Raw genomic sequence first — 69687 nt, forward strand, 5'->3', positions numbered from 1 at the left:
AAAATGGCATTGAAAAAAAAAAGCACAAAGGCTTTAGTCCTTGAAATTTTGTTTGATCTAAAATGGTTTCATGTGGATTTTTCACATCTATTTCAGTCCCTAAAAAAAAAGGTCAAATTTAATCCTTCTCCCTTCATTATTTTCAAACCTAGAAATTCATGTCTTCATCTAAAAACTCATAAATTCATCTAAGAATCTCTTTTATCTTGAAAACCCAAAAATTTCCTTCATCTTCTTTCTCCTCCTCTTCCATCAAACCATGTCTCTGCCACTTATTGGAACTCCTGGTCCTTGACCCAGCAAATCTCTTCATTTTTTTTAGCTCACCAAGTGAGCTACCCTTCTCTCATCCAGTTTTCTTTAGTAATTTACCCTTTCTCAAAATTTATAAATTTATTGCGATTGCTTGCAGATAGAACCTAACTAGTTTAGTACTCTTTATTTTTGTTTCCTTGTTGTTTTTAATTTCACAAAAAAAAATTATGCCAAAATAATTAAAATCACTTATTTTATTTGTTGTATTCTTGTTTCTTTTTTAATTGAAAAATGACACATTTTTATTTTTCAAATAATAATTTTTTAATTAAGTACTTTTTAATTTTTTTGAAAAAGTGAGAGACTATTAAAAATGAACATGTGTTTTTTATATACTAAATTGCTCACACAATTTCGACCGGTTGAGTGGTAAATGTCAAATATCTTTCCAAAAGTCAGGTTCATAATGAATTAACTTTTGATTTAGGAAGTTCAAATAGACACTTCTAACCACTGCGACGGTATGAGACACCCTTTGTCCCTCCACCACCACGCTACGACTTAGAAAGTGGGGAGTGCTTGTAGACAACGATGGTGGATTAGGAGGCAAAAATGATTTATGGTACATGATGACGGTGAGATGGAAGATATCAAGTGATTGTGGAAGGTACTAGGTGGCAGTGGAGGTGCAAGATGATGATGCTAATGTGTGACATAGTGACAATGGTAAAAAAGTGTCAGGTGATAGTGGTGGTAGCAATGAAAGGTGTTGAGCAATGATGACAGTAGAGGCAGCCACATTGTTGTGGAGACTGGAGAGTATTGGGTGGAGAGTGTGGAACAGTGAAGGACACCATGTAACGATGATGAGCTTAGGGTGTTGACAACATGGAGTGGTCAGTATGCAGTGGTGGGGGTGGGTGTGGCGATGAAGATGTGGGTAACACCCATGCATAGTAGAGGATATTGAACAATAGTGGTTGCGATAGTGGGTGTTGCTACATAGAGGAGGACACTAGGTAGTGGCGTAGAATGTGTGATGATTGTTGAGTCATTAAATAGTCTTAAGTGGTGGTGGAGGGTCGTGATGGAGTGTGTTACTTTTAGGGTAATGATATGGTGATTGCGGTACTGATGATAACATGGTGGCCGGTGAAAGTGTGTGACAATAATGAAGGATATTGAGCGATGACGATGGTGTTGGGTGCATCGAGGTGGTGACATTGGAGGGTGCAAGGTGGTGGAGTGTGATGAGAAGATGTGGCAATGCTAGCTCATAGTTGTGGTTGCGACGATAGTGATGGTGAAGAGTATTGAGTAGTGATAGGGTGATAGAGGATAACTAGTGGCGATAGTAAAGAATGTCTGACAATGGTAAAGGTAGAAAGAATACGTGCCATAAAATGGCTCGGATGAAGATGTGAGAAATTTATTATAAACCATATTACAAAAAAATGTAAAAAAAATAAAAAAGTTATATTTATATTTAGCTGGACGAATCGAAACCCTATGGAACCAGCGGCGGCAGCGTTCGTGTTCTCTCAAGGAAGCGGCGGCGGCACCAAAGAGCCACCGGATAAAGATCAAAGAGGAGGTATCCAATCAGTCTCGTTTAGGGACAAACTTGTGGGTACAAAGGCAGTTGGTGTCGTCGGAGCGGATGTTGATTTGCGCGATGAAGGTTTGTTCACGATAATGCATGATGGGGGGAATCGTCTCCTTCCCCGCTGCTATATCAATGAGGATGTGTTCCAGAGTGTCTGTGCACCATGGAAAGACACCATAGTGGTCAAGTTGCTCGGTAAGACAGTGGGTTTCATGGCCATGAGGGATAGACTAAAAGCACTGTGGCGCCCTCGTGGAGGTATGGATGTGTTAGATATTGGCCATGGATACTTCATGGTCAATTTTGATATTGAAGCAGATAGACAGCATGCAGTGGAGGGAGGACCCTGGCTCATGTTTGATCATTATTTGTGTATGCGGCCATGGACACCAGAGTTCATAGCATCTGAAGCAAAAGAGGAAACAACATGTGTCTGGATCAGGTTCCCAAGTTTGAGTGTAGCATTGTATGACAAGCGTATCCTCAAGGCGCTGGCGGCTGCTGTAGGAAAACCTATTAAGGTGGATCTCAAGAGGGAAGTTTGCCAGGGTATGTGTCGAGATTGATATGAACCTACCGGTGGTTGGTCGTGTCTGGTTCCGAGGTCATTGGTATAAGGTTGAATACGAAGGATTACACCTTCTTTGCTCCAAGTGTGGTTGTTATGGCCATATGATACGACAATGCACTAAAGCTCCCACACCCTTGCAGGTAGCTATTTCAACAGAGAACCCGGCGGCGCCTATGGGGAGCGAAGCGGCGGCGACAGAAGATATGCAGCAATCAGAGGCAACAGTGGGTAGGGCTGGCGTGGCACAAAGCCAGAGTGAGGTGTCCAACAATGCATTAACTCCGCTTCATGTGGCGGTGAATTCTGAGGCGATAACTGCTTCTCCAGTTAAGGAAACAATTGCGAATCATGGGGAAATTAAAAGAGGTTCCATTATGGGGGATTCTGTGGAAGATACTCCTGATATGCATGGCACGTGGTTAACAGTGACACGGAGAAAAGCTAGCCCTAAATCACAACCCTCGAAAACACAGGGGCCCAGAAAAGTACCAGATAGAACAAATTCCAAAATTCGAGGGATAAGTAAGGACCCCATCCTTGGTGGAGCCCTTGCAGCGAGAAAGATCAAAGAGAGAGATAACAGGCTGGCACACAAGTACTCGAGCCAGGGGAAGTCCACTGCCGACAATTATATGAATGAACCACAGGGGAAGAAAAGGTTGAGAGCCTCACCCCAAGTCAACCTCAACGAGAAAGAACCCCCTAGGGCACCCAATATAACAGTAAGAAGCTCCTCCAACCTAGCAAACACTTCTTCTGCAATGGAACCTGTAAAGCAGAAGGAAGCCCTGGAGCAGGAAAGACCAATAATGATGAACGTTGACCATATAGCAGGAAACCACTATAGGTTTGTGGATACTGACGTGGAACAGGATATGGAGTGCACTGAGCCTCTTAAGGAACTTGCAGAGGATGTCACAGCACCAACGTGATTTATGTGGCGTGTCGCCCCTTCATTAAAATATGTTGTTTATGGATTTTCTAGAAACTAAATTAGTTTGTTGGAATGTGCGTGGGGCGGTAAACGTCCGTGGGAGGCGTGTGGTACGAGACTTAGTAGATAAGTTTCGACTAGAAATATTTATAGTGGTAGAGACTCACTGTCCGTTTTCTAAGGCAGCTGCGTTTTGGGACCAACTGGGCTATGAGGAGTGTGGATTAGCAGAAGCAACAGGTTTTGCCGGAGGCATTTGGATGATGGGTGCTAAAGGGCGAAATTTTACTATATCAGTTCTGGATGTTCATAGTCAAGTTGTTACTGTTCAGATTGTGGGCTTGGAATCCTCTTGGGTGTGCAGTGCAGTCTATGCAAACCCAATTCCATCGGCAAGGGACGTGCTATGGCAATACCTAGTGCAACTTCGTCGAACTGTTATGCTTCCTTAGATGCTAATTGGAGATTTCAATGAAATCATGTACCCCTCAGAGGTTAAGGGAGGACAATTCTGTCTACAACGTTCACAAAGGTTTCTGACTATGGTGGAAAGGTGTGACTTGCTGGATCTTGGCGCTATTGGAAGTAAGTATACGTGGTTTCGTCGAACAGAATTGGGCCAATCCACGTCCAAAAGGCTTGACAGGGCTTTAGGTGATGTTGAGTGGCGACACCTGTTTCCCGAAGCTGTGATAGAGAATCTCCCACGCATACACTCGGACCACTGCCCACTTCTTCTCCGTTGTGGTGGCTTCGAAGATACCAGAGGCAAGAGGTCGTTTCATTTTCTCGCAGCATGGGCCTCACACCCCCTGTTTTAGGAAGTTGTTGAAACTGGCTGGAATCATGGCGACGGCAGGATTTTGTCCCGACTGGAGCATGTTCAGCACGGGGCCACAGAATTTAACAAAAACATTTTTGGTAATATCTTCCAACGCAAGCGCACTTGTGAGAATAGGCTCAAAGGGGTCCAACGTGCCATTGAGGAAGGGGAGACAAGCCGCCTCTTGCGTTTGGAGAAAGACCTACAGCAGGAGTATGGGACCATTCTCTACCAGGAGGAGTTGCTATGGTACCAAAAATCCCGGGAGCAATGGGTTCGTTTTGGTGACCGGAATACACGTTTTTTCCACGCTCAAACTGTGATTAGAAGGAAAAGAAATAAAATACATGGCCTGGTACTGCCGAATGGGACATGGTCGACGGAGCAGGTAAAGCTTGTGGATGCAGCACATAGTTTTTTCCTGGGTCTGTTTGCGTCTCCAGCAATTTCGGACCCAGAAGCTATTAATCTCCAAAGTCTCCCTAGGTTAAGTCTGGAAGGGGTGGAAGCACTTTTGGAGCCGGTAACAAAGGAGGAAGTGCGCCTTGCCGCGTTTAGTATGAAATCGTTCAAAGCCCCTGGGTCGGATGGCTTTCAGCTGTTTTTCTTCAAGCACTACTGGTCCCTTATAGGGGATGATGTTTGGAGGTTTGTAGAGGATGCTTTTGTGAATGGTTATTCAGATCATGGGATACTGGACACACTGGTGATGCTAATTCCTAAGGTGGATTTTCCCAAGCACCTAAAGGAGTTCCGACCGATCAGCTTGTGTACGATGATTTACAAAATCATCACAAAGGTGTTGGTGGGTCGTATTAGGCCCTATCTTGGTGATTTAATTGGCCCCCTACAGGGTAGTTTTATTCCGGGAAGGAGCTCCGCTGATAATATTCTTCTAGCACAGGAGGCGATCCACTACATGAAGAAGACCAAACTTAAGAAGGGCGCACTAGCTATGAAAATTGATTTGGAGAAGGCATATGACAACATTAGTTGGGAGTTCCTTAAGCGTACCCTGGAGCAGTTTGGTTTCCCAAGTGCCACGGTGAAGCTTATCATGTGGTGTGTTACAAATTCAAAGCTTAGCATCCTTTGGAATGGGACTCGCTTAGATAGTTTTGCGCCATCTCGAGGGCTTCTCCAAGGAGATCCGATGTCCCCTTATCTTTTCTTGCTATGTATGGAGATCTTGTCTTTGCATATTCATGAGCTTGTTCAGCAAGGACTTTGGAAGCCTATTCACCTTGCTAGAAACAGCACGGGGTTGTCACACCTTATCTTCGCAGATGACATTGTTCTCTTTGCGCACGCCTCTTCAACCCAGGTTCAGGTCATATCCCAGGCTCTTAAGGACTTTGCCCTAGCTTCTGGGTTACAAGTTAACCTTGATAAATCTAGAATGTATTGCTCCTCAAAGGTAACGAGTGTAAGACGTCAAGCTTTTACCGCCATCTCCTCTATCTGTGGCACTTCAAACTTGGGAAAGTACTTAGGTGTGAAATTGAAGATGGAACGTAGCAGTCGGAGCCACTTCCAGTATGTGCTTGAAAGGATAGACCGTCGTCTCTCTTCATGGAAGATGAAGATGCTAAACAAATCTGGTAAATTATGTTTAGTGAAATATGTTTTAAGTTCCCTTCCTGTTTATGACATGCCGGTGGCTTGGTTGCCTACCTCTGTGTGTGATCGAATGGACCAAATAAACAAAAAATTTATCTGGAGTTCCAACCCCTCTAAGAAAGGCTGGCATCTGGTGAAGTGGGGTACGATGACGAACGTGAAGAGTCAAGGTGGGTTAGGGGTTCGTGAGGCTAGGACGGGAAACATTGCGCTACTTGGCAAACTGGTTTGGAAGGTTTTACATGAGCCTTCCTGTCTATGGGTTCAGCAGTTCAAGAGCATCTACTTGAAGGAAACGAATTTCTTTGATTATAAGATTAAGGGTAATGCCTCTTTCGCTTGGCGTACTATTATTCGTGCTCGTGATGCTTTAAAACACGGGTTTTCCTTCCTCCTGCAGCACGGGGATTCCTCTTTTTGGTATAATGATTGGGCTGGCATTGGTGCTCTTTGCCATTATGTACCATATGTCCATATTAGTGATGTTGAGTTGAAGTTGAAAGACATTTGGAACACTGGTTGGCAATGGAACAAGCTATGGACAATTATCCCGCAGGAAATTTTGGATCACTTGAATCAAATTGCAGGGCCTACAGGAGTACCGTTCCCTGATGCTTGGAGGTGGCAGAACCGTCCTGATGGCCTTTACACAGTGTCATCTTGCTACTCCTGGCTTAGGGACCAGTCACATGAAGGCTCTGATCAGCGGGTTTGGTCTAGAATCTGGAAACTGCAGATCCTGGAGAAGTATAAATTCTTTTTGTGGCTTTGTCTTCATAATGCGATCCCAATTAATGCTCGCAGGTTTACTTGTCAGTTAGCAGCGAGCCCAGCGTGCACCCTTTGCTCCCATCCGTTGGAGGATGGCTTACATTGCCTCCGAGATTGTCCCCATTCTAAGGAGATCTGGTTAAGGTCAGGGTGCGCTTTCTATACTGCTTTCTTTGAAACAGACTTTTGGAAGTGGATAGAGGATATGGTGAACTATTCGGACGCTGCAAAATTAGTCCATATTTTATGGTGGGTTTGGCGTAGAAGAAATAACATGGTTCTGGGTGATGAAGTTTGGACTATGCACCAAGTTCAGCGTCAGATTATGAGCACTATACCGGACCCTGCTTATTGGACCGATGTCGACGTGGTGCCGCGCACAGCTCCTGGTTTTGATGCATCACCTTCAGGTTATATAGCGCTGCATGTAGATGGAAGCTTTCATCGTACCTCATCGGTTATGAGTTGCGGTGGTTTCCTCAGTGATCATACCGGTAAATGGATTGATGGTTTTGCCAGTTGTGAAGGTGTTGGGGAGGTTTTTTTGGCGGAACTTCTTGCCATCATTAGGGGTCTGAATTTGGCATGGAGGCGAGGCGTTCGTAAACTCATGGTGCACTTTGATTGCTTGGAAGTAATGCATGCTCTCTCGGGTACTAGATCCCTGAACTTATACTCTTATGCAGCATACTTAGTAGAAGCAAGGAGCTTACTCAACCAGGAGTGGGAAGTGTCCCTTCATCCTGTTCCCCGTGAAAGGAATGCGCCCGCAGACGCTCTAGCGCAGATGGGGTATAGACTTAGAGTTAATTACTCTTCTTGGACTACTCCTCCTGCTGAGATTGCCCCTCTTGTGGGGTGTGGCTAGTTTCTTTGTTGTTTTGTTTCGTTTTGTCGTTGTTTCTTTTTCCCATGTACCAAAAAAAAATAAAAATTAAATATATTATATATTATGATTTTTGTGTCTATTTCAGCATATGAGGTCCAAGTTCGTTCCTTATCTTTTAGCAAGTAGGATCTTGAACCTCAACCCCTGCTTTGCTATTGCGCTCTCAATTTCTTTCTTGTCCCTCACCCTGCTGCTGAGTGTTGCTGTCTCTCTCTGAACTATGGCAGCCACGCTCAGTCTCTTAAAGCTTCCAATTCTTCCTAACAAGCCACGCCAATCAACCTCAAAGCTTGTTCCTATTCCTTATATTTCTGCAAAACTAGACACCCCTAAAGATTTCCCCAACCCACAAAAGCTCTTGGATCAAAATGCCAATGCTCTTCTCAAACATGCATCTCTTTCCCTCACAGCAGCCACATTTCCATTCTTATTAGAACCCAAGGATGCACTTGCTGTTGGTGGAGAGTTTGGGATATTGGAGGGAAGAACATTTGCTCTTATACACCCCATTGTGCTTGGTGGTTTGTTCTTCTATACATTATATGCAGGTTATTTGGGGTGGCAATGGAGGCGAGTAAGGACTACCCAGAACGAGATTAATGAGCTCAAGAAACAAATCAAACCTGCCCCGGTCACCCCAGATGGCAAACCTGTGGAAACAGCACCATCACCGGTAGAACTCAAAATACAACAACTTACTGAGGTAGGAAGCGCTTGTGCCAAATTATCTGCATTTGCAATGAGACATTAAGAGCTTTTTTGTTTTTGCCAATTATCTATGTATTTGTTTGGATCAGCGTTTGTCAAATTGATTTGATATAATATATTATAGTAAAAATTAGTTGAAAATGAAGTGAACATGTTTGGATACATTTATGAAAACGTGATTTTTGTCGGGCAATCTTATGAAATGCTATGTAACATCTCATAATTTATTATATGCAACGCAGAAGCTATTCTCTCTAACTTCTGCTAGAATTGATCTTGTGTATGAAATGAATTCTCCAAAATGACTCTCAAATATCAATATTTTCATTTAGAGTTGATTTTACTTTACCAGACTGATTATGAGGTTTCCCAATGGGAAACCCCCTCTACATAATCACCTAAAAGTTATTCTGGTAAATGAGATTTGATTCTAAACCTCTCAAACATGGAACCAAACATACAATGAATTTATCATTAGATGAGCACTTCAACGTGTGATTTTTTTTTTCTAATCCTAATTCAAGCATTCTAAAATGATGTTGTACTGGATGCTGGATTGTATTTTATTATTGTGAACAATAAAATTCATAGGCTAGTCATGAAATGCTGCATTCTGAATTCTGAATTCTGAATCTGATGAGCACCTAATTTATTAGCTACCCATATTCAGGAGAGGAAAGAGCTGATCAAAGGTTCATATAGAGAGAAACACTTCAATGCAGGATCCATACTTCTAGGATTTGGAGTGTTTGAGGCGGTTGGTGGAGGACTGAACACATGGCTTAGGACAGGAAAGTTATTTCCTGGTCCACATTTATTTGCAGGGGCAGGTAAAGATTAAAATTTTCATTTCATGAAAAAAATATTCATTTTTAAGAACTTAGGAATGTTTGTAGCTTTCAAATGGGTAGAATAACAATGGAGATACTTAGGTAGCTTTGCTGATTGTATAAAATTGACAACTTGTGTATAATCTTTGCCATCCAGGTATTACAGTCCTATGGGCACTGGCTGCTGCCCTAGTACCACCAATGCAGAAAGGAAGTGAAACAGCCAGAAATCTTCACATTGCGCTGAATACATTAAATGTTCTGCTCTTTATTTGGCAGATTCCCACTGGACTTGAAATTGTACTCAAAGTTTTTGAGTTCACCAAATGGCCCTGAATGTAATTAGATTCTCATTGGTAAGTAACTTCCCTGGTATAATTTACTTACAGTTTAGCTTTCTCACAACATCAAATAATGCAACAAAATTGTATCTCCCATTTTCTTTGGCCTTGTACCATAATTGTGTGCACTGTGCAGTCAAGTGTTGAATAACTGCATTACTTCATTTTTTGATATAAGTTAGCATGTAAGAAGTTCTTACAGTGATTATATCAACTCCCCTGTTTTGAGTGAAGTTTTGTGTGATAAATTTGGAATTCAGAATCTGATTTGGTCTATAAATTCTAACTCTTCAAAATTTTAGCAAAGTCCATTTTATAAAAGGGTTCTCTTAAAAATGATCATTTTAGCCGGGTAAATCGAAACTTGTGCATTGCATACAGCCTAGAATATGTCCAGTCATATTACAGTCGTCCACAAGCATCATGATTCAATCTAACCAAACGTATGCATGCCATGGATCATTTTCAATACTTCATTCCAGGGCATAACCTCACAAATCAAAACCGTATTAAGTATTCATTTGGATGCTACCAAAGAGCACATATAGAAGCCTATTTAGTACATTTTCTAGTAGATAAGCTCCAATAGGCTCGTATCTAAACGAGCTCTCCATAAGAAAACAGTAAAACATTGACAATGTCCACAGACCATAGCAAAGTTAGTTTAAACAGAAGCAGTTAGCATTCTTCTGTTTTCAGAAAGTTAGTTGTTGGTTAGCTTTCTGTTACATACATGGTTAGACAGTTATCGTTAGCATAGCATCAGTGAGCAAATGCTATTATGCTATATAAACACAAATGTACTGAATGAAAGTTAATCAATCAATACAATACACATTTTGCACAAAAAAAAACATTATTTCCTGAATTTTAAAACTGCAAATGCGTAGAAGTATATATTCAAGCACAGGATGTGAATAAATTCTTGGTTCATCGGTCCCTATTAAAAAAATATAAAGCGCCACCACTCAACGGTGACTTTCATGAGTTTCAAGAATATAATATTTGGCTAGCACTTTACCAGAACAAATGAAAGCCGTGTTTTTATCGTTGAACATGAAGATGGGACCTCCCAACATGATTTGAACGTCTTCTGTTGAAATATTTCATATGGTGGAAATTAAGAATAATTGTAGGCAATTGATTTGATTCTAAATGAAGAAGAGAAGCACCAAATGTTGAACCCTCTGTTCCGTACATGTAGTCACCAATAGAAAAAGCCAATCACAAAATCATCAAAAAATGTTTAGTCAGACGCTAATCCATGTTTGGATCAACAAAATATATTGAATTCCTGAAACCAAACAATCTAAGGTGTGTGTTTGGATCAATGGAGTTAATGTCATAATGTGAGTTGGAACCGGGGTGATTTATGTTTGGATAAGTTTATGAAAAGAGTATTTGTTATGGGATAATGTTGTTAAATACAGTTAAGAAATCACACAATTGATTATGTTAAGTTATCTTTCTGTAGCTTCTTCGGTAACTTCTCCGCAGAATTAATTTTGAGACTTAATTTATTTCACCAATTTGATTGTTAAACATCTATACCTAAAGGCTAAAAGTAAGTTAGCTTCTGATTCTATTTCATGGATTGGTTCTTTTCTTCTGAATCGCTGATATAGGATATAGTTTCCTTTCCAACAGTGGCACCTCTTTTACGTACGTTATAGGAAGTCCCATGAACATGAAGCATCTTGAAAAGAACGAAAAGGAGGTAAAGGGGAGCATCGCTACCTCACTACCTCAACAAGCAAAGTCACTTGCAAGACAAACACAGACACTAAATTAAGGTAATGTGATATAGGATAATATCTCTACATGACACCATGCAACCTTCTACTCCACTAAACGGCATTACGGGCGCAATTGCAGCTGTATCAACTCACATTCGTTTGCAATTCTGCAATGCAGGGTCAATCCCAACCGTGTCAAAAGGTTTCCATGTACATGTAGTGTGTAAAACCAGAAATCACTAACACCGTGGGCTCCAAAACAAAATTCTAATTGAAATCTTTCCAATGGATACCAACCTTACTATGTGAGCTTGTGTCAGCTGGAAGTGGCAATTGAATCTGATGCTTTCCCATTTCTTTTTGGTTCTTTATACGTGCTTTTAGCTATGGGTCATGTCTCACATGGTCTAATCAGAATTGCTTTTTTGTTTCAACCTGGTACAAGTTGTGTTTTTTCACAATTCACATTTTCCTCTCCTGGTCCTGCACCAATGAGACTGATCTATAAATAAATATTTGCCTCCACATTATCTCATCATTGTCCACCACCATAATTGCTTTCCCCTCCATTTCTCTTCAAGGTTTTTGCAGATCCCAAACAAGGAAACACCATGTCTAATCCACCCCCAGTTCGTCCATGGTTTCGCTTAACCTCCATTCGCCCTGTTCCTACCCCTGCTCCAGAGCCACGCCCTTCTCTGCCTTTACCAACATTTAGAACTTCTTCAGCACCATCATCACCTCAAATTCAACCAACCCAACAACCTCAACCTCAAGAGAAGACAACTCAGCCACCACCTTCATCTCCGCCTCGAAAAATAGTTTCAACCTCACTTCCATCTTCTCCATTACGAAAGGCACCACCATTTTCATCTTCTTCTCCTCCTCGCAATCCCCGTCCTCCACCACCACCACCATCATCAAGTTCTTCTTCCCCGGAGAAGAAAAATTCCCCCATTAACCATGTGCTGCCAAGTCCTACTCCTCATCAATCACCAAAAACTATAAGACAATCTGATCTTAGCCCAATGAATTCACCAAAATCAAAACTTTCTGCTCGTCCTCCTTCTCCCCTGACTCTCCCACCTTCCCAGTTGAAAACAGAGGAGCCTAATGTACCAGATGAGGCAGAGTCAAAAGCAGTGCTCGTTCAGAAGACCATCGACAAGCCTAAAGCTTGGCACCACAACAATGGAAGTGGTGAACCCCATAGGGAAACCAAGAATCACGGAAATCCCCATCATGGAAAACACGTTGCCCGCAGAGAAGGTGAAGCCAAGGAGAGAACAAGGGTTTCGGATTCTGAGGACTCTGGCATGAGGGTTATCACAATTGCAGGGGAAAACAGGGGAGCTTTTATGGAACTAATCCAGTCCCCGAACAAGAAAGAATCTCATTATCTTCACAAGAAGGGAGGTGAACATGTCAAAGTTGACGGTGGAGGATTATCAGAGAGTTCGGGTGCTGAGGAAGGAAATACAAAGAAGAAGGATAAGAATCAGAAAGGGAGAACAGGATCATCATCTTCGATTCCAATGACAGCTTACATGAACAGCAATGTACAGTGTGTGAACAACTCCCTCTTGTACCACACTTCTTGCTCCCACCACGATCCAGGAGTGCGCCTTTCTCTTACAAAGAAACCAATTGGTGAAGGTTACTATCTCAAGGAACATGTTGATGGCAAGAACAAATGATTCAAAATAGTGTTTGAGTTGAAGTTAGTTTATTGGTTTCTTAGTGTTTCTTGGTAATAAAGGTTGAGTGACCAATGACCATCAATGGGAGAGGCATGAATCTAATTCTTGTGCTTCACCTTTTCGTGGAGCCGGTCAAGTTGAAGATTCTCCACTGCCTTCGATGGAAAGTAAACGTCTTTTGTCATTTGTTCATTGAGAATTGTTTTGCAATACATAATGTATCTCTAATAATGTTTTATTAATATATTTGTTCGGGTGTAAACTGTGCTTTGTTCAACTTGATGGATCTCTTACATTATATACTGCATTTTTATTGCTCACATTTGTATCTTACTAAATTTTGCAAGTTAACAATAGTCAACAGACATATCTGGTCAATCACTCAGATGATCAATGTTTTGATGAGTTAGGATGAGGGCGGGTTAGGGATCTTCTTGCTTCAGGGTCGTGCCTTCATCGTATGGATGCTCCGATGATGGCACCTGTAAAAACACAAAAACACAACCCTGGTGTTCAAGTTAGAATATGACAACGTGTGGTTTATGGATCCTACCTTTTATAGGGTCGGGTTTGAGAGTTATGAGGTAGGACTATTTGAGGTTAGATGGTCTGTCACGATGGGTCCGAGGTACTATGATAAGGGAGTGTCATTTAGTTGATCGCCTAACACACTATTTAATAAGATGAGCAAAAACAAAGTTGCGTACAATACCAAATTTGTTGATCGGTAATCGAGCAGAGCTTCTGCAAAACATCCCCAATGCAAGTTAAGCTTACCTTTATGTGATCTCTCAGTATCGCTCAATTGGAGTGATTTGTCTCTGTTGATGCCATATAGTTGTGGGCGCTCATTGTTGTTCATTGAAGAACGTCGACTAGAGGCTTTGTTCTTGCTAATCAGGTACCAGAGTGGTAGTCCTTTAGCTCTTGTCATGAGCGGAAGCTAATGGAAAGAGGTATCACTTGATTTTGGCTTGGTCGCGACTTGATGGTTGCCGATCGGAATAGGATCGTCATTTGGTGGGCTTTGTGCTTGCTAACTGGGTATCATAATAATAGTCTCTTAACTCTTGGCATGACATGCAAAAGCTGAAGGCAAGAGGTTGAGCTCATTTTAGCTTGGTCAGAATGTGGTGACCACCAGTCAAAACAGTAGCGTGGTCAATCGACGACTTTGTGCCCACTAGCCACGTCCTGAAAATATATAGTAAAATACTTTTACAATAAATTAATTTGAGTGTTATAGGATATAAAATAAGGTAACTATTTATTGCACAAATTTCCACTCACTAGGAACCAACACTTTATACTTGTTTCATAACCAACAACTATCAGTGCCTTGTTTTGAAATAAACAACAAAGGTTCTCTTAGTTAGAGGATTGTCAAAGGTTCTTAACTGCTTGATCTTAATTAGGCTCGAGTTCAAATAGGTTAATATTAAAGTGCCCAATAACCTCTTAAATTGAGTCATTGGATTAAGATTTGTTAGACGATCACGAACCCATAATTTTAGTGAATGTAGGATACCTTGATCCAAGCAAATTCAAATTTAAAGCAAAGCGATATGCAAGAATTTCTTTTTTTTATTGACAAATACGTTGTTAGTAAATTAGTACAAATAATCTCTTCTCAGGATTCGAACTCTGACTCTTCACCTGCAATTACCCTGAATTCAACTATGTGAGCTACTTACTCCACCCAAGAGTTTCAATTATATACAATAAAATGTAAAAAATATTATTTCCTTATTAAAATAAAAAATTTAATGTATTCTACCATTTTTTAAATTAAAATTAAAATGACCGAGTCAATGTATAGATTTTTTTTGAAAGTGTCAATGTATAGATAATTCGGGGGATTGTACTTTCAAGTTAATGGGCAAAATCCATAAAAGTGTCTGTGCGCCATCTCCTATATCTATCTGTAAGAATTTTTCATCAAGTTGTGCGATTTTTTTTCCTAGGTATTCGGGACTAATCTGGGAATGTTATGGGCTTTCTGCATTGTACTTTCTTTTTAGTTTTTCTTAATGATCTGGGACTGGACTTTGTGTGACAGAGGCAGCAATGGCTACAAATTCCAAAACCTTTACTTTTGAGGAGGTGGCCAAACACAACAACAAAAAGGATTGTTGGATTATTATCAGTGGAAAGGTCTGATTGTTTTTCTTACTCTTTTTATTTTCTTTTGGCTTACTCCTGTAGCTTCTGTATCTGTTTTATTTCATTTTTGGGATGAATAATAATAACAGGAATAATATGATGCATGCTAAATGCTTATTCAATTGCATGTGTGAGAAGGGTTAGATGTTATCCCTGGTAGCTCCAAATATACCCTGGTCTTGAAAGCCTTTTCTTACAGTAATATGATTTGAATGCTACACCTTTGTCTACTTGTTATGCTTGATTGATACATAGAAATCAGCAGACACAATAATTGAAATTCAGACATACTTAACAATTAACATAGATTTACCTATTGGTGAAATTTTCCTTTTCTTAGTGGAATAACAAAAGAGGTGATTAGTGATTACTGAATTATGCAGTCTATGGTGAATGAGGCTTGTAGTATCATTATTCATTATATGTAAGAATTATGTATTGTAACAGCACATACACAACGCATCCCAATCCACCAATGTGATATGAGATAATGAAATATTTTAAAGATATGACTCAGATATGATTTGTTATGAACTATGATCAGTTTCGCTGTAGATTGTTTTACTTCAAAACTTTGAATAATATCATCTTACCTAATGACTTGTTACTTGTTATTTGTTAGTAATGACTAATGAATAATCCTATTTCATGTCAATTCTACATAGAGCTAGTGCAGCATTCCTGGAAATATTTATGGCTCCATCATCAACCACCACTTTATCATCTTCAAGCACTTGGAATTCTCAATCTTTTCAAAATACCTCTAACCCTACATATGTAACACATCACCCTTCTCTTGCTGTTTTTTTAGCATTGAAAACCAAGTTGGCTGAAACTCTTGATATGAATAATTGCATTCTCTGGGGATCCTTGTTGGTTGGTTCCTGTCCATAAAGCCTACAATGTCTTCAATTATATCCAAGTCACTGTCACATTACCTCTTGCAACTATTTTTCATTATACAGGGTTGTGCTCATGCATTCTTGAAACGCATTAGAGAAAGAATTTTCTAACTCTGAGTTGGTTAGCCAATAAAATGATGCTGATAATTTTGATTACCCCTTATTAAGGTCACTGTCTGACTATAGGATGTAATGGTCTGAGTAAACTGCAGCATCTATAATATGGAATGAGAAATCCTTACCACTGTTTCTAGATGTGAAAAATATGTTAAAGCTTCAGATTGAATTTTAGCACTAACAACATTCTATATTGCATTCCCTCTACCTAGAAGTTTCTCATCAAAATTGATTTTAACCTTAGCAGAAGTATTTCCAAACATTAATAACACTTCAAACTGTTACGACTAGTTTGTCCATCAAGTTATCATACTTAACATTACATTGTTTATACCCAAGTAGGTGTATGATGTCACACCATTTTTGGATGATCATCCTGGAGGTGATGAATCTTTAATATCGGCAACAGGTAATCAATTTCTCCCTGTTGGTTTATTCATATTAGTAATCTGCTAGCAAAAAGCCCTGGGGAAGAGTGAATTGATAATCTTAACCCTGGGTTCTTTTACAGGGAAGGATGCAACCATTGACTTTGAAGATGTCGGCCACAGTGACTCTGCCGTAAAAATGATGAAGAAATACCTTGTTGGGGAAGTTGAAACCTCCACTTTACCATCCAAAGTCAACCACAGTCCACCACAACCTGCACAAGCACATGGTGTTAGCAATCAATCTTCAGGATTTGTTGTGAAGACATTGCAATTGCTGTTGCCATTGTTGATATTGGGCATTGCATTTGCTCTGCAGTACAAGAAGAAACAAGTCAGCGACTCATGAATTTTGAACTTGAGCTAGTGTCTTTGTTTCCCAAGTTTTTTTATTCATAACATATATCAAACGCAACCTACGTTTGGCTTAGTTGTGCTAGTTGTTCATTTAGACTCAATTGAAAATTTGAAATGGATTTAACATTTTGATGACTCAGTATTCTTTTCTTTTATATTTGAATATTTTTATATGGATTGTCTTAATTTGTGCAGTCATAAGTCTATTTATTAATCTATATAGATTATGCTAAACGGGTCGGGTCTTTTAAACTAGCTGCTACTTGTTTTGGTCGGACTATAAGGCAACCAGACTCAATATCGTCCGAAGTAGCCCAAATGATCCACCATTAAATGAACTTCATGTTGGCTAACCGAGATAACCGAAAGAGAGTTTCATCTCGTTCAATTTACAGCCGAGCGTACCTAAGCCAACACATTTATAACAGACGGCTTACATAAATACTTCATCAAGGTACAACGCCTCGATTACAACCCTTACCACATCTATAAATACAAGTTTGATCATTCATTTACATAAACATTACGCATTTTGAACACATTTATAACAGAAGGCTTACATAAATACTTCATCAAGGTACAACGCCTCGATTACAACCCTTACCACATCTATAAATACAAGTTTGATCATTCATTTACATAAACATTACGCATTTTGTTATCTTATTGTTCTTCTATGACTTTGAGTTTCTCTCTCAAAGCTCACTCGAGCGTCGGAGTGCATTTGTAGGTACCTCTAGGCCGTGCTAACACTTCACCAGCGTGCCAGAAGATCCTTCAAGACTATGTACCACCACGAGAGATTCTGAACATCTTGCCATTCGGATTTTGGAACAACACTACAATTGACCAAATATAAAAACCAGTTGCTACTAAGATCAGGGTCCCGCTGTTAAACTTACACCAGTTGGAGTCTCATATTCTGAGTCAATGAGCCATACTAGTTAGAATTAAATGGTCGACTTGTTTTGCCAGTTGATTATTCCAATTTCCAAGGGACCAAGTACACCCTCCCCCACCTATCACTACGGACTTATTCTTACCTATCTGTTACTACTTGCTATAAAAACACTCTTTCAAGTTTCATCAAGCACTTCTCTGCATCTTGTGTTTTTGTACCTTTGGTTCTCCCCAAAACCATCCTAATCTAGAAATACAACTGCAAATTTGGGGGCTTGTGTTTTGTCTTTGGTAATTCTGATGTTGGGAAAAAGTATTCAGCTGACATATCATCACCATGGAAGGACCAAAGAAATTCCAAAAGGGTGGTTGGCAATCAAGGTGGGTCAAGGCCAAGAGCAACAGAGGATTACAGTACCTTTGATTTACCTCAACCACCCCCTGTTTGTTCAGCTGCTGAAGGAGGCAGAGGAAGAGTTCGGTTTTGCTCAGAAGGGAACCATAGTTCTCCCTTGTCATGTGGCGGAGTTTAAGCATATTCAACACCTGATTGATAGTGAGAGAAAGCCCCTCCACCACCACCATCAACCTCACCACCTTGTTGGCTGCTTCAGGGCTTGATCTCTCAAATAGCTAGCTCCATCTATTACAATTTCAAAGTCTCTAGGTTATCTTGTGCATATTTAGGCCATGTCATTTTTGTATGTTATATACATATGACTATGAGCTACAAAAAAAATTAACATATAGAGTTCCTTGCCTGCAGTTGTAAATTTTTATAGGAGTACTAGTAGAAACATATATCGCTATATCTTGTTCCCTTCGAATCTCTTTATTTCATCAATTCTTTCTAGGTAATCATTTTGTGGTGTTGGCCTTGAGTACTGAAATTCCAGGATTGATTGTCAAATTACATGTTTGGCATGTTAAAATCTTTGATTTTAAGGCAATCACTCGTCCCAACCACAGCCCCCTTCCAAATTCGCTTGAGTTTCTAACAATTTAATAGCAAGATCCATTTTGGTGGAAGATACAAAGATCATAGTTGTTTCAGGATTAAGAAGAAACCTTGTTAGGGATATAGTCTACATGCTTAATTCTGCTGCAGCTGGAGTACACAATGAAGAGAAAATTGTTCTCATTTACTTGTAGATTTTTTTTACCTTTAAACCATGTTTTAGATTTTCCTTATATTAATAGAATGTTAATCTCTTGATACTTGACATGAAATATCAAGACATTTAATATAATTTCAACAGGAAAAAAAAGATATGATTGTACTACCATGAGTGAAGAGAAAATTCTAAATGCCCTATTTGCGTAGGTAAACCCAGGTTTTGGATTGACTGCAAAATTCGTAAACATAATATGAAGCCTTCTTAATAGCCTGTCATATTTTTAGTTAGCGACGGAATTATCCCTCTCTAAGTGTCTTATTTAGGAACAACTTTTGCCATGGAACGTTTGAGAGGGAAAAATTTGTCACAACATATCTGGTTAAATATGTATGGTAAATAATAGAGACGGAATCAGTGACGGACATATAGAGAGGTAGCCATTCTATCGCTAAACCACCAAAAGATAACCCGTCGCTAAATCCGTTGCAATTAGCGACGGAAGTTTTCCCTCTCAATATTCGTCTATATCTCTAATTGAGCAACAACTTTTGCAACGCTATTTTGAGAGGGGAAAAATCGATCACAACATCTCTGGCTAAAAGTGTATGGTTAACAATAGTGACGGTATCAGTGACGGAGTTTTAGACAGGTACTATTTCCGTCGCTAATTCACAAACAGATAATCCGTCGCTAAATCCTCCTGCAACAGATGTTTCCCTCTCTAGTTTCTGTCGCTAAATCCTGTTTTTCTTGTAGATTAAAAATTAGATAAAGCACGGCATTGTACTAAATGTAGAGGTTCTTCTAATTTAAATTTTCCAATGTGGAGGTGATTGATTAAAATGGGATTAATCAATTTTAAAAACAATTTATTCGATATGCTCATGACAATGTTGTTTATATATTTTCATGCCTTATTATTATATTTTGAATATATATTTAATGGATATTTTAGGAACATTCTGGAGATGACATTTTCTTTTGTAGCTAAACATGGAGCAAATTAAATCTTCAATAGTTTTGAAGACTCAATACTCCCTCTCTCTCACAATCGTTGGATATTTTTATTATATTGTAAAAGCTCTAATAAAAAAATCGAAAAACTAACATGTGCTAGCTAGAAACATAAGTACACTTTAATTTCCCCCTAAATATGTGCATTGCTTAACATGAGTACACTTCATTACTAAAGAATAACAGGATTCAAACACCAATACATCATCACAAATAAAGAAAATAAGATCAAAAGAAACTTCCACCATACAATCAGGGGTTGGGGTAAGACTCAAGGTTCTTAGCCAAATAATAAGTGTAGCACTATTATCGCTCCTCCAAACAGACAAAAGATCAATAAAATCAAAATCATGTGTAAGCCGACACAATCCTTGATCATGGCTCAGTTTGGAAGAACTTATTTGAGCTTATCTGACAGCATAAGCTCTTATGTCAGTGTTTGGGAGAGCTTATGCAAACAGCTTATGACCTGCCATAAGCTATTTTCAGCTTATTTTCATAAGCTACTCAGGATAGCTTATGAAAAACAGCTTATGCTTATATACAGCTTATTTTTAATTTATCTCAATAAATTTTCAAAAATAGCTTATGAATAAGCGCTTATGTCATAAGTGCTTATGACCATAAGTGCTTAATTAAGCTGTTTTTTCCAAACGAGGCATATATAGACTTTCTCCAAATTAAAGCTCAAACGGGCTGCAAGAAATTGGTCTCGAAGCTCAAACAACTTTGATTTATAGAAGTTGGGAATCAACTCTCCAATTAAGAGAGATTGAATGTTGAACTACTACTGCAATCCACTTTTTCATATACATAATGTGATTTATATCAAACTATGAATCCTAAAAAATTTAAAATCAATATTGTATGTCTTAATTAATAATTGATCGATTTGATCAAATATGAGATTATATCTACATAGAGTTGGGAATAGTTGAAAGCTTGCTTGAACTTTATTTTTTAAAGACTTTTAGGTACCACATCAACCACCGACCTTTATTTTGAAAAATGCATTTTTGTCAATGAATCATCTTTATTGATATATTTAATAAAGCAATTTCTGCCTAAATGTAGAATAGAGCATACTTGTCAAACTTCCCTCCACATTGGAAGGTATTTTGCTTTTTCACTACCCACTTTGCATCTCTCCTTAGTCCTGGCCATTTCCTAGTGCTTGCAACACGCAATGATACAACTACATGTATAACAGAATCAATCAAATAGGAGTAAAAGCAAAGCAAGAAGAAAAATAGAACTATAGAATCAACCTTGTGTATAAATGCAATGGTCTAGCTAGTGGGAATTAGATACAGCTTCGAGTTTCGTGGTTATTTTGATTTTTTAATTAATTAATGGCAACAAAAATAAGCACCTGTCCAAGAATTGAAAAAATATTTTGAAGTTAAGAGGGAATAATAAGTCACAGGAATAAAATATCCTGGGAAATATTCTAGTGAGAAAACTTGAGTATTTTTTCTATTGATTTGTCACCCATCAATATAATGATGGGTTTTGGTTAAATGGGGAACCTCAGTTGATGAATACTTTCTATAAAGAAATGGGGCAGAAGGAAGGGAATCTTAGTTCATTTGACCAATTACTATCATTCATCATTTAACATATTCTTAATCAACTAATATTAATCATTCATTATATTTTAATTAAAAAATGTTTCTTATGTACAACTATCTATAGCTTTTTTCATTTAGTGTAGAGGAATAATCAGTTTCACAAACATAATTTGCATTAATTTAATTTAATGTGTTAACTTACTAGTGAAAAAAATTAATAGCATCAATAAATTATATACCGTACAAGCGTGCATTAATTATACGTATGCTTTATAAGAGTAGAACATTTTTTTGTTGATGCAAAAGAGTAGTACAACATTAGTTATGAGTTATGAGAAAATAAAATATTCAAATATACTCCTTCCGTTCTTATTCATAAGTCCATTTTACTCAATTCTTTTAGATTTAGAAAAGTAGTTACAAGCAAAAACACTTAAAAATTGACCTATATTTAGGAACAAGAAAAACACTCAAAAATTGCCTTATAATAAGGAACGGAGGGAGTATATAATAATAGTACAACATTTTCATAATATTAAGTGAGTTTTTTTAGACGAATTGATTGTAGTTGTACCAATGGTGTAAGGGAGGCGCCTAGAGGAATTCTTACTTGGATTCCATTTTCGTGTCGTTGTTTCAATTTTTGTTTCATTAATTGACTTATTTTTTGTTACACATTTGAGCAATTTTGTAGCTAGTCGATTATTTAGCTCGGAATGCTTCAACCTTCGTTGATGAGGTGTGGTAGGAATCCTCCCACGAGCTGCCATTTGGTTGACGTCGATGTATTAGCTTTTATGCGTCATTTGCCTTAATTTAATGATCCCTTAAAAAAGTTAATTGCATATGTTTTGGTAAAATCAGTACCTAAAATACACTTGACTTAACAACTGAATTGACCGGGAAAATGGAAAGCTTTTCTAGCATTATTTTAATAATATATAATTTTTTTTGGCATAATTCCACTTTGGGTCCCTGATGTTTTGCAAATGTGCAGTCTGCATCCTCTGTGTTTAAAATGTGCGGTCAACATCCCTCATGATTCCAGAACGATCTATTGAGGTCTCTCCGTTAAGTTCCGTCAGTTGACTAAACGGAACGCTCGCTGACGGTGCGTTCATTAAATGACGTGGTCTCTCCACGTGTATAATACATTTTGGCTTAATTGCAAATTTAGTCCCCATGTTTACCAAAACCACGATTTTGGTCCTCCATAAAATTTAATGTTTGTAAAGATAAACCTAAATTAAACCCTGTCGTAAAAAATAAAAGCCCTAAAATTAAAATTCCCAAATCTTACCCAGACCCAAAACACCATGACCAAACCTTCAAAAAATTTCACGCAAAGGAAACAGAGGAATGCGATGGGAGTAGTAAAAGCAAAAATACAAACCAATTGAGACCAAATCGAGAAACAAAAGAAGTGGTTCAAGCTCGGCGATGCGAGATTCGGATTGGACCACTGGTGGAGCTGGATCAACGAAGAAGGGACGATAGTGACTATCGAGCTCGACCTCTCTCGGTTTACTTCTTCTTCTCCTTCCAGACCCAAATCCACAACCTCTTCTACTTTTTTGATGAAGAAGCACATGGATGAAGACTCAAATTGATGAAGGAAGGGACATTTGATGGCAAAAACTAATGTCGCCCCCTTTCTCTGCGTTGATAACATCCTTTTCCCATCCTCTTCTCTCAATCTTCTCGCACTTATGGTGTTTGATGTTTTGTTTTGAGATCTTCAGTGGATGAAGATCAATTTTGTGACGAAGTTAATTGAGTTTGTGACAGATTATTTCCGTCACTAATATGTTTTTTTAGAATTAATGAATTTAATAATTTTATTTTAAAAATAAAAATAATAATAAATGCACCGTCAGCGAGTTCCGTTTAGTCAACTGACAGAACTTAACGAAAGGGCATCAATAGATCGTTTTGGAATCATGAGAGATGTTGACTGCACATTTTAAACACATGGGATGCAGATCGCATAGTTGCAAAAATGGAATTAAGCCAAAAAAAATTTACAAGAGGAAGGCTATGATTAAAAGTATCTATATAAATAATTTTTCAAAATTAAAAAAAAAATATTGATAGCTTTAAATATGGGAGTTTCTTTTTGACAGTAATTATGAGAGTTGATGTGAATAAAACCATAAAAATTAATATCATTGACGTTAGTTTTATTCAGGTCAAAGTATCCATGTACCATAAAACACAATTTGATTATTTAAAGGTTTTCCATTTGAGAGAATCAGGGTGCAACATGATGATCACAAGTGTCCTTGATCGTACGGCAATAAAGTCATTCTAGAAAGGTCAGCGTTGCATCTGATTCTATCCAGGTAGGGTTATAGGGAGAGATCTAATTGCTGGGTCCACATAAGATGCTGATCATAACCAAAGCCACCAAGATCCAACGGTGAAGAAAGCAAGTGAGTAGAAAACCTAAATGATGTTGTTCACACAGATACACAATCTCTGTTTCTCTTTTTCTGTTCAGTCTGTTGTCGTATATATCTGCCCCTTAATCACGGTGCTTGCTTGGAATGCGTTTCTGATTTTGTTGAAGAAGAACAACAACCAACCATGACTGCTACTACCACTGCTACTGATAACGTTTCAACGTCTCTCATTAGATTTTCATATCTCACTCTTGCTCCTTTCAACAAACCAATCTCACTCTCAAATCCTCTGTTTTGAGATCCATTCACTACTCTGTTTTTTTTTTCTTCATCTTCTCTGTTTTTTCTTCTTTTGAGGTTTGTTAATTGCAGAGATGGGTGGTGGGGAGAAGAGTGCTCTCAAGGGTTTCAATTTGCATCGCCACCACCACCATGGCCAGGGGAAGAAGCAAGAGACCAGCGTGCCAAAAGGGTGTATGGCAGTGAAGGTGGGTCAAGGCGAAGAGAAACAGAGGTTCGTGGTGCCGGTGATGTACTTCAATCACCCTTTGTTCATGCAGCTGCTGAAGGAGGCGGAGGAAGAATACGGGTTTGATCAGAAGGGAACAATCACCATCCCTTGTCATGTCGAGGAATTCAGGAATGTTCGAGGTTTGATTGATAGGGAAAAGTCTCTCAACCACCACCACCATCATGTTGGCTGTTTTGGCTTCTGATTCTGATCAAAACCTAGATGATGATGATGAAAATGCTGTAAATTCTGAATTAGTTTTACTTTTTTACTTTGTTAGTTGAGTGGTGATGAACTGATGATGGTAGAGAGTTAGGGATGAGATGATGATGATGATGATGATGATGGCGACAAATGTTGTTGTTATTTGTTCCATTTGTAGTTACTTTGTTATAGTTTTGTTAGGAGTGGAAATGAAAAAAAAGATGCTTCTTCTTTCCTTTATTATTTCTAGAAGAGTTATATTTAGTGGTAATGGAATAAGAGGCACTAGTACTGGCACTCTTTGGAAAAGGAAAGAGTGGAAGAGAAGGAAATGACGGTCGATGTTGTGTAGGGTCAGCCAAAACGGTTTCTTTCTTTCAGTGAACAAGAGAAGAGGTTCACTCATTCCTTCTTCCTTTTACTACCTTGGAATTGGAACTGAAATTTCAATTTGTTGGAATTGGAACTGAAATTTCAATTTGAAGAGACCCTTATCCCACGTGAACTTTACGGGAATAGTAATACAAAATGTGGACCATTTCTGGCTCTCAAATCTCTGAGATTGATTTCTTTGGAATGAATGGAAGAAATGATAAGCAAGGGTGTCAGTTCATTTTACTTCCTTTGGGTAAAATTATTTTGTTCACACCCCAACACAAAGGCATAAAAGTGAGAAGTGAAAGATATGATTTGTGATGTGATAAGAAAAAAAGGAGAGAGATAAGAAGAGAAAGAAAGTGAAAATGAAATGAAAGAGAAGTGTGATTAGAACTCGAAATAAAAAAGAGATAAGTGAATTTTTAGGGTACGGAGGGAGAAAGCTTTAAAAATAAGGGGTGAGAGGGCAAGAGAGAGGAAGAGAGTTGGGCAATTCCCCTATTTGAAAGTTTCAAATTCTCCAAAACTCTCAAGTTTAGAGAACTAAAAATATGATTCAAGTTTAGAGAACTAAAAATATGACTAAGAAGTTGTTCTAAGCAACTTTCCTCTCAGGAAATTTTATAGCCTTGAATTTTTTTAGTAATCATTTAGATAAGTAATAATATTAACCATGCGGTAAGAGACTAGTCAAATATTTTCTTCCATCCATATCAATTGGGAGTCGAACCCCACTGTCAGCGCACTACTAGTAGACTACTCAATTTTTTTTTCCATCCATATGAATTGAGAATGGAACCCCTAACCGCTTGCTTAAGGAATAAAGTGTTAAACCACCTAAAAATTAATGTGATTAGCGATTAATGTCTAGTTAATCGCAGGGATAAAAACCATATTGATATAAGTTACTTTAATTTTGACTTTGTAGTTCTTTTCACATTCACAAACCAATGAATACGCATGGGCCCAAACCCGGAGGAGCATAAACATAAAATCGACTCTAACACATTCATTTGTACACATTCTTCTTTTCCCAGCCCCAAAAGAAAAAAAAAGGAAAAAAATCCCTTAAAAACCTATAAATCATTTTCCCCACTGCCAATGGGCTTAACACTAACGGGGTCTTGGGACTGGAGACCGGAGAGTCACGCCATGCAAAAATTTTGTGTATCCAAGTAAATTAAGCTTCCCATCACTGCTGCGTATCCAATCTCTCAGAATTGAATAAGCTGAAGGACCAAGATTCAACTCCTGTGACCATAAAATACAAAAAAATAACATTAAAAATGAAAATGAAGTGAATGTTTGAAAATCTTTCTACAATTGATTCTAAAGCCAGAACCAATTCTGGGAAGAAGCTTATGTGATTAGCTTCCGGTTGCCAAAATTGATTATGATGAAAAAGAAACTGATCATGGCACTTACTCTTGCTAATTCTTCAATCGATATCACACGGTTGCCCTCTCTCTCAAAATGCTCAAAAGCAGCACTGGCAATGTCTTCCCACCTATCAAGTGCCTCCAATTGATATGTGCTAGTTGCAGCTGCACAAAATTCTTCAAAATCCATCTTTCTATAGGCAAGTGGTTCCATCTACAAAATTGGTCAAGCAAAAAACAAAACATGTTTGGTCAGAGACTAAGGTGTATACAAGTTTTCCCAATATTTTAAGGATAACATAATAAATATGATTCTCAGCATTTGGCTCACACATAGGATCTTACAAAATCATGCAAACCCCTAGAATTCTAGATATTTTCTGCAGAAATGTTTTACACATGTAGGTCAGAAACCTTGTTGCTTCGGCCGAATTTCCAAATATGTATAGTTAGGAACACATGCACAAAAAAGCAAATGCAAATTTCATACTCATAGCATTCGCCGAAGATATTATGTCCATACAAACTATATGAGAATAATGGCTCACCATATGTATGATATCAAGAACCCTTGACTCCCTCATGGCATCAGTTGCATGACGTGCAAGGGCCTGCAAAGTTCAATTTCAATCAGTTCATAATGATCAAAAGTTATGACATAGAGAATGAACACATGCATCGTTAAGGCAGGAAAAAATGCATTCAAACAGGTATGAGCAGTAATAGAGAACCTATGTAGAAATGAGCAAGTTGTGCTGAAATGACAATCCTCTAACACACACAAAACATAAATTACAAACATAATAACTACAAGAATTAACGTTGAAGCAGAAAATAACCATTTTGAAATTATCAAGGGAGATGTGCCCATCTCTATTAGGTTCCAATAATCTGAACTGCGCCCTAAGATACACCAACTGTTCCTCTGTCAAGGCTTTTGAAAGGGCCTGGATAGAAAAGGCAAAGAAAGATGAATTAGAACCCAGTGCAGAAAATAAATAAATAACCTTCAACCAACAGTCCTCTAATTTCAGCATACACCAAATGAGCAGGTGAAATTTGGGACGAAAAGGAACAAAGAGGAGGGGGTAACTATTAGACTATCCTTCATCTAATCTAAAGGAAACGAAATAAATAAATAAATAAATACCTTTACTGCTGCACGTTTGAATGGCGTCGCATGAAGATAAGACTTCACCAGCTTATAAATTAATATATCTAAAGGGATAGGGCGGCTGTCATCTCTCAACCAAGGGTGAGCTGCAGTTACACAAGTGCATTAATTAGTTTCGAAACTCAATTTGCAATAACATTGTTACTACCATTATGTACATCTATTCATAACCAAACCGAGAGAGTTATCATTTGGCTGTCTACCATAATATAAGCTCGTCTACTATATGATAGAAATAACAGAGAAACAATTGAGTTTTTCACAATGCTGATTTATTCTCTCAATTTTCGTTAAAGTATGAAATTCCACAATCAACAAGGTGGATGCGTTCATTCAATTTATAAAAATACTATGAAAATGGCATTCTTTGATATCACTTACCACAAATAAGAATCTCATGATGATCAATAAAGGAACATTACAGTGCATGAAACACTTGCCACACTAGTCTAGACTGATAGGACAACTTACTTAGAGCTTGGGCAGCAGTCATTCTCTTCCTGTAGTCCTTGTTTAGGAGCCTTTTGACAAAGTCCTTGGCCTCTGGAGTTACAGATGGCCAAGGTAAATCATCAAAGTTAGGATCAGCTCTCAGAACTGCACGAAAAATTCCAGATTCTGTTCGTGCCCAGAAAGGCCGGCTTCCACATAATAAGATATAGGTAATAACCCCAATACTCCATATATCTGCTTCCACGCTATAAGACCTGTGAAGGACCTCAGGTGCAACATAATATGCACTCCCAACAATGTCATTCAACCGTTCATCTGTATGTAAACATGCACGGAGAGGAATTAAAAGGATTGGCTTTACTTATATCCACAAACATCTAACGAATTTGAATAATTAAGAAATGGGGTAATGCCACTGAGACACAAACATCTAGCATCACACCTCATGAAAACTTTCCTTTTCTTCACAATGTCAGTGGATGTGAAATGTGAAAAATTCAATTAGGAAACCAATCTGGCGTCATCAACAATTTCTGTTGGTTTTAGCTTTAAAAACTTTCAGAAAGATGTAGATGGGCGAGGAATGCAAACCAAATTGACTCTGAAATTGATGAGATATAATGTAATTTTCAACGAACAGCAAAAAAACATAAGGACATAAAATAATTTGGCTAAGAGGTTACAAACACTAAGAGCCTGTTAGGAGGAGGCTTTTGGAGGGTAGCAGATGGGAGGGCATAATTTTAAATTTAAATAAATAGTTTTTAATTTGACAATTTTATAAAATAAAGGCTATGAAATGATAAGTTAGGACAACATAGTATACTAATAATTTATTTAGTATCATAAAAAATATTAAATAATTCTCTTAATTTAAAAATAAAAACAAGTCCTCCTTCCCTCCCAAACAATCTCTAAAACAGCTTCAATGGTCACAACATAATGAATGCCACTTAAATTTATGCATAAGTAAGCAGCACCAGTAAAGTGTGCATACAGTAGTAACTTACCTACTTAATATATTAGCAGAGTAAAAGAAGACTATTTTGCAAGGAAAATGAAAATTGAGAATCACTCGAAATATTACCTGGCCTGATGAAGTCAGATAAACCAAAATCGATAAGCTTCATGTCAGCATCTTCACTTCTTGAAGTGAAGAGGAAATTCTGTAAAAGCAAACCCAAACAATGACTCATTTCCTTACATTCTTATCCATAAAAGCACACAAGGTTAACAAGGGAACTAGATGCTAGAAATTGTCATGAGAAAGAAGATTTAAGGCACAAACCTCGGGTTTCAGGTCGCGGTGCACAACACCTTGAACATGACAAAAGGCAACTACACTTAGAATCTGCAAAATTATAACTTTCGCATCCTCCTCTGTATACCTTCCTCCCCTAGAATAGAAGAGATCATTCTTCAATCAAATTAAATGATTATATTAAAGTGAAAATCACAAAATTAAAAAGAACAATCTAGTAAACGAGGTTCCAAACATAGTGGAGTCTTTGGGGGGAGGGGAGGATGATGGAAGTAGACAACCTCACCCTAAAAAAAAAGATTATTTACACAACTAGACCCAGTGAACACTAGGTCACGGCGAAGTAACTTTACCATGCCCCAAGGCAAATCCTCTTTGAAAATTACAAATCACAAGTATAACAGAAAAACTAACCTTGACAAAATTCGGTCAAGAAGCTCTCCCCCTTCACACAATCTGGTAAGAAAATAAAATCTCATAAAGGTCAATAAATGATGATACCGCAGTAGAAGATGCATGCTGCTGCAATTTAACTATAACTAACATAAAGCACTCTCCGCCAAAATATGATTTTCATAGAAACATAAAGTGTTTTATCATGTATTAGAAAGGTGTGGTTGAATTCAATGAAAAATTCTAACAAGGAAAATTATTAATGCAAAGGAGCTGGGAAACTGGAAATTAATTGCAGAGAATGATAGTAAAGCAATGGGTACAAGAGAACTGATGTCCTTTCTACAGTTCAATGTACCCATTTAGTAAAAAGATGTACAAAGAAACATAACAAAGATTCAGTTCTCTAGTAATCCCACACCAAATTCTCATTAAAGATGATGCTGCAAAAAAGATAAAACAACATACTCCATAACTATGTACACATTATTGGCATCCTCGCAGGCATCATAAAATCTGACAAGATGCTTATGGCCAGACAGAGCTTTTAACAGCTTCACCTCTCTACGAACATCTTCAATTGCTATAGCCGTGGTCATCTGCCAAATCAAGCTTATTAAGATGCGGTCATGCGGAAAAACATTTATTCAGCATATCAACAATTCATCACTTAAGTAAATATAACTCATAAATCATGTCATTATGAATAAAAAACGTGGTAGGAATTACAGATTATGGTGGGATATCGCCTATCGGACATGGCAGAGAGCCAAAACCCTGCCATAAGATTCCGCCATGGCGGATATTTGATAACACTGACAAATATTGATGGCGGATGATGGATTATCGGCTTGCTGGAATTCTCCGAGATTCCCACGGCGCCGCCATGGCCAAGTCCAAGATTTGACGACACTAATGTGACGTGATAGGAATTACATTTTCATATACCATATGAGTCTATGACTCATTTAGGCCCAAACAGCAATTGCGTATTAAGTCATATTTCCAAAATAAGTTTTATTACAAGATGGACAAACTTGCTTCTTTTGCTATTAAACAAATATGGTGCAAGAAATTAACGGAATGTATCCAGTGCATGAGTAATTAGCAAATGACAAAACTGCATATGACTACTAGTAGGAGTAATAGATATTAGCACAGTCAAACACAATACAAACTGTGCTGACATTGCAAGAGGCAGAGGACTAGAAAAACATATGTATTACTAGTTTATTACTAATATGTAGTTTCATGAGTCAAGAAAAAGAGTTTTAGAGAAATAAAAGATGAAAGGAGATCAAGAGGCCACATAGGCATAAGTAAACATTTGGGGGGAGGAGGGGAAGTAAAAATAATCTGTAGTGTCATTTGGTAATAATAAATATTATTAATGGAAATAAACATGCGATGTCTAGTACATTTTTTAAATAAATCCAGGAAGGACACCTTTTTCACTTACAACTAGGAAACTAAAAGTGTATTCACCCAGCTTGTACATTACCCTGACATTATTTATAATACACAACCCATTTATCTATTTTTTATTTCAGAGAAAAAAAACATCAAAGTAGTCATATTATTGGGGCCAATTTTCTCAGAAACCATGCATTCGGAACTTATCACATTATCTCACTTCTAAGTTCCATTATCTTAGGTACCATCAACATTTGCAGGTACAAATTTGGAATTAAAATATAAGGCTCACCATGTTTTTTAATTGCGGTCCGCAACCACAATTGCGGCGGCCACATCAAAAGTTTTTTAGTGCCTGCAGTCGCATCGTAACCGAAATTACGGCCACGTCAACCGGAAATTCCACAACGGCATGTCATTTTCAGGTACAAATTTTAGAACTCCCATTAGGCAGGATATGTCTTAAAGTAGGTGCCAGACAAATTTGCAATCACGCAGCACTGTAACTGCAATTACGGCCATGTCAAGCCACTCGCAATTATGGCCACGTCAAGGCACCCGCAATTACGGCCACGCCAAGGCACCATGCATTTCGAACTTATCACGTTATCCCACTCCTATGTTCCATTAATTTTTACGTCTGGTCGACATTTTCAGGTACATTTGGAATTAGAATATAAGGGTCACAATGGTTTTAAATTGCGGTCCGCAACCGCAATTGTAACCACAACATCAAAGGGTTTTCGAGTGACCGTAATTACAGCAACGTCAACCCGCAATTCAAGGACATGACATAACGATGTAAATGCAACAGTTAATCATTTTCAGGTACACATTTTAGAATTCCAATGAGGCAGGATTTGTCTCAACTCTCAAAGTAGGTGCCAGACAAGTTTCCAATCAGTTCCTGCTTCCATTACCACTAGGAAAGAAAGCAGCATGCATAACTAGAGGACAAGGATCATGTCAAGCTAGAACAGCCAAACAACCTCATTGATTCCTGACAATGAATCAACTAAAGACAGACACCAGAGAGCTAAAATAAAATCAAGCTGAATTACTCAAATGCGATCACAAGAGTCCAAACTAATCACAGTCAATCAACTATCCCAGACCAGACAATATAAATACAAAAACAAAGAAGAAGAAAAAAACCATGTCAAATAAGATGAAGGTTTTTGCTTTTGCTATCATTTTTTTTTTTTTGCAAAATAGGAGATTGTAGATTGAATTGAAGGGAGGGCAGTGTACCTTGGCCTTGGAAATGATTTTAACAGCAAGAGGTTGGTCTTTGAGTTCACCCTTCTTTCCCCTTGCAGAGCAGGTATGACCGAAATGCCCTCGACCCACCTCCTTCCCCAGCTCATACTTAGCTCCAAAACTCTTGCTGTACCCAAAGCTCTTGTCCAGAGCCTGCTCCGGCTCCGCCCCGCGATCCTCCGGGATTGGCCCCTCCTTGGGCTTCGCCTGCCCCAGCCTCTTCGCCAGAGATGCCCTTATGTGCTTCGCAGGCGACGGCGGAGGAAACGGACGCCGGAAGAATCTCCTCGGCGTCGAGGCCCTCGCCGGCGATGGGCTCGGGTTCACGCCGTGAGGGTAGGGGCTCGGCCAGGGGCTGGGGTGCGTGGAGGAATTCCGAGCCGGCGTGCTCTTGACCGACGGGAACCCATTCGCAGCGGAGGGAGCCGGGGAACGGGCGGCGTCTCCGGCGGAGGAAATGATGGTGGTTGTGTTGGGGTCATGGTCGTTCTCCGCCGTGGGATTGGTCTTCCCATAACACTGGCCCATCGCAACAACGCCACAGGCTTCTTCTACTGATCAATCAGACTGGAGGCATTCCAGAAGGTTCCAGTCCGATCCGGTTCCCGGCGGCAAATGAGTGAGATCTGCTACGGGAAAACGATAAAACTAGAGAATTTGAGTCAGGTAGAGTGAGAAAGTTTTAGAGAGAGAGACAGAGACAGAGACAGAAACACGCACAGTGAAATAAAAACAAAGCAAAGCAGACAAGGTCTGGTCTGTTAAGTGCTGTGTGTGTTACAACTTACAACATAACATAAACATAGGGTGAGGTGAGGTGAGGTGAGGTGAGTGACATGGGCTACTATAACCAGCTTCGCGGTGCACATCACCAAAACCCTTACGACACTTGATCCAACCATCAAAGCCGTTGCTTCCTCTCTCTCTCTCTCTCTCTCTCTCTCTCATTTTCTCTACTTTTTGGTTTTCTCTTTACTTACTTTTTTTACTCTTTTTTATTTTATTTTCTGACGTGCATGTTTTGTTGTTTTGGTAAAAATAAATTGTCAATTGAGGGAAGGTGGATTAGTGATCAAGTCTTTGGATGAGGTACGTTAGTACATGCTTGTTTTCACGTTGGCACTAACTCAAATGTAATTTTACATATTTTAGTGTAAGTAAAATTTTGAGGTGTTAACTTTAACATTTTAACTTTGATTCATTATTATTAAGTTTATCGAATATCTAATCAAGTACTAAAAGATAAAATAAGAGTTAGTTTTATCCATGAGGGATATGTTTTTTACAAGAATAAAATTATATTTTGTGATGAGAAATATTATAAAACAAAAGTGTATTAATATTGGTTAATAAATTCATAGTTGATTTAGGTGGTACATATCTCATTTTTTAAGCAATTGAGTTCAATACTTATAAATGAAAAAAACTCATGAAGAAAGTTAGTTCTATTATAATATAAATGTCCTCAACTCGAACATGTTCCACTTAAAAGAAAAAGTGTATTGAGTGTTTGGTTAGAGAGGTGGTGAGAGATTAAAGAGGGTGATTTAGGGTAGTTGGTGGAGTAGATGGTAGGAGATAAAAGTGACGATACGACGGAATCAGAGGTGATGAAGTCGTAGTAATAGTTATAGAACAGAACACAGCCTGGTCAGAAGCTTCTAAAGGACGAATTATTCTGTGTGGGACGGACTTGGTGGACATCTCTTATCACTCTTTCATGAGCCATTGTATCATGTGGTGGGATCCAATTAATCATAATGAATTTTCACATCTTCTTCCCAAAACGTTTTTTTTTTGGACATAAAATCTTTCAGATATTTCTCCTTAATCGTAACTTCCATCCATAAAAATTTACTAGTATTCATTGAGTTGTCGTAAAAAGATAAATATTAATTAATGAGTGCTCCTTTATAATATTGATTTAAAAAAACTGTAAAGTATTTAATATTTACTAAAAAATGATTTTATTAACTTATCAGTGCATATCTTTTTCAATAAATACTTTTAAAAGAATTTCTCGATTCTTTTACCACTATCTTGAGATCAATTATACCATAATGAAGTACAAAAAAATCATACCATAATGCTTTCCTTAAAAAAAAAATCTTTAACACAATGGTAATAGAAATAATATTGTAAAATATTCGGTAAAACTTTTAGAGCCCAAATATTCTTGAACATTGGATTAGGCTCTGTTCCGGAATGGAACCTCAAACTAAAGGCTAACCAGTTTAGAGAGCAAGTGAAAGTAAACAAAGTGAATGAAAATGCGTGAGATGATAGGTCCCCCACCGCTTGGGTGGTGCCTTTATTTATAGCTTGGGTTTTTAATCCGGAAGGGTCATGGGTGACCCGGCCCATTAAGTACAGAATATTAGTTAGCCCAATTACATAACAACTACGTTCGCCCATATCAGACCACAAGCCCGCAAGACACTGAGGCTTAAAATAAGGCGAGAGTGTCTTTATGAAGCCCACAACTGTTATGTCGATTATCACATAAACAAGACGCAAAGTAAAATGGGCGAACAAACTAAATTTTTGTTATACAAAATAAATAATGACCAAATTAATCTGACTCTTCCCTTGTCTCTTTTGATGCGCTGAGCCCAACTGTCGAGTCCATTCAGCTGTCGTTTCACTTGCACTTATCATATCAAATTTCCAAGATCATCATTACTTCCCCTGTCATAAATATATCCACCAAATATTTTGCATATATCTAGGAACTTGGAGCTACGTTTTGGCACTGCTCCACTAACACAATCATTAAGAAAGAAATAAATGTAATTGATATCGTAAATCATAAACAAAATCCACATATGAAAACTCACACCCTTTCCTAAAGTTGTCATACCGATATGCCCTCTTTGAATCATGGAAATTAAATACACTCCCTCACATGTCCCCTCTTCCGGATCAATATGCCCCTTGAAATTCAAAATCCTCAACAGTCATCTCCTTTCACATTCAAAACTTTTCAGACTGAAACGTCACTTCTGTCCAATCGTCAAACCATGCGCTTTAAATGCGCGTGTGAAACCACGCGACCACTCCTCCTTCAACTCACCCTTTCACCTTCATCCCCCTTTCTATATAAAGTCTCCTATTTTCACTTTACTCTTACCTGTGCTTTCTACCTTCACCATACACCAAAACAAAAATTCTTTTTAACTTCGTTGCTTCCTCAACCTTGGTGCGCTCTCGCTACATCCTAGAACTCCCTAATCCAGAACTTGCTCAAGCCCCATTTTTCCCAGGTAACTCTCTTTCCTCTTTTCTCGTTTGAAATTTCTGTATCTTACTTCTACTTTCAACATTATGCATAAAACCTATTTCTTTACCCAGAAATCTCCAGTTTGAATAACCCAGAATTCACTCCTAAATTCCTTCTCCATCTCATCTCATACTTCTAAAATTTCATTTTCAGGATCAGAAAAATGACTACTAAACGTACTCGTAGAGAAATCTCTACTCCTAGTGCTCCAACTTCTGCAGACTCTCTATGGGTCTCTAGTAAAATCAAGAAACAATTCTCTAAAATTAACACTCCCAAGGCTGTTATAAATTTAATCACTAAGTATAATTTTAGAAAAGACGGACTAGATGCCCACTTAGATATATTACCCTGTGCCCCTGACGAACCATGTTGTTTCGGGAAAAAAGATGAACAGGGGCGAAACTTCACTTTTCTCTTTGAAAACCTGTTTTCTGATCTAAAATATACTCTACCCTTCTCAGATTTTACCTGCTCTATCCTGACTCTCCTGAACGTAGCCCCTACCCAGCTTCATGGTAATGCTTGGGCTTACGTAAAAGCCTTCGAGTTCTTGTGCCACACTTTACAAATCCAACCCACTAGCAATAAATTTTTCTACTTCTTTGAAACTTGTGGGCGAAACGTTAGAGGGGAATATGTTTCGCTTGCTACCGCTAGGGGTCTAGGACTGTTCACCCTTTTCAAAAGCCACTATAAACACTTCAAAGCAAAATTTTTTAAACTTCGTGAATCTGAACCCTGCAAAGACATCTTTTATTACGATGACGGAAGTCCTCGATTCCCATTTTACTGGACGAACCGGTACGAAGTTATCATCAAGATTTCTGATGACGCCTTGACTCCAGAAGAACGTGTAGAATGCCAATTTCTATCTGGCTTAGGATTAAACCTTACAGATTTTATGGACGCCCTTTCTAAAAATGATGTGGGCGCATACATTGGTAAGGCATCCTAACTTACATTCTTCTTATGATATTCCTACAAACTTCTCTTTTTCTCTAACACTGTTTCTTTTTATATATTACAGCAAGAATGGCTCGCCTATCAGAAGATGACATCCTCCGTTTCCGCCGTGAGCAACAAGCTGCTCGCGAGAAAAGAAATCCGGCGAGATCCATCGCTGAACAAAACACCAGTCATTCCGGCACTGAAACTGACCGCCCTGCCAAGAAAAAGAAGATGAATGACGAAACTGCTTCGGCCAAAAACAAGACTCCCAATCAAACCTCTCTTGATCAATTTATGAACAAAAATGCTGCTACCGAAATGAACAAAGGCTGTTCATCAAGCGCTCCGCCCCCCTGCTGGAAGAATCTGTTAAAAGAGTTTGAAGAGTTAACTTCCAACGAAGTAACCTCACTATGGGACTCGAAGATTGACTTCAACTCTTTGGTGGAAACAAATTTGGTTTTTGAGGCGGACCGTGAAAAAATGAGGAAGATCGGATTGAAGGAGGCTTGTCAAGCCATGATGACGAAAGGTTTGGAAATTGCAGCAATTTCCAAGATGATTGACCTTGAATCTGCTGGATTTGATGGCCTTTCAAGCGCCAAGCTCATCGAAGAAAAAGAAAAAGAAGTTGAGAAGATGAGAGCCACATTGAAACTTTTGGAAAAATCCAAAAAGGCTACTGACAAGAAAGCCTCGGATCTGGCTTCGGAGGTTGGAAACTTGAAGAGAACTATTGAGGAAAACAACACTTCCATTCAAACACTGACTGGAGAAAATGAGAAGATAAAAGCTGACCTTACCCAACTGACTACTGTCCACAACCAAGTTTTAGAAGAAAATTCCAACTTGAAAACTGAGGTGGCCGAACTAAAATATTCTATCTTAGAGCAATTTGAAGCTGGTTTCGCCAAGGCGAAAGATCAAATCACTTTTCTCAATCCTGACCTGGCTATCAACTTGGAGGGTTCAAACCCCTATGCTCGTATCGTGGACGGAAAACTGATCAGCCCGGATAACGCGGATGGGGAAGGAGAAGAGGAAGAAGAAGAAGAAGAAAAAGAAGACAAGAATGAAGAAGAAAATGTCAACACCAAAGAAGGAGAGGGAGAAAACCATTAATGACAAGTCTTATTTCCTTTTCTTTTTATCAAGCTATGTAAAAGACCTCCGGTCTCTTTAATTTTCGTCCCTTTCTTTCTTCGCTTTTATGTACTGAACTTTTCCCTTAACGTAATGAATTTCCTTTAAGCATTTACATGAGTACTTCACATTTTACTTGTTTCGCCTAAAAAAACCACATATGTCATAATTTTTTCGCCTAAAATCTAAAATTTCATAATTTCTGTAATAACATTATCCCTAATTCACCCCAAACAACTATCGCAGAAACTAATTCTATAACTAAGCATAACTTTACTTAATCATCTAAGTTATCATATAACTAGAAAATATAAGCATAACTTCACTTAGTTATTCAAGTTAGCACATGACTTAAACATATAACTTAACACAAATGACATTTACTAACCTTTCACCAAATTCAGTCCGCCCTCGTCATTTAGTTGAGTACGTTACCCTCTCATTTTACTGTACATAGTAAAATACTCTTGAGTGAATCTCTTTAAATGTTTTAAAGTTTAAACTTAATCAACTACTTTGGAATCATAAGGCCTTTGTGTACATAACTTAGTCAAATTTTTCATTTTTGACATAGTTACTCATGGAAATCAAAGTCAAAATATTTGATTTCATTAGTATGCTCGCGTGGAGACTTGTGCTTAGTTTGGACAAGCTTAAATCCAATTTAAGACTGTGCTTATGAATTCGTGGTCGAATGCTCTTGTTTTAAGAGACTTACTTTTTTTCTCAATTGTCTGACGTCGCCCAATTGATAGACCTTAGTTGATAAGTTTCCGCTATGGGTAAAAGAAATAAATAAAATGATACGCCCTTGATCATTTAAAAAGGTTATGCCTCGTTAAAAACTCTCCCGCCTGGGGTAGAGAAAAGAGTGCATACCTGTTATTCATTAATAATTGATGCCTCGTTAAAAACTCTCCCGCTTGGGGTAGAGAAAAGAGTGCATCAAATTTAGTCATACACAACAAACATAGTCTCAAACGGTACAACCAACAAACATAACTTCAACACACACAAACTGAAACAACGAAACATAGTCTTGGACAAACATACACTGAACCAAACTGACATACACTGAACCAAACTGTACAACACAAAACCAACTGAACGAACCACCCTGCACTTCAACTGTAATAGTAACGGAGATGCTGTGCGTTCCAAGCCCTTGGGACCCTTCGCCCCGATAACTCTTCCAAATGATACACCCCTTGACCAAGCTCTCGCAGAATCCTGTAAGGTCCTTCCCAATTAGGTGATAACTTCGAATCATCAGGCCCCTTCACCTTCCTACGCAGAACCAAATCACCAACTTTCATTTACCTCGGAACCACTCTAGAATTGTATCGCCTTTCGGACCTCTGTTTTACCATTGCTTGCCTCAAACGAACTTCTGCTTGCGTTTCCTCTGCTAAATTGAGATCAACCAATCTATTCATGTCGTTCTGCTCTTCATTATAAGTCGCCACCCTGAAAGTTACATCTTGCAATTCTGCTGGGATCATAGCATCTACCCCGTAAGTCAACTTAAAAGGCGGTTCGCCAGTAGTTGATTGAGGAGTAGTATTGTACGCCCAAATGACCGTGATCAACTCTTCAGCCCACAATCCTTTAGCTTCGTCTAGGCGCTTTCTAATTCCATTGAGAATGACTTTATTCGCTGACTCTACTTGACCATTTGTCTGAGGATGCTCAACTGAGGCAAAGCGCATCTCAATTCCCATTCCTGCACAAAAATCCTTCACACTCCTGCTAGTGAACTGTGTTCCATTATCTGAGACGATAGTTGCTGGAACGCCAAATCTGCAAACCAACTTTCTCCAATAAAACTTTTTGACTTTTTCTGCTGTTATTTTCGCCATTGATTCCGCCTCAATCCACTTAGTAAAATAGTCTACCGCAACCAAAATAAATCTGATCTGAGAACCTGCTGGAGTGAACGGTCCCAGAATATCCACTCCCCACATTGCAAATGGCCACGATGAACTCATTGAGCTAAGAGTCTCAGGCGGCGCCTTATGTAAATCTGCATAAATTTGACATTTATCACACTTCTTCACATATTCCATACAGTCCCCTCGTAAAGTTGGCCAATAGAACCCTGCTCTAAGCACTTTCGCCGCCAAAGATCTGCCCCCCACATGACTTGCACACACACCTTCATGAACTTCAAACATGATTCTTTCCGCCTCATCTTTAGAGACACATCTCAATAAAGGTACTCCAATCCCTCTTCTGTACAATTGGTCGCCCAACAATGTGTAACGACTTGCCTCGCGAATTTGATCCTTAGAAAATGTCAACACATCAGAGCCTTCTGCCTCCAAACACTTTTTGATACGCCCCATCCAATCTAAATCTGCTAAAGTTAACACCATCATTGTCTCATCCTCTTCGATACTCGGGCTGCTTAAAACTTCCTGGATGACTGACTTATTGTTTCCTGGCTTCTTGGTGCTTGCTAACTTTGACAGAATATCCGCCCTTGTATTTTCCTCCCGCGGAACATAATTGACCTGCACTGTGCCTATCTGCTTTATCAATCCCTGAGCTTTCAATAAATACTTAGCCAGCTGTGCGTCCCTCGCCTGATATTCACCCTGAATTTGCCTGGAAACTATCTGAGAATCTGTTTTAATCATTATGCTCTTGACCCCCATCTCGATCGCCAACTTCAAACCTGCAATTATAGCTTCATACTCTGCCTGATTATTGCTTGCTTTGAAGTCAAACTTGAGTGACTGCTCAACTGTCACGCCACCTGGTCCTTCTAAGATTATTCCAGCTCCACTTCCCTTGACATTAGACGAACCATCTACAGACAAACTCCATTCGCCAACTTCCCTAGTTTTCTCACTGGAAGACATTTCATTGACAAAATCCACCAATACCTGTGCTTTAACCAGACCTTTCCTGTCAAAAGTGATTTCAAATTCTGACAACTCAACATCCCAGGAAACCATTCTTCCAGCCAGATCAGGCTTTTGCAAAACTTGCCGAAGTGGCAAATCAGTTTTTACCACAATTGGAAAGCCTTGAAAATAAGGTCTTAATTTCCTGGCGGATATGATTAAAGCTAATGCAGCCTTTTCAATTTTTTGGTATCTAACTTCAGCTCCTTGAAGAGCATGACTCACAAAGTATATGATCCTCATATCATCTTTATTTTCTTGCAACAAGACTGAACTAACTGCATTATCAGAGATGGAAATAAACATTGATAATGAAATACCTGGAACTGGTTTGGCTAAAATTGGTGGCCTGGATAAATGATTCTTCAAACTTTGGAACGCCCTTTCACATTCTTCAGATCACTGAAAAGTTTTGTTCTTCCTTAAGCATTGAAAAAATGGTGCTGATTTTTCACCAGAACACGGAAGAAACCTAGATAAAGCTGCTATCCTTCCTGTTAATTTCTGCACATCTTTAACTGAGGTTGGACTCTGCATATCAAGTATCGTCTTACACTTATCAGGATTCGCCTCAATTCCTCTCCTTGTGATCATGAAACCCAAAAATTTTCCACTTTGAATTCCAAACGAACACTTTTCTGGATTAAGTCTCATGTTATGCGTTCTTAGCTCGCCAAACGCCTCTTCGAGATCAGAACAGTGTGCCATCATTTCCTCTGATTTGACCACCATGTCATCTACATAAATCTCCATGTTCCGCCCCACCTGTTTGTCAAACACCTTATCCATCAGCCTTTGGTATGTTGCTCCTGCATTCTTCAGCCCAAATGGCATAGTCTGATAACAATAGTTCGCCTGATTTGTCATAAAAGTTGTCTTCTCCTCATCGGGCTGGTACATTCTTATCTGATGATACCCTGAATATGCGTCCATGAGGCTAAGCATTCCAAATCCCGACGCCCTATCAACAAGCTTATCAATATTCGGTAAAGGATAAGAATCCTTAGGACAATGCTTGTTCAAATCTGTATAATCCGTGCACATTCGCCACTTTCCATTAGCCTTCTTCACCATTACAACATTCGCCAACTAAGTTGGATACTTAACTTCCCTTATGAATCCAGCTTCCAGTAACTTATTTGTTTCCACCTTTACTGCCTCTGTCTTTTCTTCGCCCATCTTTCTTTTGAACTGAACAATAGGTTTCGCCCCGGGATTTAAAGCCAATTTGTGACATATAAACTCCGGATCGATTCCTGGTAAATCCTTTGCACTCCATGCAAATAAATCCATATTCTCAGATAACAACTTTATTAACCTGTTTTCCTGACTTGTAGTTAAATTAACACCAACTTTCAACTTTCGCTCACCAATCTGGATCGCCTTAGTGTCCTCTTCTGATTTCATCTTGTGCTCAGTGAATCCTTCTCAAGGATCCAAGATAATATCTGACTGTTCAATATCCACCTCATAGACTCGATGCCCCTCTTTCACTGCCTTCTTTCCCATGTGCCCATACTGCTTGAAGCTTTCTGAATAACACTTTCGAGCAACCATTTGATCAGCCTTTAAAACTCCAACTCCTCCTGTGCTCAATGGATACTTCGCTGTTAAATGTCTTGTAGAAATGATCGCTCCCAATCTGTTTAATGATGGCCTCCCAATAAGTACATTGTACGGCGAAGTACACTTTACTACCAAAAACTTAATAGCAAATGTCTCCGCATTCTTCCCTTCTCCAAAGACAGTCTTCAATTCCACATATCCTCGAACAAATACTTTTTCTCCAGAAAACCCCACCAAAGAACCATCATAAGGCAACAAATCAGATTCATTTAGCCCCAACTTTTCAAAAGCGTCACCATAAATCAAATCCGCCGAGCTTCCTTGATCCAGAAGTACCCTCTCAATTTCATAATCAGCAATCCTCAACATTACAACAATTGGATCGTCTTCGTGAGGTTGTACTCCCTCAAAATCTCGCACAGTAAACGTTATATCGGGTTGATTGGTTGCCCAACTTCCCCAATCGTTAGAGTAAACAACATTAATGGATTGAACGTACCTCTTACGAGCTGAGTTAGTCATTCCTCCGCCACGAAATCCACCAAAAATAGAGTGAATTCGCCCCTTTGCTTTTCCATCCGATTGCCTATCTTGACCATCGCCCTCAATCTCTTTTCCATCTTCGGTTCGTCTTATTGAAGTTCCTGCTTCATCTGAATTGCTTCGCCCTTCAAGCTGCTTCATATACCCAGCCTTTATCAATTTATCGATCTCCTTCTTCAAAGTAAAACAGTCATCAGTATTATGTCCTGAAATCCTATGATACTCACACCACTTCTTCTTATCCACATAACCCGTTGACGGCTTTGGCTGCCGTGGGAAACGAATAACATTCGCCTCCAGACACGTGTGCAAAGCTTCAGTCAAATTAACTGCCAAAGGTACTGCACGATCATTTTGGTTCCGAGTCCACGTCATCGAATGTCCAGGCCCACGCACTCCATACGGTTGAGCACGATTTTTGAAATTAGAACGGTTATCAAATCGGCCGTCATAGCGGTTACGATGATTATACCCTGCGTTGCCACGTTCGGTCCATCCCTTCGAATATTGATCTGCAACCGCTCCCTTCTTCGCCTCAAACTGCTGCTTCTGCCCTGGAACCGCGGTATTCGGGCGGTTATTCTTGATCTGATCACTCTGCTCCTCCCTGATGTATCCTTGTACCCTGTCGCGTAAATGCGCCATTGTCTCTACAGGTTTTCTACTTAAATTACTGTTCAAACCGCCCGGCCTCCCAATTCAAAAGCTGCAATGCAAATTTCCGGCATTTTATCCTCCAAATGAACAGATAATTGATTGAAACGCCCCATGTAAGACTGCAAAGTCTCATTTGGTCCTTGACGAACATTAAATAATGTCGCCGGAGTTACTTTTTGTGCACGACTGGTAGAAAACTGAGACAAGAATTTTGTAGATAATTCTGTGAAATTAACAATTGACCTTGACGGTAGAGTTGTAAACCAAATCATCGCCGATTTCTTAAAAGTTGACGGTAACATTTTGCACTTCAACGCGTCTGATGCGCCTACAATGACCATTTTCGTGTTGAAATACACTAAATGGTCCTTTGGATCTGAATCGCCATAGTAAGAATCAAGCTTCAATGTCTTCAAATTGTCTGGGACGGCGGTATTCGCTATTTCCTCTGTGAAAGGTTGAAAGTCCACCACCGTCTCAGCCATTCTTCGATCGCCCTCTCGTAAACCCTGAGTCTGATTGATATCAGTAAGTTGATTTTGTAACTGTTGATTATGTTGACGAAGTTCATTGAGATCGTCCATGATCCGCTGAAGAACATCAGGAGGAACATCATTTTGTTGAACATGATTCCTCTCTCCGTTCGCCCCGGATCGAGTCACCATCGTGATGAAAAACGAAGCCTAGGAAAGTATCCTTCGGCCCCACGGTGGGCGCCAATGTTCCGGAATGAAACCTCAGACTAAAGGCTAACCAGTTTAGAGAGCAAGCGAAAGTAAACAAAGTGAATGAAAATGCGTGAGATGATAGGTCCCCCACCGCTTGGGTGGTGCCTTTATTTATAGCTTGGGTTTTTAATCCGGAAGGATCATGGGTGACCCGGCCCATTAAGTACAGAATATTAGTTAGCCCAATTACATAACAACTACGTTCGCCCATATCAGACCAGGCTCCAACTCCACGTGACCCTTGAGATAATTTTCATGTGTCCTAGGTTTTTTTTTTACGGTACCTAGGTTGAACCAAGCTAAAACTTTATTGGACTAAATATCATGTTATCAACTATTCTCATCGATGTCTACATAGCTTTTTTTACATATGATTCATATCACCTTAATTGACAATTTTCCGCCAGAGAAATGCTTATTATTATGAAGAATGTGGTTCACGAAGCACAAGAATAATAAGTTCCTTTGTTTTCTGTCAAACCACCTCCATGTAACTTTTTTTATTATAACTATATATCAACTTAAAAAACATAAATAAATACCTAATCCGTTAATCGTGATTTTGTACTTGTACTATATAGCTTTACTCTTTTCCGCCAACTTCTCACGTTAGGTGCCACTCCAATTTCTTATCTTCATTAGGTAATTAGCAATGACTAGCCAAGATCAATTACTTGATGATTGGGCGGTGGAAACTCCTCGATTCATTTTGTGATTTTTTTGTAAAATTAAGAGTTAAAATTGATTTTAGTCAATGAATTAGATCTGGCCCTCTAAAAATATTTCATATTTTTTAGTCTTCACTATTAATGGAAAATGTGTAGTTAGTTGCTAATATATATTTTGACAATTTTGTGTATTTTTTGCGGTTTTTAACTACAAAAAAGTGTTAGTACGTACTACCTCTGTTCCTATTTAACTGTCCCGAAGAAACATACGTATTAAAGAGTGCAATTAATTTTGTTACTTTTCATGAGAATATTATTTGTTTTCCTATTTCATCATTTAAAATGTAATTTATTTTTCCTCATTTATTATTTTTGCAAGGGAATTTCTTGGAAAAACATTATCTAATACTCTCTTAAAACTTTAAGTGGACAAATATATCAGAACAGTTTTTTTTCTTCAAAGTGAACAGTAAATAAGGAACGGGGTAGTAACAGTTTAAAGTTTAAACTGCCACAAATATGCACAACAAAAATTAATTTCATCTATTTCATTAATGTTGGGATTTAAAGCCATGAATATTTCTTAAAAAACCCAAATCCGATTCATTCATGTTTTATGGGGACTAAAACCATATTTAACTCTAAATTTAATCTTGGTTTTTTTGTGGAGGACTAGTCCAAAGAGTGAAACTTAACATAGCACAAACAAACAAGGCCTAATACAAAACCCAAAGTCACCAACAAGGCCTCCCGGCCCTCGGAAAGACAAACTATCAAAGACTCCAGCAAACTGAAATCCAGCAATATGTATGCTAACGTTTAAAGTATTTTTTTGAACTTAACATAGTTTGATTATTTTATCTTACAAAACGTAGCAATTGTTCATTTTAGCTTCTGAAAGAAAAAAAATTCATAAAAAAAATACGCCTACATTTGTTTTTAATAATAAATAAAAGTAGAATATAATGTTTCTTTTACAAACTTAATACACCTCCACTTTATGAAATAAGAAAGAAATGAGAGAAAAAAGAGTAATATGCTATATGATGTGACAAAAACTATAGAGAGAGATAGAAAGTTAAATTAATGAAAATAAGATGGTTTGGAAAGTGTTATGTAAATAAATATTACTCACTAAATTAAATGTGAATATATTAATGGTACATTGAGATTTTAATTGATCACATAAAAAAATATTAGTAAGAGTTTACTTTTCAGTTTTCATCAAATAATTTTTTTTCACATGAGATAATTATGATTGAGTTGAGACTTAAGAGCATCAAATTTATGGTGGCACCAACTCTTCTAATAAAAATATTTATGTATATCATTTTAAAACTTCTCCAATTCATTAGATCATCTGCAATGCAAAGTTTTTAGTTCTTATTTTTTAGCTAAAAACTAAGAACTGAGTTCTTAACAATTGGAGGAGATGACAGTGAGTTCTTAGTTCTTAAAAATAAGAACTATGTTTTTATATAAGAAGTTTTACTTTTTGAATTCTTAGCATAAAAATTTATTTTTTCTCTCTCATCAAAATTACTTTAATACTTATGAGTTTTGTTTTATTATTTTATGAAAATAAAAAGTATAAATAATGTGGTTGGTGAGACCAAATGAAGTGCTAAGAACTAAGAACTCATGGTAGGAGCAAAATTGCCTGAGAGTTGCTTAAACACATGTGGCAGTACAAACCCACATGAATAGTGTTAAGAACTAAGAATTAGCATTGGAGATGCTCTTATCAGATATATATATATATATATATATATATATAAATATTTTTCGCCTTTAGTTTAATATTTTTTTAATAGAACAATGATGAGAGCACTTGGTTAAGTCCATGTAAAGGGACGTACGTGTCAAGAAGGAGTAAAGGTTATAAGACTACAAATAACGTTGACGTGACCAACTAAAACGTAAGCCATCTTATCTACTAAGTATTTATTTAATCATGAGCATGAATACCTTAGATGTCACTCTTTTTGTTCGTTAATAAGTTCTAGAGTAATGTTTAATACACACCTCTCTTTTGAGGTGGAGAGGTGGAATGGTGAGAGAAATAGGAAGAAAAGAAAAAGTAAGAGAGAGAAAATATGAGATGTGATAGATGATAAAATGAGAGAGATAAAAATAAAAAGAGATAGAAATTGAGTGTTTAAAAAATGAGGTGTGTATATATCATTACTCTAAGTTCTATTCTAGTTAATTGGGGGTTGGTGTGGTCTAGTTAAACTGTTACACTTGGACACCTTCACCTAATTTCTTCTTTCAATTCTCATTCCCCAAAGAAAACGCCCTTTGTGTGAATATGGTTCTTCGAACATGGAAGGATTCATGATAGAGTAGCTTCAAAGTAAATCTTAGCCAGAGACTAGTGTTAGAGGATATGCATATGGCAAATTGGACCAATTGGTAGCAAGGTAGTCAAATCGAGATATGTATCGTGTATCGCTAGACCCTAATTCCGTGTCGCGTATCGTATCGTAACGTGTATCGTAAGATACGGACACAAAAAAAATTAAGTCATAAATTATATAATATACTAATATATCATCTAAGTATAGTTCAAAATAATCAAAGATCCAAGTCATAAGTAGAAAAATAGTCTCACAAAGTTCAAGTTCAACCTAATTCCAAGCCATAAGCCAAACTAAAGTACTAAACATCAAAGAGATGAAATTAAATGTCCACTCCCTAATTCCAAGTCATTAAAGGGCTGCTGAAGTTGAACGTGAAACATGAAAGGGCTGCTGAAGTGAAGTTGAACGTGAAAGGGTGAAAGAATCAAAGAAAACATCACTTTATAGAGCAATTTACTAATTTTTAATGAAATTAAATGCCCACTCCCTAATTTTTCTAGGGGAGTAAGATGAAACAGCATTTGAAAAATTGTTTTTGTATCGTATCGGGATACGTATCGTGCGATACTCATGCGATATGTGCGATACAGGTCACGATACGAACACAAAAAGATACATACATGGGATACGTATCGTTTGGTTGATTTTCGTATCGTATAGGGATACGTATCGTGCGATACACACGATACTGACTACCATGATTGGTAGTGCATGCTCATCAATGATTTAAAGACCACTAGAATGATGTGCACACAAAAAAGGTAGTACCCCAAAAAAAAGTTTAGCTCCTCTATCTAATAAAGAGCCTTTACTGTGGTCAACAATTATAAACACCATAATTTATTTAGGGTCTGAGTTTGGTATATAGATGTGTAAATATAATATCACAATTATAATTTTTAATTGTTGATTAATTAATCAACAATTATAATTTTTAATTAATTAATTGATTCACTACTTTAAAAAAGTCATTTTCGCAATATGTCTATACAATTCTCTCATTATAACCTAACTAATGATTCTCTCACTTTCTGCCACATGGGTATCGAGTGGCGGCGACGATGGATGAATATAGGTGGTGATAGAGGCTCTGACGTGGGTCCATATAAAGACCACATTTTCAACCACCTCAATACACCAATTATTGTGAAAAAAATATGTCACACCACGCATAGAGTAAAACATGAACATAATCAACAACACAAGAATATGATGTGAAAAATTCTAAAACTAGAAAATCATTGTCGTTTTCTAAACCGACAATTAAAGAATAAATACTATGTAAAAATTATTGCAACATATATATCTCACCCTCAACCACTCCATGATTCAAGTACACCAACACTCTCACAAAGCAAATATCTAAACTAAGGAAGTTAGATATAAGCTTAAAATATTACTAACTGATGCATTTTCAAATAAAGAACTTAAGTCCAATATATAACTTTGGCATCCCTCTTGCTTCAACATCGTAGGCAATGTGAGAATTATCCAATAGCTTATTGAATGACCTCTTCATTTATCACAGTGGCGGTGTGAGACTGCTATATATATCATTACAATTAACCCAAAAATATACACCTTGATTGTAAGGGTTACATCTTCCGTTTTCATAGTCCATTTTGACAATCATAGTTTCCATTGCTCTCATCGACAAAGAAACTATCACACTCCACCATAAATAATACATTTCACTTGAAATTAAACCATTGTAAAAATTAGAGTTATCCAATGGGCGGGTTTGGGCCTAAACACCGGTTTTAGTCGAGTGAAAAAACACCAAATCACCAGGCCACCACTGTCTGCCGATAGGCGGCGGGTTGCTCGAATTTGGGTTGAATGGATCACGCTTATCTCAAGTGGGTTTATTTAGTAAGTTCATCCAAACGAAAAAACATAAAAAGAAGAGGAGATCATGAGGAAGAAACTCAGAAACCCAAATATGGAAAAGAGAGGAGAAGTGATGGTTTATGATCTAGAGAAGAAAGGATACGTGGTGGTGTTGGTGGTGGCTTCAGTTCGTCCCATCAAGGAGAAGAGGTAGAAGTGGTGGTGGTGGATTGTGATTTGTCAAAGAGAAGTAGTGGTGGTGGCTCGAGGAGAAGTGGTGGACTGGTGATGTGGGGCAGCGACTATGGTTTGGATTTGAGAGGGTGATGACTGAAGGTTGGGGATATAGTATAGTGAGAGTATATATATTACTTATGGGATAGGATATGATTAGGCATGGGTTGATGCTTCAATTTTTTCTAAGGTCTTGTTTGGTCAGGCTAGAGCCCAAATCAAAACCGATTGGTCTGAACCACCAAAAACTGAATTTCTAAACCCGAGCGAACCGCGGTTCGAACTGACCCAATCAATTCAACATAAAAAATCTCGGTTTTGATGGGTTTCAATCAGACCGATTATTTTGGACCACTCTAGTAAAAATATCTACGTGTCAAAAAACCTTGTTAAAAATTGATAGTGCAACTTTCATATTAGTTTTCTCATATAAGTTCTTCAACACTTGACATAACCTTACCACATGCTCTGCATCAATGTCAACTAATGCTCATACACAACACTACATCATTTTTGTCAAACAATGCATGTTGATATCACCACACACCCTACACCCAAATTAACAAATGCATGTGTGCTATAACCACGTATCTTGCATAAGTGTCAACCAATGCAAGATGAGGTGAAAATGAGGTGTCTTACCATGTTAGCAGGCAATTTTTATAGATCCACACGAAACACGAGCACATTTAAGTAGCATAAGAATATTATCACATCACATATTCTTTTCTTAATTGACGAAAATGAGTATATACAAAAACTGTTGCAGAATAGAATTTCTTGTGTAAAAAATTGCTGATTTGGAGTAATGATATATACACACCTCATTTTTTAAACACTTCATTTCCATCTCTTTTTTTTTTCTATCTCTCTCATCTTATCATCTATCATATCTCATATTTTCTCTCTCTTATTTTTTCTTTTCTTCCTATCTCTCTTACGGTCTTACCATTCCACCTCTCCACCTCAAAAGAGAGGTGTAGATGAAACATTACTTCTAGCTCCTCTCACATATGCTTGTAGAGTACTGTAAAGAGTACAAGTAGAACGAACGTATGGAGACTGGAGTGGGGACCAAAGGCGCGCAACATACATCACGCGGAGATGGCATAGTAATGACAGGACAGTTAGGTGCATATGCATGGCCTTGTCCTCCTACCCCCACCAATTTTACCACCTATTCCTGTTTAATATTATGCCCCATCCCATGCCCTTAGGAAAATGACTGGCATAAACTAATTAATTAATTAATACACTTCCTCCTAGTTTGCAGTATTTATTATTTAATCTCAGTCAGCATTTAAAGTCTTTCAGCTTCGACTAAGGAAGGAACAAACACACGCATGTGACTTCGGAGCCAAAAATCAATAGCAGCCAAAACAGGGGCTGTACTTTTTGGCTGTACAGAATCAAACCATCCTGTGACCCTTAAGAGAAATTTTGCATCTTTCAACCTTCAATGATATATGTACCAAACTTACATCTATCTATATCATATGACATATGATGAAAGCATGGAAATACCGCATTGTTAGTTCTTCCTAACTTGGATTCGTTGCTCTGTTCAGCTTTTCATTGACACCCTGTTTTTTTCCGTTTGAAGGTCGAATATTTTGGTGACGTAAAGTGAAAGATTTTCTAATAAATCGAGCAATCAAAAGAAAAACTAGTGTGATAAATGAGGAAATAATTTTATATTGATTTTTTTACATAATAAGGTTTGATAACCTTTTAAAAAGTTGTGACAAAAATCTTAAAGTATTTATACATCAAGTACAACGAGGAGACTAATCATCACTTCAGCCAATACGTTAAGTTGTAAGAACTGACTAATAAATATTTTCATTTACAAGAGTTGGAAATCAAACATCCAGCCATTTATTTAAAAGAATAAGTGTTGAACTACTCTCCAATCTGATTAGATACATTATCTTTACTTAACTTTCAGGTGATCTTTTATGTAAATAAGCCATGTAAGAGAAAATCTATTCCTAACAACATGGGGATGGAAAATTATCAAAACTTGCATAAATTAGCACATATATGTCATATATTAGCATATCACATCCATTACTTTCACGCTGTCTCTTTTTTCACTCTTGATATCTATCATGTGTATACACTATAGAGATATCTACTATTTATTTCTTGAGCTATGATTCATTCATATACTCTTAATTCATTTTCACATTCATTTTATATACATATCTATCTTCTCGTTCAATTAAATTATTTATCACATCTTTTTTCTTCATAAGTCTCTCATCTCTCCACTTCATTTCCATCTGGAAGAAACTGTGAATGAAACTTAATGCTTATTTCTCCCAATTAGAATTGGGGAGCCCCCTAATATGCACAAGTATTTTTCTTGTGTAACATTACACAAGCCGGTTTAACCGATTTTGGTGGATGGACCGGGTTTTTTCTGTATTATTTTAATGAAAAAATATACTTTATGATTTTGACCCCAAATTATCATATATATGTTAGATGACCCATTATCCTCAAATCATCAATTGATTATTTACATACTTTTAATCTTAATTTTTTTTTAGCAAACAGTGACAAGTACACTGATATGATTAATTAACGAAAAAAGAGCTAATTGTCCTGGACAATTAATATTGTTTCTTGTGACAAGACTCAAATTAAACGAAAATGAAGTCCTTAGATATGATTAAGATAGCTTTCATTTGTTCAACAGCGCAACCCTTGACATCAAATGCTTCTTAGAGACATTGTCCATCTTAGCTTGATTATTGCAGCTGTGCTGAATGCTTCTCGCTGCCTAATCTTAATTTTATCAAATCTCTTTTTTTTAAACAGCTTAATGGAACCATGAACATAGTACAAATACAAAAGACCGACCTGAAACAATCAAACCTGCTCAAATAATCAAGAAACTCATTGAATGAATATTGTCTAAGAACATTCCAGTCTAGCTTATCTCCGGTCGGTTTCCTGAAGCAGCCCAAACCATACTGTTTCCTTTTATCATCTATTATGTTTCCCTTTATCAAATCTCATCAATCACCAAATTTATTCAAATATAATGTTCAGACCCAATTAAATTGTTTCAAAAAAAAAGACCCAATTCTCCTCTGATATGAACTGAGGAACAGATTTGGGTAAATTATTACCTCCATCAGATCTGGAACTGGTTTGTTGAGAGAATGAAGAACAAGCCAGATTCAAAAAGGGAACCCAGAAATTGCCTCGGTGGTTGAGGAATAAATCTGGGTAAATATGGTTGAGCTCTGTGTGACTGGTGATTTAGAGGGTGTGAGTTCTAAGAGGATGAGAAAGAGACGATGGCGGCTCAAACGGTGGCTCTCGAGAGTCACGGCCGCAACTTGCTCCTCGACAAGAAGGTGCGGCGCGCGGCGAGATGCGGAGTGACGAGAACGTTGAAGCGTCACGATCTTCTTCACACTCCTCAAATATGGTTCAATCTCTTCGAGATCGCTATCTCCCTTCTCAATCGAGATGAGACGGCGGCGGGACGGCGGCTGAAGAATGAAGATGAAGGAGATGAAGAATGAAGATGAAGAAGATGATAAGGGACCTAGGTGAATAATGAGAAAGATAATGGGTCATCTAACATATATATGATAATTTGGGGTCAAAATCATAAAGTATATTTTTTCATTAAAATAATACAGAAAAAACCCGGTCCATCCACCAAAATCGGTTAAACCGGCTTGTGTAATGTTACACAAGAAAAATACTTGTGCATATTAGGGGGCTCCTAGAATTGGACACTCACTCTTGGTCATTTTGTTTGTTACTCTCTACCAAAAACCACCACCAACAATTCATATAATACTAACAAACAAAAAGAAAAGCAACTTGTCTCCATCAATCTTACCAGCAGCATACCATCCCAATCCCATTGTTCATTCATCCTTCCTTCTTTGCTTCCTCTCACTCTCTTTCTCCATTGTATTTGTTCTTAAGCCTTAACCAAACCCATCTCAATTCTCCATTTGCCTTTAAAAGAAATCCTTTTTAGTTTTAGTTATAGTTTCACTGCCCCATTTTTGTACTCTTTCAGTCTTTCTCCAATCCCACACATTCAGATCCTTTTTTTGACCCCATCCCATTATTGCTTTCTCGTTTATTTACAGCAATGACTCGCTTGTTTCGATCCAAATCTTGTGGACTGGTGGAGTTCAACCCTTCTCCACCAAGTCCATTTTTCCACAACGTGAAGGATGAGGAAGATGATGAAGATGATGAAGAGGAAGAGGAAGAAGAAGAAGAATTGTACAATGATGATGAAGATGATTACTGGAGCAACCCTGTTTCAACACCACTCATCAATCCTGCAGGTTCAAAAGACAAAGGTAATTGGCGTGGGCAGTCTCACAATCAGAACCAGAACCAGTTTGCAATACTGGATATTCTGGTGGCTGCTCTGAAGAAGTCACTGGTCACATGCAGTGTGGACAGGGAAGATGTTTCTTCCTTAGATATTAGCTGGCCAACGGAGGTTCGCCATGTCTCTCATGTTACCTTTGATAGGTTCAATGGCTTTCTCGGTTTACCTACTGAGCTTCAGCCAGAGGTTCCTCAGAAGGTGCCTAGTGCCAGGTGAAGTTTCTCTTGTGTTCTCTTCACCTAACCAATCTCACAGCTGTTATTAACAGTTGAAGAAAAATAGGTAGTAGAACTAACACTAAAGGTTCAATTTTGTTGAATTTCGTTCAGAATTCAGATCAGAGTGTGTTGGTTTGTAATTTGCTTAGGATTAGATGCATTTGTTTTTTCAGTGCATTAATTAATAAGATTGTGATGAGCTAGGCAACCTAATGGCAGATGCATGAATGCTAAATGTTTGCAATTTTGCACCAAAAGATTTTGTGTTTATTAATTAGTTGGCTAAAAAGAAAACAATAGGAAGTTAATTCCTATCAAAGAAGAACATCTAAGACCTAATTAGGAAAGTTAGGAAACATTTCCTGAATAATCGATAGTGAAAAGGAAATACAAAATTTATCCTAACAGCCATCTTTCTAGAAATAAGGCTGGCCATACAAGTGTCCAAATTCTAAGAAACAGAGCATTCTAAAATGAAAATAAAAGGAATAACAAAAATAAATGGGCCTTGTAAACTGAATTGGCTTGCTACCACAGTTGTAATTGGATTTGCAAACTCAATACAAATTAGAAAGGTTCTTTGATTGGTCTTATGAATTTGTTGCCTCTATGTTCTACTGAGGAGGGAATTCATTTGCCTTTCCATCTATGTCCTACTCTCTTCCTCTATTTTGTTTTTAATCCACTTTTGACTGTGTTTTACAATCATGCAGTGCAAAGGTATTTGGAGTTTCAGCAAAGTCAATGCAGTGCTCTTATGATGAAAGGGGGAACAGTGTCCCAACCATTCTGCTGATGATGCAAAACCGATTGTATTCAGAGGGAGGCCTAAAAGTATGTTCTGTTATTATACTTGTCCAATAAAATTTATTTCACAACCTAACTTGAGTATTGTATAAATCCTCTTTACTTTCATATAACTTTTTAAGTCTAATTTCATGCTTGCGATCCCTGAAGGCAGAAGGAATATTCCGAATTAATGCTGATAATAGCCAAGAAGAGTTTGTTCGTTGTCAGTTAAACAGAGGTCTAGTGCCACGTGGAGTGGAGGTTCATTGTTTATCTGGTTTGATAAAGGTATATACTAAATTTATATTTAGCTTTTCTAGTTATTTTAGTATCCTGCACCGTAGTCAATCATGTTCAAGTCGGGAACATCACATCTTCATAGGGCTTGCTCTCCTTGCCGGATTTTTTCTAAACACAAGACTCTGAACCCAAGTTTAATATGTATATTAGAGTTAATCGAAGCCTACTTTGATCATGGCTTAGCAGTTAGTACGAGATTGTTATTGTTCCTTCAAACAGTTGAAAAACCCTATCTTTGAAACTTATATGAAGTCTTTGACTTAAGTGTTTTATTTGTATAATATTTGGAAAGGAGGCTTGGCCATAGCTTTGGTTTCTGTATGTGTTTTGCAAAGATGAATGTGAACAAACAATAGTTTCATTTATCAATGGTTGATTATCTAGTTTGGGTTGGTAAGGTCTGGCACTTACAAGGAAATCTACTTTAGATGGGTTAAGAGAAACTGTTCATGCAATATGTTGTTCATTGGTGTGCATTATTAAGGGATTCTTTCTTATAAACAACTCATTGCCTGCATTGATGAAAGTCTCTGATTGATTGTGTCGTCAGGCAATGTGGTATTCAAGAATTACTTTAGTTAGTGTTACTAATGTTGATTATCCCATTTCTATGTTTCTATGCTTGGCAGGCTTGGTTTAGAGAGCTTCCAACTGGGGTACTTGATTCTCTCACCCCAGAACAAGTGATGCACTGCAACTCAGAAGAGGATTGTACTAATCTTGTGAAGTTACTCCCTTCAACTGAAGCTGCACTACTTGACTGGGCAATCAATTTGATGGCAGATGTTGTTGAGCATGAACAGTTCAACAAAATGAATGCACGCAATATTGCTATGGTTTTCGCCCCCAACATGACACAGGTCAGTCATACATTATAAGAAAAGATGTATGGTTCTGTTATTTTTGTTGTCTCTTCTCTTGTTGGTTTCGCCGAACACATTTTAATTAGACTCATTCCGTGGAGCAACCTGATTTCATATTTTCAATATATTCATTAGTTCAATATGTTTGAACTTTGAACCATTTTGCCACCCAAGTAAACTCAATTGCAATGGTCATTTTGAAGGTGCAAAGAAAGATAAAATCAAGTTGTTTTCATAAATCTGAAATTGATAGAATTAGGAATTGAAGTTTACAGTAGCAAATGGATTCATGGTGTAGTGATGCATAATCACCAGCAATGCTAAATCCAAGATGGGCTAACCTGTTAGGCTATTTCTGGATATCCCTTAGCACACACTTTAAGACAAAAAGTGAACAAATCTCTTCTTATGGATTGAGATGAACTGGACTCAAATTTCTGGTATGTGCTTCTTATTTATTCTAGAGCATATATAAACACTAATTTTCTTGTGCTATGCAGATGGTCGACCCTTTGACTGCATTGATTCACGCGGTGCAAGTCATGAACTTCCTTAAGACGTTGATTCTGAAGACCCTTCGAGAAAGAGATGAATCAATGGCGAAAGCGAGACAGCTTTCATCACTCTTAAATTCTCCCTCCTGCAAAGGTGATTCCCATCCTTTCAAAGATAACAGGGAGGAATCTAGTGCACAACCAGTGGATACTTGTGCAACAATGCCACCTGACAAAAGCGAGTTCTCAAGAATGGAATGGTGTGTTGATGAGAAGGTTTGGAGCTCTGAGGAAAAAGGAACCGGAGGCGGCGCATTGGAATCTGTTTCAGGTGGTAGCTCACCTTCTAGATATGAGAGTGGTCCTTTAGAAAGTAGATATAGAGGTATATATGACAGTGAACATTGGCTGAGATTGAGAAAAGGAGTGCGCAGGCTATGCCAACACCCTGTGTTTCAACTGAGCAAGTCTACTAAGAAGCGTGCAGACCTTGGCATTGTAAATACTAGAGAAGGAGGAGGAGAGGCTTGGGCCTAAAGTAGCTGTTATATGCTCTGGTTTTATAGTTTGTGTGATTGAGATGTATAGATCATGTTTGAGTGATATTGTATGTAGCATAGCCTCAGGTGTAACTGCTGCTTTTGGTGTCTATGTAGAATGAAAGTTCAATAGATGTTTAGAAACGTGTTGAATATCTGATTTAACAAGAATTTCTTAGTAATCATAGCAGTATTATCTCAATAATCATGTGTTTAGGTGAAAGGACGCAAAATTTCTTAATAATCATGTGTTTCATTTAAACTTCTATGTGGTGCAAACTTTTCAATGCAGCACCTACAGCTTAATTTATTTTCTAACACATTTGATTATTACATGCATATATGGTGTGGTCTACTAGACTTGTTAGTTGTTACTTGTTACTGAAGTTGCATGGACTAGAACCAGCTCAAAATAACATTTTGGGTTCAGAAACAAATTAATTGTACTCACAAAGAAGTATTGGGATTTAATATTGAGAACTCAAATTAATATGAAGGTATGAATGCTAATTAAAATAATTTATGAATATTTAATTTACTTAAACATGATTTTTGTATTGAAAGTACTACTATTAATTTATTTTCAATCTTCATATTTAATAAGAACAATATATTTTTAATCCGGACAAAATCCTTAGGTTTCATCTAGGAAAGGACATGGAATTTGCGACGGAAAAATCCCTGTCTAATGTTCTGTCGCTAAATTAATCTTTATTCCAAGAATTTTGTGACGGATTCATTTTCCGTCGAACATTTCGTGACGGATAAAAGTTTCGTCACAAAACTGTTGACAAGGTATTTGTGACGGATAAGGTGTAAGTCGCAAATAAGTTTCAGAATCTGCGACGGATGTGTTCCGTCGCAAGTAGTAGTGACGGATATGTTGCGCCAAGATAGTGACGGATTTAATTTCCGTCGCAAACAATGAAACACATTGGTAAATACTGAATTAAACTCGTTTGATCGCGGTGTTTTGTTGCAGATCGGAAGCGACCAGGATTTGACTGTCCCTCCCATCTCTCCAATGAAGTCGTGCGTGTGAGTGTGACTGACATAGCGGCGGCGACGGATGGAATGAATCGTTTTCCGATTGGAATCAGACAGAACAAGAACAAGAAGGAGTAGGAGAAGTTATCCAAATCTGGCTTCGGATATCTTGAAGCGCCTTTTCCCGCCACGAAGAGGAGGAAGAAGGAGAATTCCATTCCCATTCCCAATCCCAAACATAGCAGCAGCAATACCAGGTCCAGGAGGAGGAGGAGGAGGAGGAGGAAGAATGCATATCAACGTGTTTAAGCTCTGTTCTGGCCTTAGGGTTCTTGGCTACCTCATGATCCTCTTGTTCGCCGCCATTGTTGCTCTCACTTACTACGCTGTCGTCTTCATCACATGGGGTCCTCTTCTCTTTCATTCCTTCTTAGCCTTCTCCATCATCCTCCTCTTTCACATTTTGCTTATCCTATTAACCTGGTCCTACTTCATGGTGGTGCTCAATGATCCTGGTTCTGTTCCTCCAAATTGGACACCCCATCAAGACAATTTACCTGACTCTGATTTGGAGGCAGCAGCAACTGGATATTGTGCTCGCTGCCTCAACGGCAAGCCCCCACGATGCCACCACTGCTCTATTTGCCAAAGGTGTGTTCTTAAGATGGATCATCATTGTATTTGGGTCGTCAATTGCGTTGGGGCGCGTAACTACAAGTTCTTTCTCCTCTTCTTGGTAATTCATACATGTTTCTCTGTTTAATTTATTGCCATTGCTAGTTAATATTCCAGTGACCCTTCCATTCCATCAATGCCTCCCTGCTTGGTTACTATTATGTTTGTTGAAAGTGAGAGTGTTTCTTGTTAGAGAAAAACAAAATCTGAAAATGGTTAAAGTATTTTCTTTTAGTGGATTGTGGTTTCACCAATTTGGACCTAATCTAAGTCACTTGATTTTGACTGATAACATGTATGGAAAACTTTCTACAATTGATTCTAAAGTTAAAATCAATTATGGGGAGAAGTATCAGTGAGTAGGTTCTGGATGCCAGAGATAAGTGGTTCTAGAGTATTTCACCCTAGAAGAAAACATGTTATTAGAAGAAAAAAAAAAGGGGGGGAGGCCAGATGGAGTTGGAAAAGGTCAAATGACATGCTACTTCCAGTATTTGTTTTACCTAACTTCTATTTCTCTCCCTTCCCTATCATTGGTAGCTGTATACATTCCTGGAGACAACACTGGATTGCTTAGCTCTGATCCCTAGTTTTGTCAGATTCTTTGGTGGAGCCAGGAATCATTCATTGTCTCCTGAGGGCCTTGCTTTCATCTTTCTGGCTTCTAGTAAGTATAAGTAGTCTCTGTTGTATAAATCAAGTTACTCTGACTAGCTTTAATTGCATTGTCTTGTCATAACTATTAGTGTTTCTTACAGATTGTGTGCCTTGATGCAGTTCTTAATTTAGCCTTTGCACTAAGCCTTCTGTGCTTCGTTGTTATGCATGTTTCTCTTCTGTTAAGCAACACAACTTCAGTAGAGGTAATCCATACCATGTTATTTTCTCTTTAAACTACCTGAACTAGTGTATGTTAATGCTATTGTCAGCCATGCATTGTTGAAATTTAACTGGATTAAAGAATGGTAGAATAACTGCCAGATAATTTTGCAGTGTTTTTGAAATTCAGCATTGTTTGATTTTAAATCTTCTTCATGAAACTTAGTGCCTTCTTTTGTCTAAAGTATATTTGTTAAATTGATTTTGTAGGTTCATGAGAAGAAAAAAGGCATCAAGTGGAGGTACGACCTGGGCAGGAAAAATAATTTTGAGCAGGTAATATATAACAGCAAATAGCGGAAGGTTACAAAATGATAGTAAAACAACAAGTGAACAAACCAAAAATGTTTGACAATACTAAACAATTTTAAGGCTCATAATTTAGGAATTAGACATTACTTACATGATTCATGAGTCAATAATTTAAAGAAGAAAAAGTAAAAAGAAAGATCTATTTCTGTAATTAACTCTGGTTCAGGCATGGATTGGTTAAGGGAAGAGTAATGTAATAATGAATTGTTTTAAGGGCCAGTCTTCTCATCCCCCCTCCCACCCCCCCACAAAAAAAAAGAGGTTACATCCGGGTGGGGTTAAGAGTTTTCTTTCTCAAGGAGGATCTCTAGCTGTTGCTTTTAAAGATATGAAGGAGTAAGAAAAAGAATGGAGTAAAAAATGGAAGTCAAAGGTCCCTTCTTGAGGTGTAAGAAAATTCTTACTGCAGAAGGATGTTAGAACTTTTCCTCTTCCCCATTCCTCTCTGTGTGACCATAACCTAGTTTAAATGACACGTCGTTTTTAATGAATTTTAACATGAAATTCTGCTGAGGAATTGCTTTCGCCAAAAAAATCATGAATTAAACACATGATCTATAATTACCCCAGTAGATTAAGTTGATGACCAAAATATACTATTGAATAATGTGTTGGTTTTAATGTAATTTAACATAAAATAAGGTGTTCTGCTGAGGAGTAAATCCTTTGATAGTAGTCGCATGATCTGTAATCAAATTTATAGCTTGTGAATATTAATTATTAAATTTGGCTGCACTTTAGAGGGTAAAATACAGTGTTACAACAGTTGATTAAAAAATCAACAAGTGAGATTGCGATTAAGTATGTGTGCATGTATCACCACCAATTATGAGGTTGTTAAAATTAATAACACTGCACTTTACCCTCTAAACTCTAAAAGTACATGAGCTAAACTTAATTATTCACCCTTATGTGTTTTCTTTCTAAATCTGTTTTACTTCTTACTTATCAAGGTTTTTGGCGCAAAGAAGGCCCTATGGTTGCTCCCATTGTTTTCAAAAGAGGATTTAGAGAACATATCTGCACTAAGGGGCATTGAGTTCCCTACACGTTCAGATGTTGATGTATGAAGCTTGGGGAGTTTATAGGTTTAAATCTTTTTTTACAGATGGCATTTTATGCTTAATTCATATGGATGCGGCATAGGGCATATGAGTGAGTGGATGTTTAAAGTCAAAGGATTGTCTAGTTGATATATATGTATATTTGTAACTCAGTTTGTATTGGTTATTCTTATAATCAGTTTAAGAAACTGTAATCTGAACGCGGCAAAATGTAGATTTGATTTCAAAGGACAACTGCTGTTGATTATTACACCATTCTAGTTAATTGCTGCTGGAGGTTTGTTTGTATGTGGAATGGATGAATGATCAGAGTGGATTTTTCATATCACTCAATGAATGCATTGTCAACCTTATTTGTGTGTTTTAATTAATCGTAAAAGGGATTTAAGAGCTCAAACAAATATTATACTTGTAAAGGAATTGTGGAGTCCAAGATTTTACTGGGGAGAACTGCTGAAAACAGGGTCAGAATAAAGTGGCTTCAAGGCACGTCTTGTTCTCCACAGCATTGATTAGAACTGTATATTCATCTTATATAGAAAAGATTATCCTGTCTTTCATGTAGTAAAACCCCAAAATAAAAAACTCAATTTAAAGGTGGTAATGGATCCATGAGTAAAATTTGGGACTTGAGCATTGAATATTGATCATTCAACACTTCAAGAAATCTCAGCACATAGTCTTGCTGTTGAAACCATGTAGCACTCCTTATTGCAAGACAACAAAATTGAACTATTACAGAAGGCTAAAAATTTGATTAAACCTTTGATTTTTCATGAAATGAAGTGTGAAAGGCTTCAAGGACTCCTTGTAAAACTGTCTTGGAATAGCCTCCTTTTTCTTTCCATGGGACAGTGAGGGGTGGCTAAGCTTGTGGTTAATTAGAGTCTTCCCCATTCGCTTTTCCAAATAGTTGCATTATTGGAAAGCAACCTCACGTCATTTATTGCAAATTAATTAAAAATCAAGGGATGGTAGGAACATGAAAGCTACCATTAGCATATGATAAAATATAACAATTCTGTCTTGTGTAGTCAATTCCAATTGGATTGTAGAATCTGGGGAAGGGAACATCTGAGGCTTTCTTTGCCTTGCCTACCCCAATAACCCTACTGCTTGTAAATAACACCTACATTCTCATAGATACACATTCCCCGGACTCACCTTTTTTTTCCTAAACCCTGAAGATGCCATGATAATAATACTATAAAATTAGCTCCAGATAACAACTTACCCTGTCACGTTCTGAAACTTGTAATATCTTTAGTTATTAACTATATTACTAAAAGTGAACAAGTACTACAAGATGATGGAGCTGTCCTGCATTTATTTCACAGAAACTGTCAAAAGATTAGTAAAATTGAGTTCGATGAAAGTTGACAATCCCTTACAAGAAAACAACGAAAGGACAAGTGAAGAGAACATCCACCAAAGACAATTCTGAACTGTTCTTTTTGTTTATCTGAACAATGCTCACTACTTTCTAGTGAAATCGCATTAACTGTTTACCAGAAAACATGGAGGTACTCACTCCTCTTGAAAGCAGGAGAACCGTAACCAGAGAACTTATGCAAAAGAGCTGAATTACACATGCCAAGATCATCTCTTTGAGTCAGAAAGTGAATCATTCACTGGATCAGTAGTTACCTTGACATGTCCGAAAAGCTTCACCTTCGTTGCTTTTGGAACTTCAAGTGTCAGAAACGATTAACGAGAGACAGATAATGATTGGGGCAAACAAGAGAACAAAGCTAAAAGGCACCATCCAAAGCTGTCTATTTGTTGAGTGATATTTGAATAGCCACCATCCAAACACAGAACCTCCAGCTACACTTATCAACAAAGACAAAAATAAAATAACCAAACGTGGCTTTGTTATTATCCACCTACTTTTATTGTAGCTTCCATTTTTCACTCCTTCATCGGATGATCCCATCTAATAGCAACCCAAGAAAGGAACTGCTTGCCCTGAAATTGAAAATTAACAAAAACTCATTTCATTTCTCATTTGCTGAAAAAATGGAGGCGTGCAGTGACTTCCATAAGAATAAGAACACAAAGAAACTTGCCTGCAAGTGTTATGCAAGTAGCAAAGGTGTGTAATATAATTAAGCCGGTTAGAGGATATGTTGAAATTGAAAATGATGGAATGTGAAAGAGGAGGGTACAGGAGAGTCAAATATGAACATGTGTGCAGGGGAGATGAGAGTGCAAGAGACTCATGATGTGGGATTATGCCTCAATTTTTTCATATGAGCTATTTGAGGTGAATTAATTTATAATATCCAAGTTGTTGCCGTTTATTATAGTAAAACTTAGGGATAAATTGATTATGGCACGCGGGGGGGAGTTATCTGGGGTGGATTACTAGATTGTTGTTGATATATATTGTAGGTTTAATCCTCAAATTAGTCCCTATTTTTGTCTTACCGTCTGATCTAAGTTCCTCACCGGAAAAATTTGTGCAAAAGGTCCTCTTTTTTGTAAATCGTTTGGAGCAAGTCCTCGCGGAGCTCCGGCGAGTGATGAAGTGGAACGCTGACCGGGCTAAATGAGGTGACATGGATTTAAAAAATAAAAAAGAAAATTACACATCAGAAAATTAAATTTAATTAAGAAAAATAAATTAAATCAAAAACCCAAACTAAATTAAATTCAATTACACATCATAATTTTTTTTCTATTTCCAGAAAATCAAAATATCATCTCCTTCTTCATTATCTTTATCATCTCACCAACATCTTCATCTTCTCCATCCCATCATCTTCATCTCATTTTTTCAATACCCAAATTAAAAAACCAAGATCTAGAACCTCAATCTTAAAATTTTTACGAACAACTCAATCTTAAAAATCAAACGCCAAATAACATTCCAGATTCCCATACATATTCTTCAAAATTCAGAAAATCAACCAAAGAAAGAACCAGAACAGAACCCCAATTTCAGAGCATATGTTTCATCATTTTCATCTCTAAAACCTAACAATCTCAAATGAGCATAACCAGCCAAATAACATTGGTAGAAGCAGTGCGTGCGATGGTGATGGGCTCGGAGGAGATCCCCAACTCAGATCTCCATCGATCTGCTCTGTCCTAGTTCGAGAGAAGACCCATCGTGCTTTCGGGAGGGGTGGTGGTGGCCAAGCCGTGAGTGGTGGTGGCGGCGGCGGCCATGGAAGAAGAAACCCAGAAGATTGAGACCCATAAGTGGTGGTGGTGGCCAAGAATCTCGTTCGAGAGCCCTAGAACCACACCCACCACCTTCAGTAACTTCAATTAATCCCAAATGGTGTTTACAGTAACTCTTGAATCGTTCTCTTTGTGAAATCTGGAAAATCTGGGCGTGGGTTTTTTCTTCTTTTGGGATGAAAGGAAATAGAATTAGGGTTCTTTGTGATGGTGATGTTGAAAGGGTTTATGAAAGGAGAAGATGAAGAAGAAGAAGATGGAGGAGGAGGAGGAGAGGAAGCAGATGGGGAAATTGGGGAAAATGATGTTTTGTGTCAAAATTCAGATCGTGGAGCGTTGGGGAATTGGGGAAAAATAATCAGATCTTGGAGCATTGGGGAAATTGGGTCAAATTATTTTTGTTAATTAAATTAAAATGTCATATATGTTATTTTAATTTTTTTTAAATTCCACGTAGGCACTATTGACACAGTCAGCGTGACACTTCATCACTCGCCGGAGCCCGGGGCTCCGGCGAGGACTTGCTCCAAATGATTTATAAAAAAGAGGATCTTTTGCACAAATTTTTCCGGTGAGGGACCTAGTTCAAACAGCGAGACAAAGACAAGGACCAATTTGAGGATTAAGCCTATATGTATTGAATTGAATTCTGTTTCATAGTTTGATTGCTATTTTTACAAATTGTTTTGTTTGTTTATTAGGAACTCAAAGTGGGCGGTGAGTGTAGGCTAGGCTTTCCAAATTGTCCCCACAGTTTTTTTTTTAAAGAAGCCTAGCGATTGTCACAATCAGAACCATTGCATCACTTAGGGCGGGGGATTTTTTTTTTGGTCAAAACTTAGGGTCAATATCTTGATTAGTCATTGACCCAACTCATTACAGCTACTCACGGGCCTTCTTATGAATGTGATGCAATGGCCCAAACTCCATCAAATGAGATTTCAATGTTCTGCTCAAAAGATCTATTTCAATGTCTTCACATATTGGATCCATTGACCAAAAATAAAATATTGGACCCCCAAAAGAATGTATTCTAATAGAAATACGACCCAAAAGCTTTAAGAATTTGATGATTTTATACTGATAGTGTAACAATTTCTATTTCTAATACTCATCTAACCGCATTATCTTTTTCATTTTTATCTTAAGTTAAGAGTAATATAATTGAATATCAGTATAAAATTTATTTAAATTATTATTTATGAATGTATAATTAATGAACTCAAATTTTAATCTCATTTGTTATGTATGCACATGAGTCTAGTGTCTCTTATCTCAATTGTTACGGGGTTTTCTTCTTATAACTAAGTCTTTATTGGAGATGAACACGATTTTCTCCTAATCGTCTAGGAACATATAACGATAGGAACTGATATTTGGGGAAATTATCGATCAATGAGTCAATGTTGGGTAGAGGTAAAGAGTCCTTCAAGCAAACTTTAGTGAAGTCAGATTAATCAACGTAAATGTCTCATTTCCACTTCACTTCTTCATAAGAACCGTGTTGGCTAGCCCAACCAAGTAGTGTGTTTTATTTCTTCGGTGAATTTGACCTTCATGAGTTGTTGAAATTTTTTATTCGCGACCTCGCTTCTCTAGCCTAAGGTTCAATGTCTTCTGGGATACCAACTTGTAACTTGGATCAAATAACAATTTGATTGAGGTCCTGGTAAGTTGGTCGTTGTCCAGGTGAAGAGGTCCTGGTTACCACACATGAATTGGATCAAACTTTTATTGAGATCAGGATTTTCTAAGTGTCTGATCTGCGTGAACTTTTATGATGTATTCCCCAACAAAAGTTTGACGAGTCCCCTTTCGGGACGCTTGACTTCGGCACTGGATGAATGCTTTTATCATGAAACGATTGTTGTGGTTGGGATCAATCTCATAGTAATCTTCCTCATATCGTTTTGTAACAAAATTGATGTGTTTACTTGAGTTAATAAGTTTGGATTTTGATATAAGTAATTGAAATAATAATAAAAAAGATTGTAATAAAGAAAAATGATTTTGATAATATTCTGAAAATGTATTAATTGAGTGTGAGTGTACAAGAATTGACATATGGAAACCGACCATGTAGGCATATGATTATGAAAGGCCATTATATTGAATTAGATTGATTGTATCAGTTTCTGGTTGGAGAGTGAAGGGGGTTAAAATATTATATGTGATGGGGCACTGAAATTTCTGTCACTATTATACACATGCGATGAGATGCGACCCAAAACTTCTAATCTCATCACTTGCTAACTGATCGATCCAGCACATAACTCTTGTGCTAAATATAACTAGTTCTGTATCTGAATTCTAATCACTAATCATGGAACATTGTCAAATTCAAAGGGACCTACATTGTGGGGTCAAGCCAGCATTCCAGTCCAAAGGATAAGTTATTTTCACCCCTCTGCTAATTAAGAACAGTTTACCACCTTGGAAAACCATCTTCCAGATGTGCTTGCTGAATTTCAATGCAGAACAACTCAACTCACAAAATACTTGCTGAACAAAAGGTCTGGTCAATAACTAGCTAGAAGTTTAGCAACCAATTTTACGTTGTGTTGACCAAGATGAAGTGTATCCTTTGTGGTCAACCAAATTCAGAATGCAAAAACAGTTGAAGGAGGTCGGTGAGCTACACAACACATATGCATCATATATAGTATATGGCTTCAGAATGTAATTCACGTGTTGTTAGCGTGGCATTGAAAAGACTCAAGACTCAAGGATTAGCTATTCCCAACCATGATCAGTTCCCGTAACATGGGGGCCAATGCTGACTTTGATCGATCGCATTTACTGATGCCACTGTATTCAAATTAAATTTCAACTGCTTTCCATTCCATATAACTTATTCAAATGAAACTACAAAAAGGGATATATAGTATAAGCTCAGTTACTTGCAATGTTTGCTCCTAATACTTATAGCATGTTTGGCATAGCATTTTACCGCCTGTTAGATTGCAATAAAATACAATCAGTTTGGTTAGGAGCCAAAAGAAGGTAGTTTTTCTGTTTTTGTGTTAGGTTTAATAAATTGGTCTTAATTAAAGTATTCAACAAACAAACGATAGTTGTGAGACTAATTTTTCACCTCACACTCAACGTATTAAATGGTAGAAGACTGACTAATGATTTTTTTTTTCACTCAAAAGAATTGAGATTTAAACTCTCAACCACTTAACTTACTTAAGGGACAAAGTGTTGAACCACATATTAACTTAGTTTAAGCATACTAGTTTCATATTAATTTTTACAAACACTTAGCTAAATACAATATATATAAATATTCATTGTTGGGCTGATTGAGGAATGCCTTAGTTTTACAATGTAGACCAGGTTATGTCATTTTAACTTGTTAGCTAGCCTAATCAACTAGATAAATATAGCTAGCTATGTCTAAATCGAATTGCATATACAACCCTAAACGGAAAAGTCAAAGAGTTGCAGAATTTCACCTTCCACCACCAAACTTGCTGGCATTTCTAGCTTCAGCCCAACTATTGAATAATTTAGATGAGCTACTCAAGCTACACATATATTATTCTTTTTTCTGGTTTCCCATCCCAAAATTTCCTTGTTTGGTGCAAATCATACTTTGGATAATCTTATGACCAGATTGGTTTACCTCAAATTGAAGTATTTTTTTTTCTTCAAGTTTTATACTCCCTCCGGTCCTATTTATAAGCAACAAAAAAATAATTCACATAGTTTAAGAAATGTAGTTAAACTAGATAAAATGCATTAAATTTGTCTTAAATCAAAATAAACTTCCAAAATTACCCTTTGTTATTAGTGTTGGAAAGTGAGAAAGAGAGAGAATAATTAATGAGACACATTTTACAAGTTAGAATTAATAAGGGCATCATTGGAAAAAATTAATTAATATAACTCAAACTTTCATTTGGTTCTTATAAAAAGGACCAAGATTTTTCTTCTCTTTCATGCTTATAAATAGGACCGGGGGAGTAATAGGGTTGGGGTTTTGACAAGTTAGCACAGCACCATTAATTGTTCCTTGATGACCAGCTTCCAACAACCACCGGCTCCCCATCAATTTCCCCAACTTTACCGTCTTTTACCCATCTCTCTTTGTCTTGTTTACTGCACCCGGCCACAATACAGTTTGCAAAATCTGGTTTTTATTTCTATCATTTAATTTTTGTTATACCAAGTATCTCACACTCGGAAGCTATGACACTAATATTCTCGCAATTTTAAAATCATTTTAAGTGGATTCATCACTTTCAACAATTCATTTTTCATACATACTGCTCAGAATTTGAACCATCGACTAAATATTTAAAAAGTCTAACTATCTACTAATTGTGATCGCTAGTATTACTATTATTCTATGTTGTATGTAGAATAGCAATTTTATCCAACATAAACCAATTTTCATCCCATTTAAAAGAAAAGTTTCATTACTTTTTTCATATTGCAGTGCTTGTTAATATCTAATGGTGGCTACAAATATCCAATTATGAATTAAGATTGAGTACATATTTAGATATAGAGTGAAAAATCAAAATAGAATTAATTTCTCTTAGCTTTTATGATTGTCTATTATTATTTTCTATCATGTGTCCAAAAATTATAAATAAATGAATATCCAATAAATAAGACTAAAATAGAACAAACAAACAAAGACAACCACCAAGACAACCTCCTGCTAAGTAGGGGAAAATCTCATATCCCCTCTTTCTTGTACTCAATTGAATTCTCTATCATTCCAATCCCATGAACGTTATATATTTATTATTAAAAATCCAATTGACAAAACCAAAAATCATGTCAAAGTAGATTGAATTTCCTGAAGTGGTTGAGCTATCCATCCTTTTCGAACTACTACTTCCCACAAAATTAATTTCATGTGAATTAAAATAAAATAAAATAATAGTATGATAATAGGTTTCTTGCGGTTAATATCCTAGGTCTCATGTGGTTTAACTGTTGATTGAGTTGCAATTTGTTATTTTACTGAGGCTGCATTTATGTTTCCCAACTTGCTCCAAACGCGATTCCTCTGCTTTATAAACCGACGCCAAACCCTCCTCTTTCACAAACATTACAACATCCATCACATTCATAATTGATTCTACAAATCTATATAGAGTAGAGTAAAGTTACAACAAAGACACATACAAATTCACACAGCCAAACAAACACACACTGCTGCAGCTGAGATGGACAGCATAGACATGGACAAAGAGAGATTAACGGCTGAGATGGACTTCAAAGACTCCACCTCCGCCGTCATCAAAATCCGGCGACGCTTGCCGGATTTTCTCCAGACGGTGAAGCTAAAGTACGTTAAGTTAGGTTACGGCTACACGTGTAACGCTGCCACCGTTCTCATTTTCACTTTCATCTTCCCTCTCATCCTGTTCCTTCTGCTTCAGCTCACCGATCTCAAACTCATCCACCTCTCCGAGCTCTGGTCGGACCACACGGTCCACCTCGACACCGACACGGTCACCGGTTCAGCGGTGCTGCTGTTCCTGTTTGGACTCTACTGGGCGAAGCGGTCGGCGCCGGTTTACCTTGTGGATTTCGCGTGCTACAAGCCGGAGAAGGAGCGCAAAATCTCGGTGGATTCGTTCCTCAAAATGACAGAGGAGACTGGAGGGTTTGAGGAGGAGACGCTCCAATTCCAGCGAAGAATTTCAATGAAAGCGGGTCTGGGGGACGAGACTTATCTTCCAAGAGGAATCACGTCGCGGCCACCGAATCTGTGCATGAAGGAAGCGCGTTTGGAGGCGGAGGCGGTGATGTTCGGAGCCATGGATGCTCTGTTTGCGAAAACAGGGGTTAACCCGAAGGACATTGACATTCTGGTGGTGAATTGCAGCTTGTTCAACCCGACGCCGTCGCTCTCCGCCATGATTGTGAACCATTACAAGCTGAGGACCAACATCAAGAGCTACAACCTCGGCGGAATGG

At 37.8% G+C, this 69687-nt stretch overlaps 11 protein-coding genes across 11 annotated transcripts in view; 10 read left to right on the forward strand and 1 right to left on the reverse strand.

Moving 5' to 3' along the window:
• Positions 1 to 1764: 1764 nt before the first annotated feature.
• Positions 1765 to 2427, forward strand: LOC130727345 (uncharacterized). Its single transcript, XM_057578450.1, has one exon. The coding sequence runs from the start codon at positions 1765 to 1767 to the stop codon at positions 2425 to 2427; it is 663 nt and encodes a 220-aa protein (XP_057434433.1).
• Position 2428: 1 nt separating this feature from the next.
• Positions 2429 to 3364, forward strand: LOC130727346 (uncharacterized). The gene has a single exon (XM_057578452.1). It carries the CDS (start codon positions 2429 to 2431, stop codon positions 3362 to 3364), a length of 936 nt encoding a protein of 311 aa, XP_057434435.1.
• Positions 3365 to 3404: 40 nt separating this feature from the next.
• LOC130727349 (uncharacterized) lies at positions 3405 to 7448 on the forward strand. Its single transcript, XM_057578455.1, has 3 exons — positions 3405 to 3722; positions 3819 to 4055; positions 4188 to 7448. The coding sequence occupies exons 1-3, from the start codon at positions 3405 to 3407 to the stop codon at positions 7446 to 7448; spliced, it is 3816 nt and encodes a 1271-aa protein (XP_057434438.1).
• Positions 7449 to 7578: 130 nt separating this feature from the next.
• On the forward strand, positions 7579 to 9581 carry LOC130731424 (uncharacterized). The gene is made up of 3 exons (XM_057583716.1): positions 7579 to 8172; positions 8848 to 9007; positions 9165 to 9581. The coding sequence occupies exons 1-3, from the start codon at positions 7690 to 7692 to the stop codon at positions 9341 to 9343; spliced, it is 822 nt and encodes a 273-aa protein (XP_057439699.1). The 5' UTR covers positions 7579 to 7689; the 3' UTR covers positions 9344 to 9581.
• A 1617-nt stretch (positions 9582 to 11198) lies between these two features.
• On the forward strand, positions 11199 to 13104 carry LOC130731423 (formin-like protein 3). Its single transcript, XM_057583715.1, has one exon. It carries the CDS (start codon positions 11696 to 11698, stop codon positions 12779 to 12781), a length of 1086 nt encoding a protein of 361 aa, XP_057439698.1. The 5' UTR covers positions 11199 to 11695; the 3' UTR covers positions 12782 to 13104.
• Positions 13105 to 14637: 1533 nt separating this feature from the next.
• Positions 14638 to 16937, forward strand: LOC130732765 (cytochrome b5-like). Its single transcript, XM_057584755.1, has 4 exons — positions 14638 to 14708; positions 14844 to 14938; positions 16309 to 16375; positions 16478 to 16937. The coding sequence occupies exons 2-4, from the start codon at positions 14852 to 14854 to the stop codon at positions 16741 to 16743; spliced, it is 420 nt and encodes a 139-aa protein (XP_057440738.1). The 5' UTR covers positions 14638 to 14708; positions 14844 to 14851; the 3' UTR covers positions 16744 to 16937.
• Positions 16938 to 23857: 6920 nt separating this feature from the next.
• LOC130731427 (auxin-responsive protein SAUR32-like) lies at positions 23858 to 25089 on the forward strand. Its single transcript, XM_057583718.1, has one exon. The coding sequence runs from the start codon at positions 24131 to 24133 to the stop codon at positions 24470 to 24472; it is 342 nt and encodes a 113-aa protein (XP_057439701.1). The 5' UTR covers positions 23858 to 24130; the 3' UTR covers positions 24473 to 25089.
• Positions 25090 to 25744: 655 nt separating this feature from the next.
• On the reverse strand, positions 25745 to 32963 carry LOC130731425 (CDPK-related kinase 3). Its single transcript, XM_057583717.1, has 11 exons — positions 32174 to 32963; positions 29978 to 30108; positions 29531 to 29572; positions 29144 to 29252; positions 28943 to 29021; positions 27874 to 28170; positions 27379 to 27488; positions 27068 to 27175; positions 26777 to 26839; positions 26275 to 26442; positions 25745 to 26100 (listed from the first exon to the last, which is right to left on the reverse strand). Exons 1-11 carry the CDS (start codon positions 32708 to 32710, stop codon positions 25963 to 25965), a joined length of 1782 nt encoding a protein of 593 aa, XP_057439700.1. The 5' UTR covers positions 32711 to 32963; the 3' UTR covers positions 25745 to 25962.
• A 19869-nt stretch (positions 32964 to 52832) lies between these two features.
• LOC130731428 (rho GTPase-activating protein 3) lies at positions 52833 to 56904 on the forward strand. The gene is made up of 5 exons (XM_057583719.1): positions 52833 to 53647; positions 54367 to 54487; positions 54611 to 54730; positions 55372 to 55602; positions 56106 to 56904. The coding sequence occupies exons 1-5, from the start codon at positions 53184 to 53186 to the stop codon at positions 56634 to 56636; spliced, it is 1467 nt and encodes a 488-aa protein (XP_057439702.1). The 5' UTR covers positions 52833 to 53183; the 3' UTR covers positions 56637 to 56904.
• A 694-nt stretch (positions 56905 to 57598) lies between these two features.
• LOC130731429 (probable protein S-acyltransferase 12) lies at positions 57599 to 60888 on the forward strand. Its single transcript, XM_057583720.1, has 5 exons — positions 57599 to 58361; positions 58841 to 58967; positions 59078 to 59163; positions 59390 to 59455; positions 60445 to 60888. The coding sequence occupies exons 1-5, from the start codon at positions 57915 to 57917 to the stop codon at positions 60559 to 60561; spliced, it is 843 nt and encodes a 280-aa protein (XP_057439703.1). The 5' UTR covers positions 57599 to 57914; the 3' UTR covers positions 60562 to 60888.
• Positions 60889 to 68775: 7887 nt separating this feature from the next.
• The window catches only part of LOC130731430 (3-ketoacyl-CoA synthase 1), a 1954-nt gene continuing 1042 nt past the window's right edge, over positions 68776 to 69687 (forward strand). Inside the window, exon 1 of the mRNA XM_057583722.1 lies at positions 68776 to 69687. This exon is cut by the window's right edge and continues 1042 nt beyond it. Coding sequence (XP_057439705.1) covers positions 68931 to 69687 — 757 coding nt within the window. The 5' untranslated portion in view covers positions 68776 to 68930.

Source organism: Lotus japonicus, chromosome 1 (genome assembly GCF_012489685.1).
Source record: "Lotus japonicus ecotype B-129 chromosome 1, LjGifu_v1.2".
NCBI lineage: Eukaryota > Viridiplantae > Streptophyta > Magnoliopsida > Fabales > Fabaceae > Lotus > Lotus japonicus.

What these genes read in the sequence shown, in the direction of transcription:
- LOC130732765 (XM_057584755.1), top strand. Translation starts at nt 14,852, where the DNA reads ATGGCTACAAATTCCAAAACCTTTACTTTTGAGGAGGTGGCCAAACAC. An exon ending in GGATTATTATCAGTGGAAAG is followed by an intron (nt 14,939 to 16,308) that starts GTCTGATTGTTT and finishes ATACCCAAGTAG; the next exon opens with GTGTATGATGTCACACCATT. An exon ending in ATCTTTAATATCGGCAACAG is followed by an intron (nt 16,376 to 16,477) that starts GTAATCAATTTC and finishes GTTCTTTTACAG; the next exon opens with GGAAGGATGCAACCATTGAC.
- LOC130731427 (XM_057583718.1), top strand. Translation starts at nt 24,131, where the DNA reads ATGGGTGGTGGGGAGAAGAGTGCTCTCAAGGGTTTCAATTTGCATCGC.
- LOC130727345 (XM_057578450.1), top strand. Translation starts at nt 1,765, where the DNA reads ATGGAACCAGCGGCGGCAGCGTTCGTGTTCTCTCAAGGAAGCGGCGGC.
- LOC130727349 (XM_057578455.1), top strand. Translation starts at nt 3,405, where the DNA reads ATGGATTTTCTAGAAACTAAATTAGTTTGTTGGAATGTGCGTGGGGCG. An exon ending in TGGGCTTGGAATCCTCTTGG is followed by an intron (nt 3,723 to 3,818) that starts GTGTGCAGTGCA and finishes ATGCTTCCTTAG; the next exon opens with ATGCTAATTGGAGATTTCAA. An exon ending in GACACCTGTTTCCCGAAGCT is followed by an intron (nt 4,056 to 4,187) that starts GTGATAGAGAAT and finishes CCCCTGTTTTAG; the next exon opens with GAAGTTGTTGAAACTGGCTG.
- LOC130731425 (XM_057583717.1), bottom strand. Translation starts at nt 32,710, where the DNA reads ATGGGCCAGTGTTATGGGAAGACCAATCCCACGGCGGAGAACGACCAT. An exon ending in AAATCATTTCCAAGGCCAAG is followed by an intron (nt 30,109 to 32,173) that starts GTACACTGCCCT and finishes TTGATTTGGCAG; the next exon opens with ATGACCACGGCTATAGCAAT. An exon ending in ATCTGACTTCATCAGGCCAG is followed by an intron (nt 28,171 to 28,942) that starts GTAATATTTCGA and finishes GTTTACATACAG; the next exon opens with ATGAACGGTTGAATGACATT.
- LOC130731423 (XM_057583715.1), top strand. Translation starts at nt 11,696, where the DNA reads ATGTCTAATCCACCCCCAGTTCGTCCATGGTTTCGCTTAACCTCCATT.
- LOC130727346 (XM_057578452.1), top strand. Translation starts at nt 2,429, where the DNA reads ATGAACCTACCGGTGGTTGGTCGTGTCTGGTTCCGAGGTCATTGGTAT.
- LOC130731429 (XM_057583720.1), top strand. Translation starts at nt 57,915, where the DNA reads ATGCATATCAACGTGTTTAAGCTCTGTTCTGGCCTTAGGGTTCTTGGC. An exon ending in TTTCATCTTTCTGGCTTCTA is followed by an intron (nt 58,968 to 59,077) that starts GTAAGTATAAGT and finishes GCCTTGATGCAG; the next exon opens with TTCTTAATTTAGCCTTTGCA. An exon ending in GGAAAAATAATTTTGAGCAG is followed by an intron (nt 59,456 to 60,444) that starts GTAATATATAAC and finishes TTACTTATCAAG; the next exon opens with GTTTTTGGCGCAAAGAAGGC.
- LOC130731428 (XM_057583719.1), top strand. Translation starts at nt 53,184, where the DNA reads ATGACTCGCTTGTTTCGATCCAAATCTTGTGGACTGGTGGAGTTCAAC. An exon ending in CAGAAGGTGCCTAGTGCCAG is followed by an intron (nt 53,648 to 54,366) that starts GTGAAGTTTCTC and finishes ACAATCATGCAG; the next exon opens with TGCAAAGGTATTTGGAGTTT. An exon ending in TCGCCCCCAACATGACACAG is followed by an intron (nt 55,603 to 56,105) that starts GTCAGTCATACA and finishes TGTGCTATGCAG; the next exon opens with ATGGTCGACCCTTTGACTGC.
- LOC130731424 (XM_057583716.1), top strand. Translation starts at nt 7,690, where the DNA reads ATGGCAGCCACGCTCAGTCTCTTAAAGCTTCCAATTCTTCCTAACAAG. An exon ending in AAATACAACAACTTACTGAG is followed by an intron (nt 8,173 to 8,847) that starts GTAGGAAGCGCT and finishes ACCCATATTCAG; the next exon opens with GAGAGGAAAGAGCTGATCAA. An exon ending in ACATTTATTTGCAGGGGCAG is followed by an intron (nt 9,008 to 9,164) that starts GTAAAGATTAAA and finishes TTTGCCATCCAG; the next exon opens with GTATTACAGTCCTATGGGCA.